The sequence below is a fragment of the Saccopteryx bilineata genome, chromosome 4 (genome assembly GCF_036850765.1).
Source record: "Saccopteryx bilineata isolate mSacBil1 chromosome 4, mSacBil1_pri_phased_curated, whole genome shotgun sequence".
In the NCBI taxonomy this organism is placed as follows: Eukaryota; Metazoa; Chordata; class Mammalia; order Chiroptera; family Emballonuridae; genus Saccopteryx; species Saccopteryx bilineata.
In genome coordinates this window covers 240,836,882-240,908,970 of record NC_089493.1, presented here as the reverse complement: position 1 = coordinate 240,908,970, position 72,089 = coordinate 240,836,882, and the positions used below count along the sequence as shown (strand labels likewise).

Below are 72,089 nucleotides of genomic sequence, written 5' to 3'. Positions count from 1 at the left end.
AGAGAGCTCCAGAGCAAGGCTTTGTAAAATGATAAAGAATATGCTACTTATAAAAAAGAAAGAAAGAAGGAAGGAAAGAAAGAAAGAAAGAAAGAGAGAAAGAAAGAAAGGAAGAAAAGATATTCTACTTCTAAAAAAGAAAAGAATAAGCTACTTGTCAATTTTTTTCAAGAAATTTCTATCTGTTCCTTAGGGTGAGTGTCACAGCAAAAAAAACAAACAAGCAAACAAATAAAATCAAAGCTGTAAAGCATTTCTGAAAAAAGTGTGCCCATTTCAAGAAATGGGGGAAATTCATTAGCAAATTAAGAAATTTAATGGATTTTGGGAAAAGTCTAAATAAAATAACAATGAAATAAATAGGAAGTTGCACTGTGTGTAAAGCTGCACATGTAAGTTTTTACATTAGGAACTCATAGCACTGACTGACAATGGCCACATAATGCACAAACAGGGCATGGTTCAGAAGAAAGGGAGGTGGCTCTACACTCACTCACTGTTAAACTCAGTGAGCCTTTTTCCTCATTTGCAACATAAGGATAACAGCATGATTTATCACAGTGGATGTTGTGAGGGTTTAACAATATAGTGCATGTAAAGCACTCAGCACATGCATTGATCAGCTCAATAAATCTCATAATACTTGTTGTATAGCCATTGTAGTTATCTTCACTATTACAAATGTATCTGGAAATTCTGGTGCAATTTTCCTGGTGTATAAAGATCCTGATGTGCATGCGGGCTGGGAACTGGCACATAGCCTGCCTCTGCTCACCAAGACCATTCCCATTTTTTTCTCTCTCTTTCCCTCTGTGCGTGTGCGTGTGTGTGTGTGTGTGTGTGTGTGAAATTGGTTTGTACTAAATCCTATGGTTTTGACTCTCAGGCTTCAATTTCTTTGTTGTTGTTTTTTTTTATCTTTACTCAGCGACAAAACAAGCTATTTTGCTGCTTAACCTTTAAAATTGCCAACAAAACAGTCAGGTCCCTGGACCTCCCCACTCTGTTTATCTCAATCATCATCCTATGTCACGTGAGCCGTCACACAGGCACTTGGCCTAGATAGGAAAGAAGTGACCCAACCTGATAGTAGAATATTATGGAATCTTGCCACCTTTTATGCCCCTGACAAATTTTCTTTTTTCCCCCCTCCATACCTATAATTTGTAGAACTCTGACAGACTTAAATCATATACCTTGCCCTCAGAAATTTTGCTTTATCTTTTTTAGATTACTCAAAGTTAATATAAATAGCATTTTGGACTTAAAAATGTAGCTCAAAACATTTTTATTCTAAATAACAGTAGCATACATATCTTGGTTGATGTGCAACCATACTGAAGCACCAACCGTTCTCCTGAGCATCCCACCTGCCTTATACTCCCACTGCCCACTTAGAAACTCGTGTGTTTTCGCATGCACACAGTACACAATTCACGTTGCACAATCATATTACACAACTAATCAGAGTTAAAAATGAGCTACCTCATTCCCTCTCCAGAGACAATCATTGTTAGTTTCTTGTGGTACATAATTAAAAAATAAATAAACACAAATATTCTCAGCTTGGATTTGAGAGATTTAAGCTCTCATACGCTGAGGGATCATGGTATGCAATAAATGAACTTCTCTCCTGAGCATCCGGAATGGCATTACCTTCCATTCTTGGCAGAACTGAGCAAATAGTTACAAATGATTTTCTATGTGCTGTGCCTCGGATGAGACACCTTAGTTGAGAAATGTTTTTTACTTAATCTAGTTTGCAGATTATACACATGGGTACGTATGACCTGCTCTCTTCCTCCTAGCCATCTTCATTCTTTTCCTTGTTCTTCCTCGTTCACTTTTTACCAAGGTATAACATAAATTAGAAAGTTGTGGAAAGTGCATTGATCTTAGGATACGGCATGAAGAATTCTATGTGTGTTTACACCCATGTGACAGCCATTCCGATTGTGATACAGAACATTTCCACCACTTCAGAATATTTCCTCCTGCCCCCAGAGGCAACATCTAACCTAACTTCCATCATTACAATTACTTTTGCCTGTTTTGTAACTCCCTATAAATGAAACCATATCTGCATCTCCCTGCTTTCCCTCACCACATCAGAGAGATTTTCCATTTTTTGTATGTATCAGTTTATTTTTGTTGCTGAGTATTATTCCATTGTGTGAATAACTCACTATCTGTTTACTCATTCTCCCGTTGATGGATATCTGAACTGTTTCCATTTTGGGACTATTTTGAATAAAGCTATTATGGCAGACTTGTAAATGTCTTCTAGTGGAGATAGGCGCTCATTCCTCTTGGGTGTGTACCTCGGAGTAGACGAAGTCATGAGGTAGGCATGTGTTTAGGTGCAGTAAACATTGTCAGTTTTCCAAAATGGTTATTCCAATTTTGTTCATTCTTTGTGACAGCTGTGTGGTATTATATGGATTTTTCCATGGTTTATTTAAACTAGGCTACTATTAATAAAAATGTAAGTTGTTTCTAAACATTTGCTATTACAAAATATTTTCTAAATATTATTCTTTTCCATAAATCATTTTGCATATATACAAGTTTACCCATAGGGAAAAGTATAAGAAGTGAATTTGCTGGACCCAAGGATATATGCATTTTTAATTTTATAAGATATGAAAAAAGTCTCCATTGTGTTTCAACTAATATATACATAAGCAAATATTGTTCCTGTCAATATTTGACAGTTTTACTTCATACTCATGGGTCAGTAAGTCACCAAATGTTTCTAAGTTGTCTGTCCCATAGGTATAAATCATGTTTCTTTGTAGTTTTAATTCAAAAGTCTCTTACTATAAGGGATACTGAGTATCTTTTCATAAACTGAAAAGCATTTGTGTTTCCTTTTCTGTGACTTCTCTTTTAATATACTTTACCCATTATTCTAACAAGTTGTTGGTCTTTTAATGACTCAGAGGAACTCCTTTTATAGTAAAAAAAAATTAGTGCTTTCTCTGTGACATGAGTTACAAATATTTTCCTCAGACTGTTGCTTCTCTCCTGTATCTGTTAATAATTGAGGAATAACTTGGAATATTTCCTTTGCTTCAGATTTCGAAAGCATATTTTCCGAAGCCCTAGTCTGCCCTCTCTTCTGCTGCTCACAAGCTGCATCTTGATCATTATTCATGAATAAGAATAAATTATACTTCAAATGTACTCTCTGGATTATTGAAGAAAATCTTGTCCTAATGCACACTCCAAAGAATTTAAAGGAAGCTTCATATAAAAAAGTGATTGAAAGACATGCAAAAAATGAGTATGGCTACTATCTTAACCTGTTGTTTTTGTTTTTTTTTAAGAAAGCAAAAGGCAAGTTGCTTTCTTAGCAGGATTCTGTGTTAGAGTCATTTGTTCAGCTTTGGAAAATGTTTATATGTGGTATTCAAGTATCTCACACTACCCTAGGGCAGCCCACAAGTCAGAGAAAGATTGGCAGGCATTGCACAATGCTCCCAAATATTTGGTCAGTTTAGAGTGTCTCAAAAAATGAGAAGTAGCCCTCAAAATGGAGATTGGTGTGGAAAGAGACCAAAGGCATTATTCTAAATGGTGATATTACTGAGATGTTTAACACTGTCAGTATCAATCTTCCTGGAAGATACCTCCTCACCCACTGCCCTCCCCCAGTCAAACCATAGGGTTGTCACCTGACATTCACTCAATGTCTCCTTTAGAGTCTTTGCAGCCAGGGACCATTTATAACTCATATCAGTTTTCTACTGCTGCTGTAACCAATTAGCACAGTTTTATCAGTTAAAACAGCACTCATTTTTATCTCACAGTTATGCAAGTTAGAAGTCCAGGTCACCATGGCTCAGCTGGATCCTCTGCTTAGACTATCTTAAGACAGGACCCAGGGCGTCAGCAGACTGCTTTCTGGAGGCTCTGGAGGTGAATCCATTTCCAAGAGCATTCAAGTTGTTGGCAGAATTCAGTTCCTTCAGATAGTAGGGCTGAAGTCCCCATTTCCTTGCTGGCTGTCAGCAAGGAGCTTCTCTCAGCTCCTTAAGGCCACCTCTTATGCCCATGTCATTTCCCCTTCCACTTTCAAGCCCATGACAGTGCATTGATTCAGTCTTACATTTTGAATCTCTGTGAATTCCTTCTTCTGTAGCATCTCTCCCTCACCATGTTGCAACTGGAAGAGGTTTTCTGCTTTTAGAGGCCCATGGGCACAACTGAATAATCCAGGATAATCTTACGTTCTTAAGGTCTCTGAATTTAATTACATCTGCAAAATTCCTTTTGCCATGGAAGGTGACATATTCAGAGGTTGTGAAGATAAGACAGAGACATCTTAGGGAAACCATTAATCTACCTACCTGCACCTCCTTTTCCTCCTCCTCTTTCTTCTCTTCTTCTTCCTCCTCCTCCTCCTCCTCCTTTTCTTCTTCTCCTCCTCCTTCTATTTCTTCCTCTTCTTTTTTCTTCTTCTCTTCCTCTTCCTCCTCCTCTTCCTCCTCCTCCTCCTCCTCCTCCTCCTCCTCCTCCTTCTTCTTCTTCTTCTTCTTCTTCTTCTTCTTCTTCTTCTTCTTCTTCTTCTTCTTCTTCTTCTTCTTCTCCTTTTCCTCCTCCTCCTCCACCTCCTTCTTCCTCCTCCTTTTTTCCTTCCTCTTCTTTTATCCTCTTTTCTTCCTCCTCCTCCTCTTTCCCCTCCTCCCCCTTCTCCTCCTCCCCCTTCTCCTCCTCCTCCTCCTCCTCCTTCTTCTTCTTCTTCTTCTCCTTCTTCTTCTTCTTCTTCTTCTTCTTCTTCTTCTTCTTCTTCTTCTTCTTCTTCTTCTTCTTCTTCTTTTCTTCCTCCTCCTCCACCTCCTTCTTCCTCCTCCTTTTTTCCTTCCTCTTCTTTTATCCTCTTTTCTTCCTCCTCCTCCTCTTTCCCCTCCTCCCCCTTCTCCTCTTCCTCCTCCTCCTCCTCCTCCTCCTCCTCCTCCTCCTCCTCCTCCTCCTTCTTCTTCTTCTTCTTCTTCTTCTTCTTCTTCTTCTTCTTCTTCTTCTTCTTCTTCTTCTCTTCTTCCTCTTCCTTCCTCTGTCCCTTCCTTTCCCTCTCTCTCCACACCATCTAGTACAATGCTGGACATGTAATACAAGGAAAACTAAATGAGTATTGGTTAGTTAAATGATATATTTAGAGTTCTTCATCTAAAGCCTTCAGTCTAATTTCTGAAATTATATACTGAATCACAAATTCAAGCAGGTGGTTTATAGACTCTCAGAAGATCACAATATATCATACAAAGCACTTCTCATCTCATTTTCTCTGCAGCCTGGGGTGAGGGGCCAGCCTGATCCAGGAGTGTGGTTCTTTGTCTTTGGTCTAAGCTCACCTTCGGGGTTTCCCAAAACTCCTTGAGGTTATTGTGCCATGCAGGGCTCTGGCGACAGAACAGTAAGGACTCTGTGATGACACATGCCAACTTTGGACTCACCAGGGTTTTTAGAAAAACAGAGAAAAATAATAAGTATGCTAGAGAATGCAATATATTTTTGAACAAAGAAATTATACATGGGGTATAAAAAGAACTTTAGATCATTTGAAATCTTATCTTTGGTTCTGGGGTCTTCTTGGTAGGAAGTAAAGAGACATCCTGCAATAGCATTATAATCATAATCTACCCAAAGGAAAATCTTACTGATCTTTATTGGACAACTGAAAGAGATGGATTCTCACCCTTTCCTAACAAGTTTCACTAAAGATAAATTTGCATTATTAAATATTCTCAGTGGAATAAATAATCATCTCTAATTTTTTTGAGCAAAGATATTTTTAACTACTACTTTAGCTCTTATTTTTTGGTTTGAGTAAAATAAAAGCACTATATCATTTTCCCCCCAATTGTCAAGGACTAAATAAACTATTTATTATATTTGTTTTAGAGAAATAGATATTTACTAGGGTTTTTGTATATGCTTATAATTCTGTCTCTCCCACTGATGGTACCTTTCTTGAGCAAAGTATTCATTTGTAATCTAAGAACATAGTACATACAGGGCTAGTCTAGGGTAGTTTCTTTAAAAATAATTTTTTAATAAGTTTCAAACAACTAAATGAAAGTTATATGTACGATAACTTAGACATTTTATTGTCATATAAGTGATGTATAAATATACTTAATAGTTGAAAGAAAGTGTGTTTATATATAGTAAACTTCTGAAACTGTCAATACTCTGTTGACTTTAGTTGAATGCAGATAAACATGACACCTAAAATAGATCATCTGAATATCATCATCAGCTACTTAAGAGAAACTAAGCAGCAGTAACCATCAGTAACAAGATAAGATTACATAATCTGAAACTATCATGCTTGAAACTCCTCATCATTTATATTAAACCTCTATGATTAATAATCTGAAATAAGGAAGATTTATGAAAAGAAACATTTCAAGAAAATAACATATTTCTGCTGTTATTTCAAAAGTGATTCCAGTTATGATCTTCATGAGAGATCTATCTACATTCTGTCCCATGCCTTCCCTCTCCCCACACAAGGCTGTAATTATAGTTCCCATAAAGAACCAGAAGCATTCATGTCAATATGTTTGGTGAGGACCTGGAAAAGACGGCTGATTTGTGAAGCTCTGAGACTATACACACTTCTTCCTCTACATAGGGCCAGACTAAGAATGCTCACCAAGTGCTTAAGAAGTTCCCCTGAATCAAATGATAATTTGTTCATTGCAGTTGAACCTCCAAACATTCAGAAGCTAGAATATTTCTCAGGTAGAAATATAATTGCACTTAAAAAAGCTTTGCATATTGAAGATGAAAATCTCAGAATCACTTCTAAAATTTAGTGAAACAAGCATCAACAAAAATGACAAATCCTATTGCAAAATTACTAAAGAACTGAAAACAACGACAAAATTTCCATTTTGTCACCTCTGATGGTCTACCAGGCGTGCAAAAGTGAGACCCTTGGCCAGAGTGTGACTGAAATAATAATTTCATAAGTCATCACAGTGTGAGGGCAACTAAAAACATTCGTGCAAGCAGAAGACTTCACTTGTAAATTTTCATACAATAGTTTCATTCCAAGCTTTAAAGTCATAGTGTTTTAACTAGAAGAGGTTTGGAGAAACTTCTAGTTCAATCTCCTTAGTTTACAGATCATACAACTCCTAATAATTCCATTTCCTCTAATGATAGTATTTTACAATGACATTTATAATAACCTTATATTTTTTAATTGTTCTGTGATCACGGTTCCTTCGCTTTAATTTTTTTGCTGAAACTGAAGTCATGCAGAATGTTCTTAAGAACTTTGGTATAATTTTTGGTTTATGTGAGAATAGAGAAATACCAGATTTTGATTGCACAATAAAATCCTGCTTATACATTTTCTATTGGAAAGTATGTATATATGATATGTTAAAATGTTCAATTGTTTTATCTATATAAAGAAGTATATATATTTTAACATATATATGTAAAAGAGTATGAAGCCTCTGGCCAGACAGTCTGCATTCAAGTCCTATCTCTGTCATTTAGTAACCATGTGTGATATAAGGCAAATTATTTACTCAGTAATCCCAGATCTGTTAATATGAGTTAAAGAATACCTAACTCAAAGTAGTTCATTAATTTTAAGGCAGATCACATAGGTGAATGTGCTTAACACAGTAACTCTCTAAACGTGTCTGCTCAATAGCTACATTTTTAATTTCTTCCTTCCACCACTTACATGTCTTCAGCATTTCATTATTTCTAAATGATGTATTAGTGCTACTTTCCTAAAAGCTATAGGAAAAAAATTAAAGACCTTAACATGGATAAAAAAAATAAGTTTGAACACTTCTGTTTTTAGGGTGAAATCAAACTTTTCTATTTGAATGTTTCTTTTCTGGGAGAAAAAAAGGTTCCATGAATGAGCATTAGAATTTGAAAAAAAACTCATTCAAACCAAACTGTAGTACTTTTCTCTTTTGCTTGCCCAGGGAAAGGGGATTGTAAATAATTCATTACTCTTTCATCCTGAAGTCTAGTCAAATTAGCATCAACTTCATTTCAACTTTGGCTCTAAATCAAAGGAGGTTGGTGTGGTTAAAAATGAAGAGAAAGAATTCTAACACCTTAAATGCATTCTAAAGTTTAGAAGCTGCCTTCATAGCCCACGGAGAGAAACTACACTTTGCTTTTTTAATTCTCCACAAATTCTGTGCATCTTTAAAATGAAATATTATTAATTTATTAATATCATTATCTTGAATCAGTTTAGCCACTTTAAACTTTCTTTTTGAAGAAAAACATGTTCTGTTTTGTTTTTCGTATTTATACATTAAACTGATATTTTATCTACTTAGTGCCAGGTTCTGTGTCAGACACAAGGGATACAAGAATCAAAAGTAATAATCCCCCAAGTCTGGTGATAAGAAAAACAAACACAATCAAAGTCTTACAAGGTGACATTGCTAAACTGAAACAATGCCTACCTTTCTGATCTCATCTTTATTACTCCGTTCTCTTGTTCACTACACTCCAGCCACATTATTTCAATTATACTCTTCCTATCCCTTGAACAGCCCCGTAGATTCAGGCTTCAGGTTCATGCCTCTGCACTTGCTTTTCCCCTTCTGATGGGAATGCCTCTCCCCCAGATTCTTCAATTGCTGGCTCCATCTCACTATTCAGGTCGTAGCACAACTATCTACTCAAAGAGGGCGTTGTTGAATATCCCTCCCCTCACTCTGTCCCAGGCCCTCTTTGCCACATCCCTTTCTATAAACATTTTTATTTATCCAAAAATGCCTTACTTACTAGTTTGTTTACTTGTATCTAGAATTTGTTAATGTAATTGTAGAATTAAGTTCTAGGACAGTACCTAGGTCTATCTGGGTGGTGCTCTATCTCCAGTGCTTAGCACTTTGCCTTGAACATAGTAAGCACATACTCAATAAATACTAATTGAATGAAATCAATTGTGTCATGAGGAGTAACTAGGACCTTGACATAGGATAACCCCAACTGGGGACTGACAAAATCAAGATAAGGAAGGTTTCCACCTTGTGTGAAGGGGTATGCGGGATTGTGACCGTTTGTATAAACAGAGAACAAAAGATGTTCCCAGACTTCCAAGGGAAATTATAACTACAGTTTAGGCTAATATGAGTTTATGGTGCCTTCAGGCCATTCAGGTCAGACACTTAGACAAAGGACAGTATATGTCTGTGTTAGAGACAGGGATATCTGCTACTGTTTACCTTGTAAAACCACCAATACAGTTGTCAGGGAACTAATTCTGAACAGAGATCGGTCAGGGACAACTTTAACAAATAAGTTCCTTTTTATCCTAATTTGCTGCACATTTTGTGAAAATTACTGAAAATGTGCTGGTTAGACTTTAAAACATAAAACTAGGCTTTGAAAAGCTTAAATCTTGTTCATCTTACCTATTTGTCTCATAAAAATCTTTCTTCATATATGTTCCAAAAATATAGTTCCATCTAACCTCAGTTTGGCCTACTTCACACCGAAGTATCAAATTTCTTGACTGCTTCAATTCCTCAGGATGAGGATGTGTCTGTATATCACCAGAGGAGGCTTTGCTCATGTGAATCTTTAAATCCCTGGGGTAGGGAGACACTAAACTAAATTACACCTTATAAAAAGTGAACAAAATAATTCAAGACACTTAAAATTACAAAACCAGAAAAGTAAATTTATTGACAGAAGACACCAAGAAGTTTCTAATTTTGGCAACCAATGAAGAATTAGCACCCTTACAATTTATGACAAAAAATAAAAAAATTTCTCCCTTGTCAAGCTTTTCTAAAAAGAAGGCACTTACCCACCTGTATAGCCAGTAACCATGGCCGCCATCAAAGCCACCTGGCCAACACAAGTTCAGGTTTGATTCAGACCAATGGTAATGAAACAGTTGAGCCAAAAGCTGGCGTTCCATTGTCTTTTATTCTAAACTCGCACTCGGCAAGTGAGTAAATGCACACACTGAGCTCCAAAACCCACTCATTCAGGGCTCCCAAAGCTACTGACTCACCCGAGTTTTCCTAGAATCAAAGGCTCCTACCTCACCATTCTTATTCACTTCAGTTCCCCATCTCCTTCTCCTCCACAAACTGGGTTCTCCTTCCCCATTCTGCCATTTTGGCTGCCTCCTCCACGTGGCTTCCCTTCCCTGCTCCACCACAGGATCTTCCTTTTACAAGAACATGATCACTCTCCCCAAAATGGCCTCCTAGCTCCCCCTTTTAAAATCTTTTGGTGTGAAAGCCCTCCCCCAACACACATTAGCACAACCACGCCCCTCCCCAAGCAAGAAGGACATTAATATTATTGCCTGGGTGACAGGCAGTGCCATCTTTAACAATAAGGGTGAGAAAAAATAACTTTATCTTCCCAACACCACCCTTCGGCCCCTCTTCCACACCAGAACTGGAAGGAGACGAAGCTCCATGGAGGACAAATCAGTGGACTGCTAATTTGAACTCGAGGTTGTGAGAAGGAAGCAACAGAACTCCAGGAAGTTGAGAAGAGGAAGAGAGGAAGAGACAAAGCTCTGGGTGGAAGGAGACCTGAGAGGAGAGGTTTCAGATGTGCACTGGAATGAGCTCAGTCTGTGGGAGGCAGCTTGAAATGGAAAACACTCTTGTCCATGTCTCTTAGTCTCGTTTTTATGTTCCACCAATGTATGGAATCATGTAGTTCTTGTTTTTTTCTGATTTACTTATTTCACTCCATATAATGTTATCAAGATCCCACCATTTTGCTGTAAATGATCTGATGTCATCATTTCTTATGGCTGAGTAGTATTCCATAGTGTATATGTGCCACATCTTCTTTATCCAGTCTTCTATTGAAGGGCTTTTTGGTTGTTTCCATGTCTTGGCCACCGTGAACAGTGCTGCAATGAACATGGGGCTACATGGACAAGAGTGTGGTGGTTACCAGGGGTGGGGGGAGGGAGGACATGGGAGGGAGGGAGGGAGAGAGTTAGGGGGAGGGGGAGGGGCACAGAGAACTAGATAGAGGGTGACGGAGGACAATCTGACTATGGGCGAGGGGTATGCAACATAATTTAATGACAAGATAACCTAGACATGTTTCTTTGAATATATGTACCCTGATTTATTAATGTCATCCCAGTAACATTAATAAAAATTTATTAAAAATAAATAAATTTAAAAAAAAAGAAATGGAAAACAAAGAACCCCCTTGCATCACCCTCCACCCTTGTGTTCTTGATTGCAGAACCCTAAGATTTTTCTCTCTAATGAGTAGCTAAGGCTTTTAGCCCTTTTGATCCTTCAAGGCATAGATAAGGAATTACAGCTTTAAGGCACTGATCTTTTAGTGCAAAATGAGGCAAATCCATGCAAATGAAAACCTAGTATTTTTTGTTGTTGTTGATGTTGTTTGTTTTGTTTTTCTGGAATGGTCCTGATTCAGTTTCTTCAGGTCCTCATTCTCACAATTATCAGGGAAGTCTCATGGGTCTTTCAATTCACAGAGTCAAATCTCACTGTTGTGTTATTGATGCTTTTAAGTATCAACAAAAATAAAACTTTATACAGTTTTAAAAAAATGACTAAGACATACTTTTTAAATCCAGCGAGCTATTTAGCATGTCAGGGCTACATACAACACCAAAACCAAGATTAATGTGAATTTATTAAATCTGTGCAGTTTTAAAAGGAACTGTAATGATAGATATATAAATGAACATGTGTGTACAGACTGGGAAGAGAACCTTGGTGGTTCCGTTTTGTTTTCTGACAGTATGTCATTACTAGTGTTTAGTGGAATACTTGGCACATGGTGTCATTCAAAACCATAAATTAATCATCTCAAAGAATCACAAGCTGTTTTACAGATAATTTAGTTGCCATTTTTTACAAATTGTTTTGCCTGCAGAGCCATCTCATTTCTATAAATTTCCAGAATATATGGGATAGAAAACAAAAGGTAAATCTATAGAAAAGTCAAAGAAGAGGCCAGAGACTAAGGCCCAGAAATAAAGGGAGTGAAGGAGTTAAGGACTGTCCACTGTCTGTCGGATTTGAATAGTCCGAGGCCTCAAGGCACAGCAGCAGAGGTACAAGAGCATGGTGGCTGAGAGTGTGGTCTCTGGAATCGAAATTCCTGGGTTCAAGTCCTAGGTTTACTATTTATATTGTGTTAAATAATTGGTTGGCTTAACCTCAGTTTTTCATCTGTGAGGTCAAGATAGTGATGTCACAAAACTGATGCAAGGACTATATAATCCAACTGCCTACACACGGGGAATGCTTGTTTCAAATGCTATTTTCTGGGAAATTGAGGTCTTTTAGTAAAAGAGAATGCAGTCTAGATAGTCCAATCAGTATGATCCTAATTGACTCCATTTCCTCATCTGATTCTTGTGGCTAACAATATATATAAATATATATATTTAAATAAAAATATAAGTATTTTTACAAATTAAAAAATAAAGTACAGTAAATAGGTGTGAAATTATTATTATTGTTAGACCCACCCAGCTTCATCATTCTTTCATGTGTATTTCCATGAATTGAGGGGTCCACACCCTCTACATCTGATGTTTCTGGTAAAAATTTACCTTCTCGAGTATCTTCACAAGAAGAGGCAGTAAATTGCCCCACACTTTTGAAAGAGAGAACCTTATTCTAAAGGCAAAGAGCTGTCTGTCATCCACCCAACTGTTTCTCTCTTTGGTCAGCCTCCTTCCATTTCTACTGTTCACTGAGTGGTCAGGCGAGAAAGGTGCTGAAATGAATGTGCCCCAAACTAGAACCTGGATACCTCCACATCTACTGAATCTTAAGAGTCTGGGGATGACAAATCCCAATGTAACGGGAAAGAACTTGGCTCAGCTGTCAAGATTCTTGAATTAATTTTAAAATTAGATCGAGTATATATAGAATTTTATTTTAACCATGACACTGAGTCAAGGGATATAAAATTCCAGAAACCTTTTTTGTTACTCCATCTTGAATGATAAGAAAAACACTACCTTTATATAACAGAATAGTATATATTTTGTTAGCTCCTTGGAAAACATTTTGCACTTCCCCAGAGTTGTGGAGAATAGCTATTGATTCCTTTAATCAATTTAAAAATTCTGACTTTCCCATGAGAAAAAAACATTCTTCTATTTTAAGGCTAATTAGCTAACACACACAGGCACACACACTGGGATTTTAAAATAATTTACTTTTACTTTTTTGGAACAGCATTAACTACTAGTATATTTTTGAAGTTTTGTGTCACCATTCAGATAAGTTTTAAGGCAAGCAGAAGGCTAATTTTAAAATGTGTTTCATGTGGTCTATTTTGCGTGGTCAGATCATCGGATAAACCTTCCTTTGAGACACTCCTTCCGTTTATCTCTTTGTTTCTGCAACAACCAGCTCCTTCTTCATCTCCAGGAGAGCTAACTGGACTTTTCCAGGGATTTTCAATTATTTCCAGATGTTGGAGAAAATGCAACATTGAGAGTACCATAATTTTCAAAAGTTTCTCACCTCTTATATTTGTCCTTTATTATTTTTTAGATGCTGTGTTCGTCATTATGTTTTATAGCAGGGGTCCCCAAACTACGGCCCCCTGAGGCCATTTATCCAGCCCCCGCCGCACTTCTGGAAGGGGCACCTCTTTCATTGGTGGTCAATGAGAGGAGCATAGTTCCCATTGAAATAGTGGTCAGTTGGTTGATTTAAATTTACTTGTTCTTTATTTTAAATATTGTATTTGTTCCCATTTTGTTTTTTTACTTTAAAATAAGATATGTGCAGTGTGCATAGGGATTTTTTCATAGTTTTTTTTATAGTACGGCCCTCCAACGGTCTGAGGGACAATGAACTGGCCCCCTGTGTAAAAAGTTTGGGGACCCCTGTTTTATAGAGAAACATAAGTGATATATCATTCTATATTCACATTTACATTCAGATTTCACAGTTTGCTAAATTTACTGCCATTTTTCCTCCTTTCATTACCCACGTCCCCAGCATCAGTGGCTCAGTTCTTGGTGTTTTGTCTTCCTTTCTGAGACTTACTGAATTTCTCAAATAGGAAGGCACTTTTCTGAACCTATTCTCAGTGTGGGTGTCTCAGTGGTGAAGTGGAGAATCCTTCTCATCTGTGCTGCCTTCAGCAGCTGTGTAAATACAGCTGGAAACTTGTAAGTGGACAGGCTCGATTGTAAATAGGTGTCCTTATGTGTTTTGGAATGCTGTTCTGAGAGCCACAACCATGAATTTCAAATAAGCCTCCATGACTGCAGCTTTCATCCAAATACGGAATGTGACTTTCTGGGTTGGGACAAAACCTTTTTCTTGGTGGACATATTACTTCTTTAGCTTCCGGATCTTTCTTGACCTTTCCATTTTATGATATCCAAAAAAGTCATAGCCAACAGAAATTTTACATATTCTTTAGTTTTCTGAATGTTTCATGTAAGAGAGGTATATTAGTTTGCTAGGGCTGCCATAACAAAGCACCACAGACCAGAAGGTTTAAAGAACAGGCATTTATTTTCTTACAGCTGGGAGATCGGTGTTGGTGTCTTTTGAGGCCTCTCTCTTTGGCTGATAGACAGCCTGTATCTTCACTCTTGGCCTTCTTTCTGTGTGTGCCTGTGTCCTAACTGCCTCTTTTTATAGGGTATATATTAGGGCCCACCCTCATGACCTCACTTGACCTTAATTACCTCTTTAAAGATCTTATATGCAAATACAGTCACATTCTGAGGTGCTGGGGATTAGGACGTCAGTATAGGAGTTTTGGAAGAGCCACAATCCAGCCTATCATTGGAGAAAAGCAAGAGGAAAAGGGAGATGGTGATAAGAAAATTACTCAAGACTTGCTGTTGTGATATTGAACAAGTGAGTTCTACACTTAACAGATATAAAACTAAACTCATTATCACCTCCTTCTCCCAAATCCACTGTTCTTCCTGTATTCTCCTGTTTCAGGGAAAACCAACATCATGTAAGCAGTCACAAAGCCAGAAACCTGGGATCATCTTGGACACTTTTCTCCTCCGGCTAATCTTCCGTCCTATCAAGCCCCTGGCGAGTCATGCAATTCTACCTCCGTGATGTAACTTAACTCCTTCCCTCTTCTCTTTTCCCATGGTCTTTACCTTAATTCGAGCCATTTTTAGTTGATTACCTGGATTATTATAAAATTCCCTTAATGGCTCCACTTCCTCAATTCTGCCCCTTCTCTCTTCCTGAAGCCATCCTTCAAATTGCTCCAAAAATAATCTTTTTAGGGAAAAAAGTCACTCTCAGAATAAATTTCTTCAAAAAGTTTTGTTTTGCTTTAAGCTTAGAATTGAATTTCTAAGCTGAAGCATGCAATAAAATTATTTCCCTTCAGTCTGATTGGTTGAACTTAGGCCACATGCTAATTTCTAGCCATTATCAGACCCAAACACTTCAATACACTGATTGGCTAAAATGATTAGGATCTACTGCTTGGGGTCCCCTTCCCTGGAACTTGCGGGCAACAAAGAGAAAGGATGGAGACCAGCACAAAATCGGGGTTTAATTAAGAAAGAGCAGGAGGAAAGAGACAATCAGTGTTTGGCAGATAACTAATAAAGTCTACTACAATCTGTTCCTTTTGACATTTACAATCTATTGGTGAAGACGGAAAAATGAAGCCAAAGTTACGGTGCAGTGTGGTAAGGACAATTTTAGAGCCCTGCACAGGGCACACTGTGAGCACAAGGGGACTCCTTTCCAAAGATCAGAGCAGGGTTTCAGAGAAAGTTTCCTAAAGAAGGGGATGCAAAATCTCAACTTATGAAGAATGAGTGAGAGTTAACACACTGAAGAAGGGGAAGGGAACATTCTGGCAGCAACAGTAGCGAGTGAAAAGGTCCACAATTCATGAAACACAATGACTCCGTGGAAAACTCATCATTCAGGCTGACCAGAGAGGGACTAAAGATGAGGCTGTAATGAGAGGCAGGGGCAGATCATGATACATCACATAAGTTTTATTCTATCAAGTTCTATTCTAGAATAGCCATTGCCACCATGGGTGTAATGCTACCCAAAATGCCAAACACTGTACACAGTTTACATAATACAGCACTCTAGTACTATGGCATAAAGACCACTTGAAAGATGAAGAAATTGAGACTAAAAGGTTAAGTAACTTCTCCAGGATCACATAGACCTGGCTCTAACCACTTCTATTCTACACAGCCTTTCGCCTGGAGCTCAAACTCATGGAACTTGGTACTTCAAGCAGAGACATAGGATGAAAATAAAGATAACTGTGTGAATATGTATTTGAGATGCAATTGGATTATGAAGATATATTTGAGAATGACATCTATAAGGGATCCTGAAGGAAAAGCCTATAGCTAGCATACATCCTCTCCTTTTGACCAAATTTTATGATGGACTATGGTACTCATGTCAGGGATGGCAAATAAGGGTCAAATTCTGGCCCAGAGTTCTTTGATCAAATTTCCTAGCTTATGATCTGTCCTTGCCTGTGCCCAGAATATGTCCTTCTCCTTTCTTCAATCTTCTGACTTTTTTTCATTCTTCATAAATTTATTTTAAGCATCGCCTCTTTAGGAAACTTTCTTCGAAACCCTGGTCTGATTTGGAAAGGAGACTCATGTTCACAGTATGCCATGTGCAAAGCTCTACAACTCTCCTTATCACACTGCACCATAACTTTGGCTTTGATTGTTTCTCCAAGCTCTCATCCCAGACCATACATTTTTTGAAGATAAGGATATTGCCTACTTCTTCCTCTTTCCTAAGAAAACTTGGCTTTTGTTCAGGTCTCTGTCACTCCTGCATTCAGTCCACATGGCTCAAGGGAGATCATCTCTTTCCCATCTCAAGGAATGGATCTGATTGTTTAAACCAGTGGTTTTCAATCAGTGGTGAATTTGCCCTCCGAGGGAACATCTGACAATGTCTGGACACATATTTGGATGTCACAGCTTGGGTTTACTACTGGCATTCAGTTGGTAGAGGTCAAAGATGTTGCTAAATAACCTACAATGAACAGTACAGTCCCCACCCTCCTCTACATTCTTCTTACCCTATCCCTTGAGACAGCCTGGTTTAAGTCAGCGTTTCCATGACTTTGCTTCCTGACTGTTAATGTTCTAAGGATGAAGATATTCCTTAAGTAACCACTCTGACTGCAGCAAAAGATGATATTCTGTGATTGGGAAAGAGATGATAGACATGGACAGTAAAGCTAGAGAGTTAAATTGTGGTCACATTGTGGTGAGTTCTGAGTGGAAGGCTAAGTGTGGTCTTTATGCTGTAACGGAACAGTGGGTATGATTTGAAAGGTATTTCAGGAGAGTGGGTATCCCACACGGCCTACAGGAGAGATGGGAGGTGGCAGAGCGTGACAGCAAGGAACATTGTAAGGTAGCTATTGCTACAGCTCCTGAGTGACATGGTGTGAGTTTCTTTATGTCCCTAGTAGCTAGCAGTTTCCTACACACAGAAAGATTCAAGAATTCTCTTGGATAGGTGGATTGCAACTGTTTTTTTGGAACACAGCAGTAAATAGACTGTGATTTTGACCCAGTGTTCTTAAACAATTGATGTCATCTGTATGTCTGTGGTTACAATGAAGAAATATTAATATATAATAAATCCCACATTTCCCTGTTTTGAAAAGACATCTTAGGTAAGTTTTATATAAACACCGTTATAAAAACATGTATGTGTATGTATGTTTTATTGTAGAAGCAACTTTTAAACATATGTTCCTGGGATAGATTTTTCGTCGATATGGCAGCGTCCTCTTGGGTTTCTTTTCAAGCCTGACTGAGGTAAATGATGAAGATCTCAAAGTTTAGGTGTACTTGACCAGCTAGCTGGGGCTTCAGACTTGCAGAAGCATCGCCAGCCTTCTGCCCTCTCCCACCACCCTACTTACTACCCAGACCTTTCTTCCTCACTTCCCGGCAGATGAGCTCTGGCCCTGAAGGCATTAGGGAAGTTTAAGTTTTCTTTCTTTCCTCTGTTTCTAGCAATGGCTCCAAGGTAAGTTTTTTGTTTTGTTTTTTTTGTTTTGTTTTGTTTTCAGGAAAATAACTGTTATGTTTTAGATTAATTCAGGGAAGCTCTACTGGGCCCCTTAAACAGAACACCCATTGGCAGTCTAATAAGTATTTGTTGATGTAGTGGCTTTCCTAGTGTGAGAGATCTGTGTGGTCCTAGCAACATGAGTATAGAGATTTTATTCTTTAGAATTAAGAGTGTAAAATATTGTTTTTTAAAGATGTGCCATTTCTGTACCTCCAAAATAATAAAATCTAAAAAAATGAGATGTTCTATAAACATGTTTTTGTACATTTTCCTCCCCCCTTTTCTTCTGTTACAAAAGAAAACATTGCTTTTAGTGATTAGAAGTAAAATGTGGATGGCAAATTTAGAAGACATTATGATCCTTTATATATTCTTTCTTGGAAAATTAATTTAATTAGAAAATGATCTTCCTGTATCATCTGATGCTATAAAATGCTATTGTTTTGTTGACAAAAAAAAATCAGTTCGAGTTCATCAGAAAAATTTGAACTATTACTTTACTATAAAAAGATATTTTAAATAAGCAGGGTGACTTTTTAAAAAATCAGAAATGCAAGGCACTTTTTTTAAAAAAGCAATCTATTTTAAAAAGTACTATTTCAGTGGGACTGGAAGGGGGAGTATGCTAAATCCTTCAGGGAAGAAGAGATTACCAGGGAAGCCTGTCTTGGGCTGATCACACCAGTCTCAGCTCTTGCTGTCTGTGCACGAGTGTGTCCAAGTGTGTTTGCGTGTGTGTGTGTGTGTGTGTGTGTGCGCGCGCGCGCGCCACTAGTGTGTGGCCAAGTGTGTGCGCGCAGCCACAGGGCCTCGGCCCGGCCTTCGGGCGGCTTCGCCCCTGGCTTCCCGGGAGGGAGCGGGGCGCGCGTCCCCGGTGGGACCCACCCGGGGCTGTGCGCAGACGTGTGCGGCGCCGGCTCAGTGTGTCTGTGTGTCGCTGCCGCCGCCAGCACCATTTTCTGCTTGGTTCGGGACAGGCACATAAAAGGGAAGGCGGCTGCCGCCCGTCGCCGTCCTCTTTCCCTCAGATGCCCTCTGCCGCAGGTTTATTATTACAGTACGGGCCGCGCCGCCTCTCCCCGGCCTGGCTGGCCGCCGGGCTGTGCAGCGCCCTGGCCGCCCTCACGCTTGGCGCTCCCCCAAACCGCCTCCTCCACCTCCTTATTTGTCTGAAAAGCAACCGCACGTCGAGGCGGAGAAGCCCGCCGGGGGCAGGAGAGACAGTGCCGGGTGTGTGCGCGCCGTGCTCGGAGGCGGGGCCGGTGCGGCGCGCCGAGCCGCGAGCCCCTTTGTCCCCCGGGGGCCGGCGGGCGCAGTGGGTCGGCGCGGCGCGGGGCGCGGGGGCCGGGGTGTGGGGGGCCCGGGCGCGTGGAACCCGGCCTCGCGCGCGCGCGCTGGCCGCCCGCCGACGGGGCTCCGAGTCGCCGATTCCTGCCGAGTAAGCAGTCTGGCTCCGCCGCGGCAGCACGGTGGCAGCGAGGCTGGGGCGCTGGCGCAGCGCCAGCCCCATCAGAATTAGCTCATTGTTCACTAGCACACTAGCCGCAGAGAGAGGGAGAGAGAGAGGGAAAGGGAGGGATACGGAGAGAGAGAGAGAGGGTGAGAGAGAGAGAGAGAGAGAGAGACTCTTAGAGAAAGACACACACACACTCTTGAAGACAGAGCACGAGGCAGGGAGACCTTCCCCTCCTTCTTTTTCCAAGGCTGCACTTCTTGGAAGTGAAGCTGGTTTGGGTTTTGTTTCCCCTTCCCCCTACTCCCTTCTCTTCCTCCACCCCTTCCCCCTCCCCCCTCCCCCAGCTGTCTTTCTAGCATGATGCCCTTTTTCATCCACATTTGTGTTTCAGGTGTAGAGAGGAGAGAGTGAACAGGGAGCGGGGCTTTTGTCTGTAAGTATATGCCATTCCCATCCTCGGCCGGGAGCGCTGCTTTCTCTTTTGTGTCCATTTCTTGCCTTTGCTCTTAGCTGGACCCTTCAACCCTGCAGAGTTCATGCTTCTTCCCTCGAAATTTTAAAAAGCTGAAGCGTGTACCTTGGAGAAATTCTGGCATTTTGGTCCTGCTGCATTAAGGCTGGAATTTAACTTGGGGGAGATATATATATATATATATATATATATATATATATATATATATATATATATATATATATATATATATAATTTAAATGCACAAGTTAAGAGGGAGAATTCTTTGGGGAAGGGATGGGTTTTTTTTTTTCTTTTTCTTTCTTTCTGTCTTTTTTTCTGCTTGTTGGTGTGGTTAATTTTTGTTCTTGCTCATAGAGCATTCTTAGGGACTATTTTGTTTCTTTGCATTAAGTGCACTTCTGTGCATGTACCCCCTCCCCTTTTCTGAGATGATTTTGTGTCCTTACCTCCTTACACTTTATTACTTTTTCAACACTGCTGTTGCTGCCAAGGGTCTTTTCAGGCATTCCGTCTTGCAGCACTTTTTTTCCTGCATTTTCTTATAAAGCAGTTGAACTTTGAGGGAAGGAGGGAGGGCTCAAAAATTAAATGATTGCTTTTTGCTTGATGATGATAATAATCTGGTTTGCATTTATATGTATGTAGAATAACATTATAAGGAAACTCTAAGAGCTTAATATACCTTTTTGGAGAACTTTTAGTTTCTCCATTCATCTTAATTTTTGCCATAACTTCTGTTAACAAAAGAATTGTATTCTGATGACATAAAGGTTCAGCAGAAAATCTTTGCAGCATGGACATTAATGTTGAGTTGGTTTAGGGAGAAGGGCATAATGGTGTATATTCCTGACAACCCCCCCCCTTGTAGTTTTTTTTTTTTTTTAAACACGGGAGGTTATGTAATGCAGTGCCATTTCCAAAAATATCCACTCTGAGGCATTACACTACACGGTGCAAGGCTGATTCCTATTCTGCTGTCTTGATTGCAAATATACTGCCAGTAGTATGTCTGGGAACAAAGAGCAGCCAGAAAACAATCTATTTTTATCACTTAGTTCTACTTTTAAGTTGCTAAACCTTTTGAACTGCAATTTAAAAATGAACCAAACACTAAAAATAGCCCAGGACTCTCTACAAAGGCAGGTACCAAGGATTCCTTTGTCCCCCTTTTTAGCTTATGGACTATTTGGAAAGCTCTTTCAGAAGCCCCAGTTTTAACAATAATTTGCATGTAATTTAACCGCAGAAAATGGTTGGTTATTTGTCTGTAACCTCTAAAGAGGCATTTTTCATTTGCTGACCTGCGGTGAGGCAATTTGTCTACTGTATTTAAACATATTTTGCAGGTTGGTCTCCCTGGACTGAAGAGAGGGAGGGTGCAAGGCCAAGACTGTTATGATTCTCAAAATGGTAAGAATTGGTCATCAGAGGAGATTCTCAGTCTTCTTCTGTCTTTATTCCATATAAAGATCAGCCACCCACCTTCATCCCACCTCAGCCCTTCATTGTTCTTACCCCATCTGACCTTTAAAAGGTTCTATCTCCAGCATGTAGGAGCTCTGCAGTACAGTCATTTATGTGAATTGGATGTGGTGAGTTAGATCTTTTAATATTCAATCATTTTGAGTAGAAAACTGAAATTTCTTCTTTCAAAACGAAGATTTACTGAACTTGAACAACAGATACCATTCTCTTCTTTAAGAAGAGTGATGTGTTTTGACATGCATGGAAAGGGTGGCAGCACGAGGGCTCAGACAAAGCAATGGGTCTGGTATTAGAGATAGCCAGAACTCACCCCGAAAGTATGGTGGCCAGCTAATCAAATTGCTATAGGTATCTGCTATCCTTAAAGGCAATATATATGAGTAATACGAACTTTTACATTTATACACTCTGTCTACTGTATCTCAAATATAATTAGCATTATTTTTGGTTGATTTATAACCTTCATTTATGAAAGGCATCCATTCAGTTTTGGAAGTCAAGCATGTTATCCTCTAAATGAAAGTGTGACCATTTCCGACAAGCATTATGATCCACAGAGAAGGCAGTTGAGTGTTTGATGGCTGGTTAAATAATTAGGTAAAATACACATTAAATATAGCTGAATAAGTATATTAATTTTCTATGATAATTTCCTCTTTGGAAAAAAAGTTGAACTGAAAAAAAAATAGAAATGTCATGAAACTTTTCAAATAAGTACAGCATGTCCTATTGCAGATGTTTATACTCTTTAAAACACCTCTTTGCCACTTAGAATGTGTGATTTTCAAATTCAGTTTTAGTTTTTCCTTTTAAACAAGGGTGGAATTTAATGAATCAAAATGGAATCTGATGTACCTGATGTTTTCTTGGAGGGCAACCCAAGTATAAGCTTCTATGGAGAAAAATGAGTCAAAAGCAATTAAATGAGTTCAGTTTGAATTCTGTTATCAAATAGGCTATTTTTTGTATATGCTTCACCTGTCGTTTTAATAGGTGGATTTCGAAGCACCAAATAAAATAGCTCTTGCTGGAACTTTGATAATGATCAAATTGAGAAACTTGAGGTAGAAGAGCAAAAGGGTAAACAGAAAATTAAACTGATCAAGGGTTTTGTGTGAATGGTTCCTAACTTAATATCACATTCCTAATTAGCCATTGTCCCAGAGTATCAGGATGGTAATAAAATGAGCTGCTGCAAAGTATTTTTATTTTTTTTAATTATCTTTTACTGTGACTGGCCACATCAACTTGCCTTTTAGCTCTTTATTCCAGATCCTTACTCTCTGTGTCACCATAGATGGTTGTAATATGTCAGGTGATAAGTTTGGTTAAACATAAATTTGACCACTGACCCTGCCAAAACCAGCCATATAGATCAAGTTCAGAGAGTAAATATCATGTTTCTGTAGTAGTGAGTGGAATGAGCTTTGCAAAAAAACAAGCATATGTGCCAAAGCTGAGAATGAAAGTTGGAATGATTTGAATCCCGAAGAGCAAATTTGAATTATTATTACACATTGTTAATTTCTTACAGTTGTCGTTTATGTATGGTGACAGAGTGAGAAATCACAGTTTGTTGCTCTTGGAAGGATTTTTACTCATGGAGAAATTCACACAACTTTTTGGTGATCCTTTCATCAAGATGTCAGTCCCTTTTGGCACAAGCCCATTGCCTGAAATGAAACCACCGACCGTTATTGTCTGTGGGTGATTCCAAGTAACTTTCTAGCAATTCTCTTATTCTGGACAGTCTGAGCTCTTAAAAATCTTTCTACATATTAATGTAAAAAGAAAAAAAAAGTTTCAATTGTGTTTTTTTTAAAACTGGTATTAGTGGTGTTTTGCACCTCCACTTTTTCCTTTTTGGCAAAATGAAGTTATTTTCTTTCTTCAATTAAAAATGAAATTATTTTTGCTGATCTGTAACTGGTGTACTTAAAAAAAACTTATCTCACATACAATAGAAACCACCTCTGGGAAGCAGATTTGCAGACTTAATTAACACCTGGCCATTTCTAGAAAATACTCCTTTTCTGTTAAACATGTTATTTCATTTATATAATTTAAAACACTAAAGAGGATCTAATTAATGTCAGTATATTTAGCCTGTTTAGTAATGGCTTAATCCAAATACAAGTTTATAATTGACTCATTCCGGTAAAAGAAATTAACTGGTAGACTCCAAAATTCAAAATAGAGTGATTCGATATCAAGACATTTTACATATCCTAAAATGATAATATTTCACAGCAGTAGTTTGAAGATTCACTCATGAATCCTAAAGTGCCTTTTGCCTTATGAAAAAAATTCAACCACTTTGTGTACTCTAAGAGGCACTAATCACCTTGTATGCTGTGTATGGGACTCTTTAAACACAACTCCAGAGTACACCATTCACATAGATTACAGTGCACCTGGGATTGTGCAGATCAGGAGTGCTGTGAAAAGTTTTAATTTTGAGTATAGTTTGCCATGTCTTGGTTGAAGAGAACATTCTTTTCAGTAACTCATTTCCCAGCTTTTTAAGTTTTTCAGTAAACATGCCTTTTTCCAGATGCCCAGTTGTTAAAAATGCAATTAATAAGGTATTGTGAGTCTTACAGAGATCTTCAGCATTTCTTTAATTTATATTTGGCTTTTTACTACATTTTAATTTCTGAGATGACATTTTGTATGGGTCCTTGGTATTTACTTGGGTGGGTCAGTGAGAAGAAAATACTTCAGAATACACAGATGTTCTTATTGACTAGTTTGAAAAAATAAATTATTTAATCCAACGTCAAGGTTCAATTCTCATTTCCAACCTGCCTCCTTTCTGTGCAGTAAACTTGCCTCTGAATATGTGTGTGCCATAAACTCACAGTAGCATAAACCATGGGTTCATTATGTTTTAACAAAAACCTAGGAATTGGAACAATTTAAGTTCTCTTTAAGGCTGATGCTGAGCTTTTAAAAAAGATGAGTTGACTCCATTGTACAGTTCATAGAGCTCTGCTTTCTGTAGTCTGTGAAGTGGCATTCATGGGTTTACAAGGAGACTCTTTGAATAATCTCTCCATTAACATAAGGTTTTTCTGTTTAAAGAAAAAAAAACAGAGATTGAGGAGGGATGTGGTCCTATTGTTAGCTGTGCCATTGGGTTTTAGAATGTCAGTTTGCAAGTTGCTCACAGTGATTCTTGATTGCGGAGATGCTGAAGAGTGCCTTGGAGGGTAATTTTATATGGTGCTATCTTCTCCTTCACCAGGCCTCTCAGCACACTGTACGAGGGAGAATTGGGAATTGTTGGGGAATTAGGACAGTAGGGATGGTCTATCTGGGTTTAACCTCAATCCAGCTTCCTTTTGAGCTATATAGATAATTCAGTCAGGAGAAGGTATATTAGCAGTAATCTTGGAATAAACAGCTATTCAAAGTATCATTCTGTTTTAACCTGATACAAGTCTTAAAAACTTGTGTATAAATCAGATCGTCATAAATACACTGGAGGAATTTACTTTATTTCAAATCCTAAAATGAATAATTCTAAAATAGGAAAATAGACTTCTAAGATATGAATATTTTACTAAACTAAATGAGTAACTTCCAAATTTCTAGTTTCATACATTAAATATTCATCTACATTGGACTGACAAGTGAGCCTTGGAGTGAAATACTGTGACTTCCTTGGCCTCGCACTTATTTTACTTAGTGCTGTTTCTGATGGAAACATCTTTTAAGGCCTTATCCTTACAGGCAAAGTGAAATGGAGGGTTGGGATAATTATCTGAACAATTCTGCTTTAAAAAAAACAAACAAACATTTGATTTAATCTGATTCATTTTGTTTTTTTTAAATGTTTCTGGAGTGTATAGGAATGGAAAGAATCTGTCTGAATTATTTGAATAATTCCTTTGTTCTACAAGAAAAAACTAGGGACAAAGAAATGTTATCAGCAAATCCAATTAGAATACACCAGAGCAAAATATATTGAATATACTTGGACTGTGTCATTTTGGTTGATCAAGATTTATTAAAAGATCCAATTTTAAACTTCTCCTTTGCTTTGAACTGCAAAACAGGTTAACCATAAATCTCAACCCACAACTGTAGAAATTATGGCTGCATTTATGGTCTAAATTTATCTAAAATAGGTATTTCTAGACATATTTTGCACCTAGGGGTAGCTTCAAGAATTTCTCATCTTAGTGATTTAAAAAATAACAGTAGTACTGAAATTGATCTTCTAGTGACAAGTATTAGCAGCTGTAATGATTTAGGATTTAAACATTAACAAGGCTCTCAACTAAATTCTAAGTATCAATTCAATTATTAGCAGCAATGACTTGGTATTAACCTGGGTATGACACTAGATTATACTCTCCTGCATTATTTGTTGGTTGGATCATATGCATTTCTTTGATTGAGCAGCTAAATTATAGGGGGTTAATAACATTCATGTACAGTACTTAATAAAATATATTAAATGTATGTTAGAAGGTCAGTAACTATTTGGTCTATGCATGCTAATATATATTAAGTTGGACTTATTTTATTTATTGTTAATGGCTTAATGATGTTTAGGTGAATGAGAAATTGTGCGTATTGAGGAAGTTGATGTGAATGCATTTGAGTTTTCACAACAAATTATTTTTCATAATTTATAACAGGAAAAAAACTGTGGTTATGCCATAAAGCCACCTGCCCTAAAAGAGTGGTTTGCAATTGCTTACCTTTACCAGCTTTTAATGCCACACTCTGAGCAACCTGGTGAGATAGTAGCTTTTCCTATCCAAGGCAAGCTGGTTTGATCCAGCTGTGGTGCTCAACGCTCACAGCAGCTTTTCCTGTAGCCATAAAAGTCCCATCTAGGATCCAGAAGGAGCTTTGCTCCCAATACTGGGAATTTATAGCCCTGACTAATTTCTAGTCTGATCTGATTCTGTGATATTTTGATGATGATCCCAGGAACACAAAGATGCCATGTCTGAAAGTATTGAAGAAACAGAAGAGTTAGCACTAGAATTATGCATCTGTTTCCATGTTAATTGAACAAGGACTTTTGTTTCTTTTCGAGCATTTTATTTGCGCTTAGTTCTTTGCACTATGTAAAGCACACACTTGCCATGTGTCCTCAGTGGATTTATATTTTAGTAGTGGGAGGAAGAATAACAAGCATGACAAACTTAACAATGAAATGCAGTATCCTCTAGAAGAGTGCCTGAGGACTGGGGTCTGGGGATTGTAGGGGAACACTTTTTTTAAGAAGGTAGAAATTAAGCTAGACCCAGAGGTGGCAAATATATGACATACATGCCAACACTGACTCCTGCTCCACCTGTGGTAGACATTGCTACTTAACCTTGAGAGTTGTTATTATTATTATTATTCAGCCTTAATATGATTTAAAAATCTTTAGCATAGTGTACCATTAACAATGGATTGGAGTTGGCAGAAAATTTGAAACCTTGAAGTGGACTGTTTACTCCCTGAGAGCAGACACTATGCCTTCTTTAGCTTTTTATCCTTGGGGCTTAGCACCTGTCTTTAATAAATATTGAGTGAATGAACAATTGAGAATATCTGGGTAGATTTAGGTAAGAGAGAAGCATATTCTAGAAAAGGGGAATACCTCTAGGTACACTTGCAAGGGTGAGCATAGTGCATTTTTCCTGCAGTAGGGAACGTCCTTGTCCACTTTGAGCCTCTTTGCTATCAAGGACAGAGCTCCCAAGCTAGACCTGGAACCCAAGGCCCTGATGTGCTGAGCCAGAGGAAGCCAGGGAGCAGGCCTCTTAGAGGTGGCCTGTGGCTCTCACTTAGGCTCCAGACTGGGGCAGGTTCTTTGCCTTTTGATTGTGCCCAACAGAAAAAAAAGCACACACACTCAAAAACATATTTTCTAGTTGAATGTAAGCTTACTTTGTTGCTGCCTCTCACTCCCCTTGGGCTTCGGAGGTGTGGTGGAGAGAAGGAAGGTCCCTAGCAAGGAGGACTTGGGAAGGAAGGAGCACACTTAATCTTTCATTTGAGAAAGTGGCAGCACTTCTTTTGGCAAATCCCAGCAGTTCAGATGTGTGGCGCGAGCAGAGAGGGTGTCGCCGCTGTGCCAGCTGCCCCAGGGGAAGCACCATGGTTCCCTCCTGTGAGGCTGGCTGGGTGTAGCCATGTGCTAATCAGTTGTAACCACATGTATCCCGCTGCTTCTCCCTCCACTCCTTCCTTATTAGCCAGACATACTTACTCAAACTTCAAGCCAACACTTACATCATCATAATAAAATTGTTTACAATTTGAGACCTGCAGGCTGTTACTAATTTAGTCAATAGTCTGGTGGCCATTTAGAGGGAATCTCATATGATATGCAAAAGTTCGAGAAAGCCAAGAAGAAGAAATCTCATATGATATGCAAAAGTTCAGGAAAGCCAAGAACCAGAAGGATTTTTCTGGAATTTCTGAATATAGCATATATACTCCTACTTTAGAATGCATCAGATGCCAGATTTTCACCAGGAAATGATTTTGCTAACTCCATTAGCCCCTTCAGATGAAGTTGACTTATCACCGAGTCTCTCAATAGAAGTGACATAGGGCATTTCTCCTTGAATTCTTTCTGTCTACTCCCACTTCATACTTTCAAATAATATTTTTCCAACTGCTGTGTTTAGACCTTCATAAATTTAATTTTTGTGGCTGGACTGCCACACCAGGAATTATGCGAACTAATACTTTATTTCTGCCCATGATGGAATATATTTTCTTAGAGGAAGCAGGCCACTTGTTACCCACTTGTTATTCTCATGTGCCCCAGGGGCCCCTCCTGTGCCTCTGCTCACTCACTCCGAGAAAGAATGTTCCTTTCGATGAAATACAGCTATTCTTCCAGACTGAATTTAAATGACAACTTCTCTATGAAACTCACCCCAGTTCATCCAGCAGGAACAATCTCATGCTCCTCCATGTACTCATCACTTACAACATTCTACCTGTAGCTGCTTTCTTTTTTCTTCACCTTTTTTTTCTATCCTTCAAGATTGGAAAGTTGAACCAAGAAAACTGACCCATAGTAACTGAGCATCAGTCCTCCCTTTGGTAGCTGGTGAGGCTATGATGCCTCACTTTTTTTTTTCCTTTTCCTTTACCAGCAGGATGGTGAATTTAAGTGTGGAAAAGTTTCATTATTGAGAGGAAACTCCAGAACAGCTAGTGAAGCTGACTGGCCTTTTCTTTCTACAAAGTGGAAGGAAATCCTAGCCTTAACTGACATGCTCTCATGGGACCTTGGAGCAGATCCCGTATCCATGAACTGGTCTGATAGCTGCTCCAATACCTATCCAGGAGGCGGCACATCCTTTGGGATCAATAAGTGTCTGTGGAATAAATGTATGAGTTAATGCTCGTGGATACATGGGGATTGGGTTTTTTTCTTAGCAGAACCAGATGGCTCACCTTGAAATTTATAACTAGTAACCACCAACACTTTACAGAGTTGTGACAGTGTAGATTTTAAATATATAAAAACACACCAATTATGAACCTGCCATTGAAAAGCCCCTCTCCCTGAACATTTCAGAAGGCTCAATGTTAGAGGGGCTGGTGAGGGGAGAGTTAAGTGAAATTGAAGCATTTTACTAAAACAACTGCTAAATTCTGGGCTCCCTTCTTGTACACTTGTTTAGGCAGAAGAGGTCCCGAGAGAGTCCACACAGTTTGGTTTGGTCTGATGAAAGAGGAGTCTCACTTTAGAGTAGATTCACACATCCAAAATGATGGCTATGGAACACCATTATGCGCGGGGTTTTTGATGGTGTTTTCCCAGCAGTTCTGCACTTTGTCTCAGCAATCTGATTGAGAAATTCATGACAGTACAGCATAATCTGCTCTGGTAATGAAATCTTCATAAATAAAAGTATTGCCTGTTATTACCTTAGAATGGTTTCCAATCCAAGTTTTTTGCCTTTGAAGTGTTAGGATTATCAGGCTGGAAAGAGTTTTTAAACCCTTGGTTTTAGACTGCTTTTTCAGTGTTCATCCTTACTTTCAAGACTAAAATACAAGTAGAACTCGTGTTTAGAAAGGAGATGGAGTAGATACATAGGAGACTGCAGCCAATGAAAGGAAGGTCTGTTTGCCCCTTTTAAGCTGAAATGGGGAACCAGAGCCATTGATTGGGAAGAAAGGGAGAATAGCTGAATAGTCATTGCCAGTAAAAAGACAAGCCAAAGACTCATACCAATAAGTAATTAAAACAAGAGGGAGATTCATAATGTGCACGGAAGCTTTGGTGTGGTTGCCCAGTTCTAGCTCTTCCCCCTCCCCCATTCCAGCCCGTACTCAGATCACCATCACACACCACTGTCCTTTGATGACTGGGGCAGGTAACAGCCTTCCTGTCTGAACTGTATTTGATACCATTCCAGCAGGGAAAAGTACTGCAGTCCAGTAGCTGAATGGGGAGAAATGGACAAAAGTGCTTAAAATGGATCCAGGCATTTTGAGAACTGTTGAATAAAGTTGGTGTCAGACACAAAACCAGTTCTTGGACAGGAGAGAGTAGAAATTAGGAGAAGACGTTGCATCTTTGGCAGTCAACATTCAGAACTGTCAAGGAAAAACGAGAGTCAGTAGTTAAATGGATAAAATGTATTAAGATACTCATAAACATGATCCCAAGTACGGATTGTTACTATGTACTTTCCCAAGACCTACTGTTTCCTGCCCTTCATGATGTCATGGTAGAGAAAGTTACCCCAAAACACTTTTTTGGGGAGGACTGTGACCTCAAAACTTGTTCTTTGCACATTTGCCAGGCAGTTGCTGAATCTCAGTGTGGTGTATGGGGGTGCGGCAGCACGTGGCTGAACACTTAGCCTAGTGCCTGCTGCACTGCAGGGACTTTGTACTGGCTGAAAGAATGAATACTGTGCAGGAGGAAGTGGACACACTATTTAAAACAGGCCATATCAGGGGCTTCAGTTGTATGGTTAAGAGGACTAGAATTAGAAAAGATGAATGAACTAGCCCACTACTTTCCAGAATAGATGTCCTGGGAATTGGTGTCTTAATCCTAAAAAACATTTATTGTAAAAAAATGTGTCTTCTTTGCTACTTTAGTACTTCCTGCCCAAACTAATAAGACATACTCTTTGATAAGATGTTCATTCTATAGCTATCTACCAGATATTCACTATGTCTCAGAAAGTAAGTACTTAGTAAATATTTCTAGTTGATTAATCAATTTGGTTAATTGATTGGATAATTGAGATTATATACCCAACCAATTCAGTTAATCCAACATCAGAAATTCTGCCCACATCTTCTCCGAGCCCTTCTCATCTTCATAATTTTGATCCTTAATTACCAAGATTTGACCGTTTTTGAAGCCTGGATGCTCTGGACCACAACTCAGTCTCTGTTTCATGCTGCGCTGTGGAGACTTGTGTCTAATTATACGTTGTGAAACGCCCCTGGCCTTGGATGTTTTGCTCATTTCTTGATAATAGAATCTTAAATTGTTCTGATCTTGTTATCAAGGTCTGGGGGCCCAGTCTCCCTCTGTGTCTCTTCATTTCATCTCTATTAAGCCTATTTCCTTCTCTCTCTCTCTTTCTTTTTCCTTCCTTCATCCTCCCTCCCTCCCTCCCTTCCTTTCTTCCTTCCTTTCTCTTTCACTTTTTCTCCCCTTCCTTCCTTCCTTCCTTCCTTCCTTCCTTCCTTCCTTCCTTCCTTCCTTCCTTCCCTCTCTCCCTCCCTTCCTTCTTCCCTCCCTCCCTCCCTCCCTCCCTTCCTTTCCTTTTTTATGAGGACTACTTTTTAAACTTTAATTTTATTATATGAAGCTTAACTGTCTACCAATTCAATCAGAAATTCAATTAAATTTGTTCTTTGGTGTCATAGAAATAATTCATCTGATAATTAATATGAATTTTTACTAAATTGATCAACTGTTCTTCTGTTGTTTGGACAAAACCAGAGGGACATCACAGTTTTGTGATCAAATGTCATACTGTACCTGTAATCTGAGGATCATATACGACTTACCTTATTTTCTATTTGGTACTTTCATGATAATAATAATGAATAATTGGCTTTTTATCTCCATTTTTCCATTTTTCTGTCTTTAGAACTATCTGCATTTCTACTACATTAATTGAAAACTTCCAAAGGGAGTCAGTTTAAGTTTGTTTTTCGTTCTGAATTACCATTCTTAGTAGTTTACACACTGCCTCTCTGGTCTAATGAGTTTTTATGTTCTTCCTCTTCAACATGCATCACTTTATATTTTTATGTAGTGTATGGTTTGTATATCTGCAGATCGTTGATGAAGATAAGATTTTAAGTGTCCTTTAGGCAGTTTGTTTTTGAATTGGAATTTTGAAAAGCAGATTTACAGTCAACATGATTTCCAATGCATCTGATGAAAGAAGGATATTCTGAACTAGATTGTCCACGGCTAGGCCATCTGAGAGGTTGTTTGAGAGTTCATTTGGGGGTCATGTTAAAACAATTTGGTTTCTTAGCAAATGTCCTTTATAATTAACTGCAGTGATTTGTAGATATATGTATTGTGCTGAACATTTTCTTTCTGGGAAAATTGAAAGAAAAAAGAAGATGAAACTCTGATGACTAATACCACTTGGGTTTGATACGGCCCAAAGCCCCTGATGTGGCCGCACCGAGCGGCTGCCCTCCCTCAGCTACTGGGAAACAGGCGCTGGGAGTGAGCCTGTGCTTGCAGACGGCACTGCCTTTTCTAAGGGAGGGTAGTTCTGAAGGGCAGCTAGTTATCAGAAACACAGGCAGCAGGGCAACATGTTCTTGGGAAAATTATTCTTTGACAGTAGATGTCAGAAATCCATCTAAATTTCATCAAAAAGGCACTAAGCGGAGATGCTTAACACCTGCTTGGGGGGTTGAAAACGGGCCCCAGCACTCAGGTTGCCTCCTGGCGTCACTCCTGGTGGCCGTGGGGAAACGGCAGAGACATGGATGTTGATGGGCTGTGTCCTGTGAGAGGAGGGGCTGGGGCTGCACCCTGTCTTTCCCATTGCTCGGTCCCGTGACCTGATAGAATGGGGAGGGTAGTGATAGTGACAGTTAACACAGATCCGATTGCTTGTGCCTGACACCATTGCTAGCACTTTACATATATTGATGCATTCCATCCTTGAAATGGCCCTGTGAGGATTAAATGAGTGCAACTGAGAAACAGGCCTAAAATTAAAAAACAAAACAAAACATTATAATGAACTCTATATGCATTTCCACAAGAAACTGTGGGTCCCAAACTTACATACTCTGCCTATTGGGTTCTAACAAATTCTGTGTATTGTTCATAGTTCTCTTCCTTTGGAGTATAGTTTAGATGGTTGGTTTATGAAGGAAAAAAGACAAAAACATGAGGTCAAAGTATTCTGGAGAATGCAGTCAAGACTCGGAATAAAGGTCTGAGTTTCCATTTCTTTTTCTTGTCGGTTGGAGTAGGTGAGCCCTTTCCCAGAGAACTTGGCCTCCCATTTTGGCATGTCTTTTGCATTTATCTTCACTACTCTTGAGGTACTTATTTCTTCCATGACTTCCAGCCCAGTAACATCTTTCTGATTGGGGTTGGTGGCCACTGCTTAGCTCTTCTCTGCTTCCCACAGTACTGCCTGGCTGAGCCCTCATCAGCGAGAAAGAGCCTTCTGCTGAATCGGACCGTGCTCTACCCATTGGGGTTGAAAATCCAGGTTGCTGTACCGGGGCACCTATCCTAATCTTATTTGACTCCTCTTGTACGTTTACTTTTTGCTACTTTTCTTAGAGGACAGGTTGTTGAACACCTTGTAGTGACCTCTTTGTGACCTGAGTACTTAACAGCATAGGGATACAGATCTGGTAGTATTTTTCCTTTTCTTAAAGTGAAACTTCTTAGGAGACAACTAACTAGACTCTAATTTAAACAAATTTTATGGAGCTAAACATTTTTTGATTAATTTTTAGAGAGAGAGGAAGGTGGTGGAGAATGAGAGAGAGAAACTTTGACTCATTGCTCCACTCATTCATGCTGTCACTGGTTGATTCTTGTATGTGCCCTGACCAGAGATTGAACCTGCAACCTTGGTGTATCAGGCCAATGCTCTAAACAACTGAGCTGCCCAGCCAGGGCCTAAACCAATTTTAAATACATCTTCCCACAATAGAAACCACTTTCCCTCCAAATTCAGTTACCTGTTATGGTGCTATTTGTGGTTGAAGAAATATCTGTCTTTAAATGACCGAGACAGTGCAAGAGGCACGTTGAACTGTGAAATGATTTTGCTGAATGATGAGGGGTTTGCAGCTGCCATCAGAAGGGGTGCAGTGAGGGAGGGAATGAGCACTTTGGGAGAGTATGCACACTCTCTAGAAAGCTCAGTCTTGCGAATGTCAGCAAGAGGAATGTTTTGAAATGTCCACAAACTTTTCAAAAGCAACTGGCTAGATCATCATTCACCCAGGCCAAGAAAAATTCAAAATCCTTATGTCTAGATAAATAAATACATATCTCACTAACCCTTGATTAAGGGCTTTAACAAAAGAAGTCTAATTTTTTTTTGTGTGTGTGTGTGTGTATTTTTCTGAAGTGAGAAGTGGGGAGGCAGACAGACAGTCTCTCGCATGTGCCCACTGGGATCCACCCGGCATGCCCATCAGGGGGCGATGCTCTGCCCATCTGGGGTGTTGCTCCGTTGTGATCAGAGCCATTCTAGCGCCTGAGGCGGAGGCCATGGAGCCATCCTCAGCACCTGGGCCTACTTGGCTCCAATGGAGCCTTGGCTGTAGGAGGGGAAGAGGGAGACAAAGAGAAAGGAGAGGGGAAGGGTGGAGAAGCAGATGGGCACTTCTCCTGTGTGCCTGGCCAGGAATCAAACCCGGGACATCCACACACTGGGCTGACGCTCTACCACTGAGCCAACCGGCCAGGGCCAAGAAGTCTAATTTTTGAAGAAGTATTCTTCCATGTTGTTGGTGAAAGTTTTATAATATTTTAATGGATAATACAGTAATTTTAGGACAAGAGGAAAGAAAAAAACAGTATTCTTGATGAGTAGAAATCAGACTTACAGTTATTTGTAGGTGAAACCCACCATACCTAAAATTATTCAAACCAGCTAAGAAAAGCAAGTCTAGATGTTTCCTATTAACCTTGGAATGTGCTTGGAAAAAGTCCTGCTAACTCCAGATGTCTAGTATTGGAAAGCATAGCAACAGCGTTACTCTCATTTGTGGCAAAGAATTTACGATTCAAAAATTCAAAGTGCAGTTTGGTGTAGGAGAGCACAATATAGTTTTCTTTCTTCCTTCTTTTCCCCTTCTTTTATCTTAAAAGTAGGGGAAACATCACAAAAATATATGTTGTTAGTTTCTTGATTGCAAATGAAAACCAATTTATATAAGGGAATAAGGTGGTCCAGACTTAGAACTCAGATGTGTTAAGTAAATATTTACTCTGGTTCCACTCCAGGGAGGTAGAAGATTTTATTAACATATTTGTTGAGGTCATGAAGGCAAGGAAATGCTTATGCTGCGCTTAAACGCCTGAGGGGCCTTTTTTCCTTTATTTTTTTTTCTTTTCTGCTAGTTAACAAAGGCCAGTATTTATTTTATTTTTTCTACTGAAAAGAGCCAATGTCTTCTCTTATTGCCTTTACTTTTTATTGTTCATTCACAAACTGCTTAATCTCAAACTAGGGCTTTAAAAAGCTGCTTTATTGTTTTCTCTTTATTTGAAAAAAATCTTTTCGTAGATATTCCTTATGAGGTTTGCTTCCAAGCTTTATTCTTGTGCTTTTTCGCCTGGTTTACTTTGGGCTGTTATCAGCTCTTTGTACTTTGTTTTGGCTTCATCACTGAAAAAAAAATTCACCCATTAAAAGTCAAGATTTGAAGTGCTGAATTTGATTCCTTGAGTCCAGTCCACAGTTTGGCTCTGATTACTGTACCAGGCTGACCTCCAGCCCAGGGGAGGGTGTCTTGGCAGAAATCTGAGAATTCCTCGATCAGTTACTCCCTTTTTTGGATTTATGGAGTCTTTAGGTGGATTGCTTTGTGCTAAGCATGTTCCTCTTGGAAAGGAATGAGTCTGGGATGAGAGGAGGAGTTTGCTCCACACGAATGCTTTTGCGCTAACCTCTGTTCACTGTGCTCCACTCACCCAGCTGCTGCTGCGCCCTGCCTTGAACCCCATACCATCAAAGCTCTGAAAACTCACTGAATGAACCGGTTTAAATAGTGGTGAGAAAGCAAAGTTGGCTAATATTCTTAACCTTTTGTGACTTGCTCTTGACTTGATCCATTGCTCTTCATGAGAGTTTTTGCTATTATTCTTAGAAATCAAATTTTAAAAGATCCAGGGCCAAACAAGCAGAATATTATATTGTGGAGCAGAGTGACTGAAAGCTTTTTGTACTGACAATTAATTTCACATATAAAAAACTTTCATTTTGTTGCCAGGAGATTTCTTTTTCCTTTCTCTGCCTAGTTGAAATTTAGAAATAAAATTGCACAGCTGTCCCATTCTGACGTATTTATATCAGTGGCTTTTCAATATGGCCTCACAATGAGCAGCGTGAATTTAGAGGATTCCACCGTTTTAGTATACACCGCTTGTTGCAGACACCCACATCTGACATGTAATGTTGGGCAGTAACATAACCTGCTGTGTAATATTTATAAAATATGGACATTTTCTGTGCCCATAGTGGACATAAGCCCCCAAAGCAAAGCTAATGCCAATGGGCTGAACCCCTGGTCAGCAAATTGTGGCTCGCGAGCCACATGCGGCTCTTTGGCCCCTTGAGTGTGGCTCTTCCACAAAATACCACATATGGGTGCTACCTCAATAAAGAATGTACCTACTTGTATAGTTTAAGTTTGAAAAATTTGGCTCTCAAAAGAAATTTCAGTCGTTGTACTGTTGATTTTGGCTCTGTTGACTAATGAGTTTGCCGACCACTGGGCTAAACCAACTGGTGACCTGTCATCATCTTCCCGCTGAACTTTGCTGTTTCCCTACCCTATCCCCATTTCCTTTTATTTACTTATTCATCTATTTTTAGTGTTTTATTTATTGATTTCAGAGAGGGAGGAAGGGAGAGATAAACAATGATTTGTTACTCCACTCATTCATTCACTGGTTGATTCCTCCATGTGCCCTGAGCAGGGATTGAATCCGCAACCTTGGTGAATGGGGACAGTGCTCTAACTAACTGAACTACCCGGCCAGGACCCCTACCCCTGTTTTTACAGGTCAAGAACGTGTCAGGTCATGAGGTCATGGAAAAGCAGAGAGTGTCCGCAGGTGTTGTAATACAGCACTGCCCTAACAGGCCATCCTTTCTTTTTTGACAGGAGGACATTTATGGCTGAGAATGTTTTGTAGTGTTTTCTCTGTAATTATCCATTCTTACCAGGCCAGCTCCTGTGTGTGTGCTTGTGTGTGTGTGTGTGTGGGGGGGGGGTACTTAAATTAGGTCTCTCTGCATGTTTCACTTAGTTTCCAGATTAGAATGTTCGACAACTTAGGCTCCAAGTAACACTGTCATTCTGCTTTCCAGAATGTCCAGAAAGGCTCCCTGCTCTGCCTGTTCACCCTTTGTCTTCTAGCTGTCACACACTTCCGCTGGTGTGTGCTTCATCTTCGTGCAGCATTCACAAGGTTAGGCAGAGCTCTAAGGCTGTCTCTAGAGAGACAGTGTATCATCTTCGGTACCGTCTAATCATTGATGTAATGCTGTTCAGAGAAAATGATCCTTGTAGCTCATTTATGGTTTCAGTTTACATTCTGCCCTCTCATGTGACCAGTAACACCTGGGAGCAGCGTGGCTTTTGAGGGAGATTCTTAATAACACCACTTCAAAGGGTATTTAAGAAATGAGGTGCACATATATGCATGTAAATTCCCCGTGTTACAGTACTAGGTTCCACAACCTTCCAGCCAATTAGGCCGAATAGAACATGTACACATGCAATCACACACACTGTATAATTGACAGATTATGAAATATACTCCTTTGCTGCTCAAAGAATTAATTATGCAAGTTGGACACCTGCTGCCCTAGTTCACTTTCCTAATTACACAGGGTGGGCACCTCTCCTTGTTAAAATATAAAAGGGCCATGTGTGTGCATTCTTAAGCACATAGAACTCCATCGAGGATAGAAAGTATAATTATGGTTGTTAACAACCAAGCCATGCAGCATCTTCATAGTGGGTTTCTGAGACAGCATGTTAACCAATTAAGTAAGAAACACATGCATGTGGTATATTTAAGCTCTGAATAGAGCCATGACCCTTCCTTTGAGGATCAATTTCATATAAGAGTCTCCCCAAAGAAATAGAGAGTAAATAGAGAAAAAGACAAATGTAAAAACAGGTAATATTATAAACATAATTCAAATTTTACTTGCAGTATAGAAATGATAGGATACCTCAGATTGATTCTGCGAGTAGACCATATTATTGGAAAATAAATAGCAAATTTTGAAGTGAAAAGCTTAAAAGAGATTTTAAAAATAAAATTTAAGGGATAATCTAGTTTGTATTTTTTTAGAACCTTGCAGGAGTGATCCCCGCATTTTATTTTTCTAATTTGGATACCAAGTAATAGTCATTGCCAAGCTAATTACCTTATAGGCTTAAAAAAAGTTATTTTTCATGATGCATTGTTCAGAGAGTAAAACAAGTCTTGAAAGAAAGACTAAATGGCAAAAACCACGATCATTATATTCTCAACTGACAATGGAAACTTAAGTACTCAACCATCAAATACATTTAAGAGTCAGTAAGAAATAGTACTTTTTCACCATTAAACTGTATTTAATATCATGGTTTTAAATATGTCAAATATATTTGAAAGCAAAGATTGCTTTTACCTAAGAGTTGGATATTTAAATACATATCTGTCATGATTAGTGTATATAAATCAATGTGATTTTTCATGTCAGTTTTGTTGCTTTTAAATGTAGTCATCAGTGACATAAATGGAGCATTGTAGCAAAAGGCACATTAACAAGTACATATATTCAGGCACAAGCGTGAACACTCACCCTTTCCCAGAATTTAAGCAAAACTTTTGCATGTGCTGCAATTTAAAACATTTTCCTTCCCCTCTATATTTTCACAATGTTTTCTTAATTGTTGAGGGTATAGCTTGCTTTTCTGATTTCTGACTTCTGGAGGAACAGTCTCGTAGAGTAGCAATTTTGAACCTTTTCCATCTCATGGCACACATAAACTAATTACTAAAATTCTGCAGCACACCAAAAACAATACTTTCAAAGATCTGACCCCCCCCCAATAGGTATAATTTTGATTCATTCACACTGGACAGCTATTGTGTTGGCTGTTGCTATTCGTTTTCTTTGACAGTCTAAAGGAAAAGGCGTCAGTGTCCCTGACTAAATATTCAGGTATTGCACGTTTTAAAAATTCTTGTGACACACTGGTTGAAAATCACTGATCTAGAAGGTTTTGAGGATTTTACTCGAACAAGAGCAAACACTTACTTGTTTTATAAATGGAAGACCCTTTTAGAAGAACACGTGTTTCCCTGGTAAAGATCAAGGTACACTTCGGCTCACTTACTTAATAAAACAACAGTTCTGAGGTATTCGCATGTTGATTACCCAGATCGCTTACATTTCTCAGAGGCACACCACCATCATAAAGAGAAAGTTCAGGGAAGTTAACCAAAGGAAAATGTTAGTTTAATGGCTCTTCATGAAAAATACAAACTTGAAGCCAGAAAACTGAATGAATGGAATACAGTTTAAGCCTTGTGTCCATCTTCAGAGCGTCGGTTGACTGGTACCAAGAAGAATGAGCAGCTTTAGGGACCAGCACAAACAGAAGGACTCCAGAAAGATAGATCAACTTATCTCTATTTTCTGACCCACATATTAGCAATACTCAGCAGCCTCCATCACAGGGTGGTTGTCAGCTCCTAGTATTCTGAATGAGATAAAAGACGGGACCCAGCAGCCTGTAGAGTCGCTTCCAGGTCTGCTCTCTGCCACTCACATTTCCTCTGTTGGCAGTGCTACTGGATGTTTGGCTAAATACTGGTTTTGTTTTTTTGTAGTCTATTGATATATGTTGCAACATTTGACAGAACCTATATATTTTTTTTAATTGCACTTAAAGCATGGTATTAGTTTGCTAGTGCTGTCAAAACAAAGTGCCATAGAGTGGCTGGCTTAAACAACAGAAGTTTATTTTCTCACAATTCTGGAGTCCAGATGTCTGAAGTCAAGGTGTTGACAGGGTTAGTTTCTTCTGAGACTTCTCTCCTTAGCTTGTAGATGGTCCTGTTCTCCCTGTTTCTTCATATCTTCCCTCTTTGTGTGTCTGTGTCCTCATTCTTTCCTTATAAGGATACCAGTGTTTGGATTAGGACTATTGTAATGACCACTTTAAAGACTCTATCTCCAGTTATAGTCACATTCTGAGGTACTGGGGGGTAGGACTTCAATGTGTAAATTTGGGGTGGGAGTATGCAATTTACACATTACAATTTCTACAGCACACACTGTAGAAATGATATTTTAGAAGGTCTGTCACCTCTGCTGCCCATTTGAGTACAAGGTAAGAACTAGATTCTCTTCTTGCAATGCCCAGAGCATTGCAGGTGACTCACAAACTGATGGTGAATGCATGCATGCACAAAGGTATTTTAAGTTATTTGAGAGCAAGGGTAATAATTGTCATAGATCTTTCCTCCTAAGTCCTTCATTTAGAGTCTTAAAACACTACAGGAATAAGAAAGAACAAAGCTGTAATGTAGATAACATATATTTCCAATAATCTACCATCTTTTTCTAAAATAAAAAAGGGAAGTTAAGTTATCTACAGTTATCTCCTTTAGCTACCACGTCCCAGTGATATGCTGAGTTCTTAGAGACCAGCCAAGCATGCTTTAAGAAGGTAACAGACTCCTCTGTCCCTGCCATTTCGGGCTTGGAGTTCTGATTCTGAAGGAGACAAAGAATTTACCGAAAGGCCAAAGTGGCACTTATTTTTCCTAAAGTATGCAATGATTATAATTCAAACATTAAAAAAATAATTAGAAATGACCTTGGCAAAACTGTGGCTACATTAATGTTTCAAAAACAAACAAATAAATTTGAGGTAGGTGGGGAAGTTTCCTGAATCGTAGGTTTTGTTATCAGATACTTGTGTTCCTGAGTTCTTTGGCAAAATATCACTGACTGTTTTACTTTAAAAAATAAATAAATAGCCCTGGCCGGTTGGCTCAGCGGTAGAGCGTCGGCCTGGTGTGCGGGGAACCCGGGTTCGATTCCCGGCCAGGGCACACAGGAGAAGCGCCCATTTGCTTCTCCACCCCTCCGCCGCACTTTCCTTTCTGTCTCTCTCTTCCCCTCCCGCAGCCAAGGCTCCATTGGAGCAAAGATGGCCCGGGTGCTGGGGATGGCTCTGTGGCCTCTGCCTCAGGCGCTAGAGTGGCTCTGGTCGCAAAATGGCGACGCCCAGGATGGGCAGAGCATCGCCCCCTGGTGGGCGTGCCGGGTGGATCCCGGCCGGGCACATGCGGGAGTCTGACTGTCTCTCCCCGCTTCCAGCTTCAGAAAAATGGAAAAAAAAAAAAAATAAAAATAAATAAATAAAAAGGAAATTCTTGGAAAAATAATTTGTCAGAGTAATAATTTCTGAGAGGCAAACTATTTTTTTCTCTATAAATCAGAGTTGGACAGCTTTAATATTGATGCTTTGAACCTAGAAATTAAATGCTAAAGCAGTGTGATTTTGTTAAGATAGAACGTTGCAGAAAATCACAAGAACACAGACATAACATTTACTTAGTTTTGCTTTTCATTGCATCCATGTGCCTACTAATTTTTTACTTGTATTTTCATCAATATTTTGGTTTACAAGGAAACTTTATTTCTTATTAATATGTATAATGATTTTAGTGGTACTTAAAGCATGCTTTTAAAAGTAATCATGTAGAAATGTAATTCTTTTTTATCGGTTTATAATAAGTGAATTTACGGTTAATCCCAATTTAGTATCTCCTAATATTCAGTCCAAACTGGGATCTTGTGTGCTGAGATTTTGTTTTAAGCCTTAAAAAAAAGCATGTGTGTTTTAGATTGCAATTTTGTTTTCTTCACCCATTCCTGCCTGGTTAAAGGGCGCATCAGGGGTGGTTCTTTGTCCCAAACAAGGCAGGCAGTGGAATTCTCCCAGAGGGAGCTGGTCAAAGACGGGGAAGCTGAGCGAGAGGAAGGAGGTTGGTCTGGGGGAAGCACATGTCCCGGAAAGCAGACCCAGTACAAAGTCAGAAAGCAGGTCTGTTTATTACAGGATGAGCTGTCCACTATTTAAGACCTAAATATATGTGTTGGCTGTGGACTGTAATTTTTGGAAGAGAAGTGTTAGGCAGTTAGCGTTCTGAGGTTATTCCAGAGCATTGGTATAATGGGAAGAACTGCAGTTTAGAATCTGGAAGTCAGCTTTGAGTGTAAGTCCTACTCTACACTGATTGTGTGACTTTAGACAAGTTATGTGACTTCTTTTGAGTTTCTGTTTTCCCATCTCTGTAATAATAAGACCTATTCACGGGCTTATTATGAATTAGGGGTGAATTAGGGAATGTAAGCAGAATTACTTTGTGAATGGGATGTGCCATAAATGTTACGTTACTGGAGTAGAGCAAAGTTGTTGTTAGACTATAAGGAACCACACAGCACTCCACATTTCCTACTCAGACCTCCTACTCAGGGCAAATGGATGGTTTGGGGCATTGCAAACATCACAGTTAGCCCAGTGGTTAGGCTACCACCCCTGGTGCTTTCCATGCCAAAAACAACGTGTAAGTCTGTTAACCTATTAATGAAGTGTGATTCTTAATACTAGTTAATAATGTGAGGCTTATTGACAGCATTTAGAGAATTGGAGCTGGAGGAAATCTTACCTCATTTCCTCCCCTCTCTTTAAGAAGGACCCGTGTCAGCTGTGAATTAGCCCTGAATTAGGTTGTTAAATTCTGTTTCTCAATTTCTTCAAGTAGATTTCACATGTTTTCTCTCTAAATTGTTTTAGAAATTTAACAGTTCTTCTGCCAAGCTCTTTCTTATAGCTGACCTAAATCTGTAATTGTAATTTAAGTCCTAATCCCCAACTCGTCTTTTTTAGAGATGGGGAACAGCTGGTCAGCAAACTTGTGATGATACACGTAACCCTTCGCACATGTATTTAAAGAAGAGCTTCTCAGTTCGATTTCCTCTCCACCTCATCCCACCCCTGCCCTCACCCCCGGATGGATCAGCGAGTAATGGGAATCGTCTGTGGCGGAGCTGCCTGTCTCTCTGCCCCTCGCTTAGACACTGCTGCTCTCAGCAGCGGGGCAGTGTGTTCTCAGTGGCCAATGGGCCTGGGAGAACGGAGGCTGCTCCTTCCTTTCCTCCTTATTCTTAGGACATAATCTTAAGCCTTCTGAGAAATGATCAGGATAACCCCTTAAAGTGTTGGACAGGTGCATGGCACATTAATCTCACAAACGTGGAGTTTTGCAAGGATTTTTATCGAAGGTAGGCCTCCCCAGTGCCTTAGTTTGCTCAGCCAGTCATGCCATGAAGCTGCCACTTGACCTACTACAGAGAACATTGATATCTCTGCTCTCCTGGACTTAGTCTTGGAAGACATTGAGCTAAAACTCTCCTAAGTACAGCAAACATTTGATGGGCCTCCCCAGCACACTGAAGTTGCAGGTGGGAAGTAAATGGATTGAAGTGGATCCTGTTTTTAATCTAAATGTGTGTGCTCTTATGTCTCTTATAGGTTTATTGCCCAGAGCGCTCTGTCTGGGTCGGTGAAGAACCATTTCCAACTAAGGAAATGGAGGGAAGGCTTTCTAAGGTGAGATCCTTAGCTGCTATGTTGTTAATTTTTTTAAAAGTTTAGAAACAGTTAAAAAATCAGAGGTATTATTTTTCATTTTAATATCTATTATAGTCCACTATAATAATTCATTTATCTGATACTATTATGACCTTGGAGATAACATATACTAAAAAAATAAGTCATATCCTAAAGTCCTGTGACTCTTACAAGTTCACATTATTTTCCTTTCTTGACAAATCCAAGTCTAATTTTCATTTAATAATCGCAGAGTCATGGTAAATTTTACAGGTTTTTAATTTGTTTGTTTTGTTCCTGAGTAGATAAAGTCAAATATTATGCTCAAACTAAAAGATATCTGAAAAGTATAAGATAATGACAGTTTTGTCTGGTAAGAATGCCTGAATGTTTGATAAGCTTACCCATGAATCAAAACAGAAAGAACATTAAAAAACTGTTATTTCTTTTTATTTTTAGGCCTAAAATATTTTCTGTTAACATATTTTCATTGTGCTGACATCTTAGATGTGACAATTCTCTGCCTTAAAAAAAAAATTTGTAAAATTTACATTTTAGATTTTAGTACCATTTCTGAAAAAAGTCCAACAAAAACATTTAAAAATCATTTACCAGTTTTTGCTATAGGTACCTTTGGATTTTGCCTGTTAGGGTAAACATCATTTGATTAAGTAGAAGGATTGTACTTTTTACCACTGACCTGCTGATTTTGAAATTAATGAAGAAAAATGGAGTCCATTGAAAGTAAAAATTAACATGTAGAAGTTTGCTATGTGTAACTGACCAATCATAGGTCTTCCAGCTAGTACTGCCATTTCAGTGTTTGAAAATCTCTCTTATTTGCACTAAATGGTTCCAGCAATTCTCTATCTTTTACTGGCAGGCAAAATTTGAAGAGATCGTGTCAATGGGCAGTTTGCACTGAAAGAAAGCAATTCTAAGTCACTTTTAACTTTTCAGAAAATTTCTGAAGGTCAAGGTTGAAGTCATTGCCAGAAAAGTAGGTGAACAAAATGCTTTTGCCTCTGCCTAAGCGAGACTCGCCCTGCTCTGTGGCGTTGGAGTGGAAGTGAGCTAAAATACCAGGGCTTTACTTAAAGCACACCTCCACCCCATCGTCTCACCACCAAGTGTCACCAGCATGAGCAGTGTCACTGCAGAAATTCTTTACAGGGCCAATGCAGGGCAGAATTCCCCGGAGCAGCTGAGGGTAAGACATAATACTAGAAGAGATGAGAGAGAGAGCATAGTCTTTCCATTAGTTCCTGCCCCAGACAGGCACCCAGAGGTCCCGCCTTTGATACTGGTGACAGCAAACAGGGAGGCAAGCGGAGGCAGGTTTCTCAATGAGGTCAATAGTGCCTCCCTTTTCTCTTGGAAGGCCAGTTCAGGTCCCAGGCCTTGCTTACGATGACATGTGCTTCAGGGGGTTGACATATTGAATCCTGTGATTCAGGTCTTCGTTTTAAGTTCTGTCTTCTTTAAATATGTGAATAGTATCTTAAGCATATTATATTTGTCCTATGTCCAGCAGTTTCCTTCTAGAAATAGCACATCTTTGCATAACTATAAGAGATGTAATCTTGACTTACTTGGTCCAAGACACATTATTGACTAACTGGGGATTCATGCACTAAGAGTGAGTGTCAGAGAGGGCCATCCGGCCAGAGGTAGACCAGCTGCAGGGTCCGTGGACACATCCTTCCCCTTCTCCAGCTTTCTGGACTAGAAAGTTCCTCGGGCCTCTGAGGGAATCATTAGATAGATGCTAGATAGTGGGAGAAGATATGATTATTTTGGCCTGAATTTTTATAAGGCCTGACTTCTGGAGAAATAAGACATCATTGTATCCCCTCTTCAAAACTCCTTCCCTTGCTATAGAAGCCTAAAATTCCTTTAGTGGGGGCAAAAAGGCTGTAATCTTGTCTTTTTTTTTAAATGAAAGACCAGAGGTAACAATTGAAATCCTGTAAATTTCAGTCTCCAAAGGGAGGCTGCACATAACTTGATCTTTCTAGGAGCTCTCTTCCCACTGGCGGGCTGGTTTGTGACCCCGTGGCCGCTTCAGGAGCGCAGCCCCCGCGTGGGTCACACCCTTGCCTTACCGGGGCCAGTTGTGCTTGGCAGTCTCCCGTACAGCAAGATAATTAAGGGCGGGGACTGGGCTGTGGCCCCGTGGCCGCTTCAGGAGCGCGGCCCCCGCGTGGGTCACACCACTGCCTTACCGGGGCCAGTTGTGCTTGGCAGTCTCCCGTACAGCAAGATAATTAAGGGCGGGGACTGGGCTGTGGCCCCGTGGCCGCTTCAGGAGCGCAGCCCCCGCGTGGGTCACACCACTGCCTTACCGGGGCCAGATGTACTTGGCAGTCTTCCGTACAGCAAGATAATTAAGGGCGGGGACTGGGTTGTGGCCCCGTGGCCGCTTCAGGAGCGCGGCCCCCGCGTGGGTCACACCACTGCCTCACCGGGGCCAGCTGTACTTGGCAGTCTCCTGCACAGCAAGATAATTAAGGGCTGGGACTGTTTTTTGTCTCTGTTTTAATCTTTGTAGGCTTAAAATCTAATAGAGTACTCCAGCCATAAGAGGTACTCAGAACATAAGTAATAAGTGAAGACATGAATGTTTGGGAGCCTCAAAAGAGAGGAAAATAGTAAAAGTGTAGATTCCCTCCTGAAATAATCTCCTTCCCATTTCTTTTTCCTGGAAATAACCTCTCTCCTAATTATCCAGATCTCACTCAGCTCTTCATTCCATTTTGTGGTGTATTTTCCATGGAGGTAAAGATTAGTAAAACTGACACTTACATAGAGATATACTAATGTCCTGTATAATACTTTTGAACAGAGTCAGAACTCGAGTTAGCAGTTTGAAGCCCAGCCATGTGCAGAGGGCAGTTGTTTAGTGTAATAATACTTGTGAACTTTCAGTTTTCCTTCCTGGCCCAGGACAGATAAGGGTCATTGAATTCTTCACTTGTTTAAACGTAAGTTTCTCATCTCGAATCATGCATGCTAACTGGTAGATAGGAGAAGAGGAACAAATATTATTTTAAAGGCACCAGAATTATGGTAGATTTCTTTTTCTTTCTTTTTTTGAAAATCTTGGGACTGCATACCAAAATTTTGAGATTGAAATTATTTTCACAACTCAAAGCAACTGCTTTTGGAAACTTAGCTAAGTCCTTAAGTGTGTGTGAGTGATGAATTATATTTTAATTTAATTTTCTGCTTTGGTTTCATTGATATTTATCAATACCAAAACAACCTCTGACTCACATCCTAAGGCTGGAACATTAAAATACATACTGAGTGAACATACATCTTAAAAATGTTGTATGCACCCAATGTCTGAGATTTCTATACGCAAAATTTAGGCATACCATATATTTAACATGAAAAATCCATACAGTAAGTAAAACTTCTTGAAGTTGAATTATTTGTGACATTTACTTCACCCTGGGGCTGCTAAAAAAAATATATTCAGTTTCAAGTTGTTAAGAAGTTCCTAATATCTGAATTCTTCTTAAAAAGAAATTTAAATGTGATCATTCTAATCACAAAGCAAGATTATTACTTTAATCCAAGTTCTTATATCCAAATTAGCTTGTTATAAATGTTCTGTTAGAGCATGTGACTGATCAAAAAGGGAAAAAAAGAGACAAAAGACTTTTTTTTTTTGTATTTTTCTGAAGTTGGAAACGGGGAGGCAGTCAGACAGACTCCCGCATGCGCCCGACCAGGATCCACCCGGCATGCCCACCAGGGGGTGATGCTCTGCCCACCTGGGGCGTTGCTCTGTTGCAACCTCTAGTGCCTGAGGCAGAGGCCACAGAGCCATCCTCAGTGCCCGGGCCAACTTTGCTCCAATGGAGCCTTGGCTGTGGGAGGGGAAGAGAGAGACAGAAAGGAAGGAGAGGGGGAGGGGTGGAGAAGCAGATGGGCACTTCTCCTGTGTGCCCTGGCCGGGAATCAAACCCAGGACTACTACACGCCAGGCCGACACTCTACCACTGAGCCAACTGGCCAGGGCCGAGGCAAAAGACCTTTTAAAACCACAATGGGCAATTTTTTTTTTTCAAAGAAACTCCAATAATTAATGGTCTGTCTAAAGGAGAAACTTGTTGATCACTATTTTCATCTCTGATCAGGGCATACAATCCATTTGTAGCAAAGTAAGACCTTGATATTGCATCATCCAATGGCAAATGGGGTTCATTTCCTCTCCTCTTGCTATTTGGTTACCGTGGAGAGCTTCTTTCTGTTGGTGTTCAACAGATCATCAGTAACATTGAGGCTGGATTATTCTAGTCAGAAACACAAAAACATCACTCATCAGGAATGTGAAGAGAGACTTCAAGTTGCCCCAGTCAGTCCACACTAGCTAATTCTCTCTTCTGGCCTTGGTTTCCCACTGTCTTCTTTATTCCTGCAACTCCCTCTGCACCCACCCCACCATCAACCCCACAATATCTTCCTTCCAACCCTTGGTCCCACTTCTGATTCTGATCCTAAGGCCCACATGAATTGTGCCAGGGCTTATAGAAGAAGCCGAATGTAAATTATGTTGATGCAAGTTGTGACATACTTTTAAATATATTTTTTAAGATTTTATTTATTCATTTTAGAGAGGGGGGAGAGAGAGAGAGTAAGAGAAAGAAGGAGGGAGGAACAGGAAACATCAACTCCCATATGTGCCTTGACCAGGCAAGTCCAAGGTTTTGAACTAGTGACCACAGTGCTCCAGATTGATGCCTTATCCACCACATCACCACAGGCCAGGCTAGATATTTTTAATACATAGTGGAAAATAGATAATCACTCTACTCCACTGCAGCCATGGGACCCTTTTTAAAAATATATGTATTAATCCTCCTGTGAGCACCTTTCACCCAGGTTCGTGTCAGGTCCTATCTGATACTGGAAACTCCTCAGAAACCTGACTCCTGGGGAATGTGGACTCCCACGTGGCTGGGCACAGCCGTTGGAGAAGTGCTTGATTCTACTGAAGCCAAGCAGCTAGTGTTTAATTACTTCACGCCCCCACAGACCTAATATTTACATTCAGGTGAACTGTGTTTAAGGTGTAAACTGTTTGCGGAACATCAGGAGTTCAAGGATAAAAGGCAAAATTTTTCAAATGGTTTCCGAAGCATGACTAAGTGTGCCTCTCTTTTGTGTTTGTCTGTGTCTGGGTCCACCTGCTTTTCAGGGAAGACTTCCTGTCCCAAAGGAAGTGAACCGCAAGAAGGATGATGAGCCTGAGGCTGCCTCCCTGACTCCACGTGGCAGCCGTGAACTCCACTCCCCGAGAATCAGTTACCTCTACTCTTTTTAATTGTAACACCTCCATTTGTATTCCGTATGGTGTATGGGTATTGATGAGGTCATGGTATCATATATGGGATTTTTTTCTGTGTAAATCATCAAGTATAAGAAGAAACTATGGGACTCTGAGCCTTGCTTTAGAGAATTTTACAGTGGACAAATAGGTATCATCAAACCAGTTTTTAATCATTCTGACTCAAGTGAAAACGCTCAGAATTTCACACTGTGAATCCACGTTTACAACCCTTACAGGTGGGCCTTCAGGCCTGGTTCGCTCCGGTGACGTCTTCCACAACTCAAAGCCCCCCCCGCTCTCACACAACCGGTCCACTCCTGCCTTCATTCACACAGCTGCCGACTGCTTCTTGCAGAGGCTGAGAGTCCCCATTTTTTTTTTATTTAGATGTAACAAGCCTAGTAGTTTATGTTCATCAATTGTCTGTATAACTCTATATTTTATCCATGTACTCTTTTGATGTATAGAAGTAGTTTGAAACTCATTGTTTCCTTGTGGTAAGTGCCCGAGATGCTGCCACAGGACCTGAGACACTGATGAATGGTGCTATTTTGGACTTTCAACATGCTCCTTGGCGAGGTAGCTCTGATGGAGTTATTTTTTATTTCCATGTTCTACGAAGGTGTTGGTACTCTGTTTCCCTGAATGTTGTTCTCTAGACTGGATCGACTTGTTTTCCTTGTGTCTTCAGTGTGGCTTTCTTCTTCAGCATTGGAGGTTGAGTGAACGCTACCAGAGAGAGTTCAGGAGGCCACGTCTCCTCGGCCGGCACTCATGGGCCCACAGTCACTGTAACGGGAGCAATCACAAAACTGTAATTTACTTACCAAATCTTGTCCTTTTGGTAGCCTCGCCTGCCTAACCTAGAGAAAGAAAAGCAATAATTGGACAGGCATTTTTAGGTGTCTCTTTTGGTTCTTTGTGTTGGAAAAAATTGGGGTGGGGGGGGACTCTTTTTTTAATAAATGCCCTCTAAAAATATCCAAAAAATTGGCATTTGAGTAGGAATAGGAAAATAACACCTTTCCCAAAAATTAGGTCAGAAAATAGTGTCTTTTCAAAATTAAAACAAAAACAAGGCAGAACATTTTTGGGGCGGTTTTGATAAGCAAGGTGTAAATTTTACATTTTTGTCCTTGCTCCCAATGGAATGGATAAAAAAACAAACAAACAAACAAAAATCAGAAATACCATCTACTCATGGAATGTTGTTGCGTTAGCCAGTCTGAAAGCCCACCTTAATTTTTATATAACTGTCTTTTAGCTCCTCCTTCGGCAGCGCAGGCTGTCCTGCACTGCCCTGCTTCCGACTGCTCAGCATTGACGATGCATGCACTGCACTCTGCTTCCCGTCCTGCTCCCCGCGGGCCTGAGTCTCCCGCGCATCCCCCTCCCCTGCCTTTGTTAGACTAGGTCTATCCGCTGTGTAAATAGAGCAAGAACAGTATCGTGCATCTGTGGCATTTCCGTAGGGTTGCAGTTGTGTGCTGCTGAAAACGCTGGCTTTTGTAACCGTGTGATCTTTACTGATGCACTCATGACAAGTACCCAATGTATTTTAGCTATTTTAGTAGCATTTGTTCAATAAATATACAAGCGGTAAGGTTAACTGGCTTGGCTCGTCATTGGAAAGGCCTGTTCTGGAATGCTTTCACTAGTGTCTGTTCATGTGTTCTCAGGGCCCCCAAAGTTGGCCCCAGGGCACGTATCAGAAAGGGATCGTATCAGCGTGGCCTTTCGAGTGTTTTCCCTTTGGAGGGTTTATGAGATTAGGGGCTGGGCACCTCATTAGGTTGGTATATTGCAGAGCTACCTCTGTATACAAAGAAGAATTAAACCAAAACCCTTCTATTTCTACACTGCTTTTTCCCTTTTCAGGGTAGTCCTGCACAGCTCAAAACTTTCTCTCCCTCACCACTTACCATTAAGACCTACTCAGTGGTATTCTTGATCTCTGCTGAAAGATACCTGACGTCACTTATAAATAGACAAAAGGCTTATGCTTATAAGGTGATAAAAATTTTGAGATAAGACTTTAAATAATTAATTCATATCTACCCAGCTATCTGGAATCTAGCAGATGGTAAGATGGCATTGCCAGAACCTCTAGAGGTCTCGTGTGACCCTGAAACCCTGCCATCCAGGGGAATCCTGACCTCCCTGTGCATGAGACATGCCCGCCGAGCTCTCCTCGTCCACTATGAGAGTGCGATTCAACTGGACTTACACAAAAGTCACTAACTTGGCTGGTTGGGTTCAGATATTTGAGCTTCACCTGAACAAAGACTAAGGAACAGGCCCTGAGACAAGAGGGAGTGAGAGAAGGGAGAGGAGCAAACTGTGCTGTCCCGAACTGGGGCTCAGTCTCTGCGGGGTGGGGGTCACATGCTCCCCGGGAGCTTGGGTCTGCACCTCTGTGTGTGTCGGGAGGGAGATGTAAACGGGAGACTGCACATTTCAGATTTGGGTTAACTTTCCTATTTATCCTGAACTTTTAACCTAATTAAGAGAAAGAAGCCACAGGACAGAACTGAATCCTAAGTGCCTACCAGATAATCAAGAATTTGTTGAATCTGAAAGAAAATTCTTAAATGGAGTGACCACTACCTCTTTTGGTAATCCCACCCAGAGACTAGTACTTGTGAGTGTAATGGAAGTCTTCAACAAACCTCATATCTTTCATCTTATACACAAGCACCATTTCCTTCCACCTGTTGCTGTCACAGCTGTGCCGGCATGTGTCTCGAGGAGGCCAGGCCTTGGGGTAGTATGGCCTGGATTGCTCCATGCCCATCTCTATTTGTTCTCTATTGCCACATGACACATTACCCACACTGCATCGAAAGAGCAAACTTTACCTGTGTCACAGTCTGGTCAGGAATCAGGAGCAGCTTAGCTGTTGGTACTGACTCAGGATCTCATGAGTTTGTAGTAAAGGTGTCAACAGCCTGCATTCATCTGAAGGCTTGACCAGGGCTGAAGAATCTGCTCGCAATATGGTTCACTCACATGACTGTTGGCAGACCTCAGTTCTTCCACTTAAGGGCCTCTCTATAGGGCTACTTAAGTGTCTTCATGACCTCTGGCTGCCTTCAGAACAAGTAATTCAAGAGAAAACTGGAAGCAAAGCCACAATGCCTGTGACCTATTCTCAGATGTCGCCGTCATCCATCATAGTCTAATCATGAGAAGCAAGTCACTAAGTATAGCCCACACTCGCTGGGAGGAAATTAAGCCCTTATCTCCTCAAGGGAGGAGTATCAAAGAATTTCTGGACACATTTTCAAACCAGTACACCATCTGAAGTTGAAGCGCTCATGGTAATTGCAGGCCAGGGCTGGACACGAGAAGGGCTAAAACCAGAATCGTAGCTAATTCTTTCATTGAAGAAGATTTTACAGTCCTTGGAGCTCCAGAGACTGAGGTGTATAAGGAGAGCATCCAGACACTATCATATTGGGGCTGCATAGCCTTCATTTACAAATAGAAGTGCTTGTAGCCCCAAAAGGAATATTTAGAGAGCCATAAAAACGGGAAAGCGGGAATAAATGGTGTCTAAAGTTCAGTCCAACTCTTTGTACTTGTATTCGCTGATGCAACTCCCTTGGCCTCCATGAAGCTTGACCCTACACTTCACTTTTAACTTGCAGGACCCATGTGTGAAGGATCGGCTAAAGTTAATATTAAAGTTAATAACTGCTGAGGCAGAGCTGAGAAATCGGGGCTTTAGATGGAGTCAGAGTGGGAAACACAGATGTTGTTTAAACACTGCTTTAGTCTCTCTGCAGAGGCAAAAATATTGCCATATTGCCTTTGGGCAGAGATGGCTAACCAGCAGCCATGGACCAGGTATGACCTGTAGACTGGTCTTGCCTGCTGTGTGTTTTATAAAAGTGTTGATTTAATTGCCAACATTTTCACATTGAAAGATTTCACATGAACATGGAGGTCTGAGCATCCCTTGAAAAGAGGAAGATCTAGCAGTAGTGGCTTGGTAGCTGAGCAGCAGCCTCCGTGTTGGTGAGGCGTGTCCCCGCCCCAATCCTGTCCTTACACTTTTTATTTTCGTATAAACTGTCTGCTTCATTCATTTACGTTACCTTCCTTCCTCTGTTGGCACGTGACTTTGCAACACTAGTTCTCTGGTTTCAGGTGATGGTGTTGTGCTTATTCACCAACAAAGGGCCAGGGGGCCTTCTGAGATATTGATGTTTGATAGCATGGTGCACATGCCCATGGATGGACACAAGGCTGGAAACAGGATCCTCATGACTGTCCCCAAAGCAGGGGCTGCTGCAGGTCCATCTCTACTCCTAGGCCCTCTTAAACTCTTCAATTACCAACCCCTCAGGGATGGGCTCCCCATGGTAAAAAAATTTCAGACTGGGTCAGGTTAGGCTATATAGGAGTCTGATAAACTCATTTTTCTAACTGGGGTACGTGTTCCTTGGGGTTACATGACGTCTTTTCCTAAAATTGATCTGCTGAGAATGAGTCTGTGTTCATCATAGGCCTTTCCCCAATTTATAAAAATATACCTACAGTTTTCACCTATCTCAAATTTTAATGACACATTGCCCTTAATATGCATGAAAACCCCAAATGTGGCAAACAAAGAGAAAATTTCCTTTAATGATTAAACATAAGTCCATGAAATGTTGGTATTTTTCTTCTTTTTTTAATTTTTATACATTTATTTATTGATTTGAGAGAAAGAGAGCCATCTGCTTCTATATGTTCCCTGACCAGGGATCGAACTGGCAACTTTTGTGCATCAGGACAATGCTCCAACCCACTCAGCCCCATGGCCAGGGCTAGGCTTTTCCTTCTTACACACACATTAAAAGGGATGTATTAGAATACACAAAAATAAAGTATTTGGACTCATATATCCATTTTCAGAATTCAGATATATTGTAAAGTGGATTGATGGAAATAATGACAATTTTTATTTAAAGGCTTTTTTTCTACCTCTCAATGCTTGTGAAAGAAGGCTGTGCTCTTTACAGAGAGTCCTAAGAGAGTGAATCAAAGGGAAAATCAGTAGGAGACGTTAGTACCCAAAATGCATTCATGTAATTGTATGCAAATTATTTTCCACTATATTCCCTACTCACATCTAGGATATATCTTAACTGGGAAGAAAAGTAACTTAGAAAAGCTTAAACAATATTGGTTTCCAATGCTGATTATTTTAAATGTAATTAAATGGCTTTTGAGAATACTAAATATTTACAAGATAAGATGGATAAAACCCAAGGATAAACTTTCATGTGGGTTCTTTCAAATTTGATGGGAATTCGTTAATAAAGTTGTCAAAACCTGTTGTATCAAATCATAGTATGAAATATTTATCTCAAATATAGTAAATTATCATTATATCCTATCTTATAAAACTAATATCCTTTTCATAATAACAAGAAAAATTGTGTGCTGCTAGACTGATTAGCAGCCTAGAAGCTTTGTATTTTTAGTGGCATTTCTTATTTTTACACTAGTTCTATTTATTCTCCAACACCAGTCAGCAATTTTCAATGGTCTCATCCAGTTTTACCAAATATTTACTATGCTCTTGGTACTTTTTATGAGAAAGAGTGTATTGATCATTTTGGTTTTATAACTTATTTAAGCATGGAATAATTACATTAGGTCTACATCATTTTAATTTTAATTGTTTATAAGGATCAATTTCATACGATGTGCTTTAATTCTCATGTTTCTAGCAAGCAGTGTCACAAGATATGCTTTTAGTTCTTATTAATTTTTATAATAATCTTCAAAATAGTTATTGAAATTAAAGAATGAAGTTAAAGTGTTTTTTTTCTGACAGAAGGTATACTTGACTTGGCTAATTGATTTGTCAGTGAAGATTAGCTAATCTGAAATGAGATTATGGTAGGTATTGTCCATAATGAGTTAAATCTGCACCTTCTGAGTAATGGTGATATATTTAAAACAAGAATTAAGTTCAAAGCATTTTATCAACAAGTATTATTTTGGCAAAATGTAATGAAACTAATATATCTGTTTTTTCAATCAGTTTTGAAGATCTGAGATTTTAAAAGGTGAGTCAAAGTGAAAGGGTTCCCGCATAATTAACAATAATTTGATAGGTCTTACTTGAGCTTGTTTTGGTATACTTCCAGAAATTGAGAAAGTGAATTATCCAATGATGAGAATAAATCTCTTTGTAAGTCAGGTGCTTTCCAACTCACTGCTTATAATAAAAATGAAGAAGGACCTAATGAAGTTGTCAGGTGACAGAAAATTAAAAATATTTTTCGATAAGAGATTATTATATGAATTTTGGCATACAGCATAGAAGGAGTTCATTGAGTTGCATTACATCACTGTAATAAAACCCTTAATTCTTAGAGCTTGCATCTATAAAAACAAAAAATGGAAATAGAATTGATGCTGAGCCCTCTCTCATTTTAGCAATAAGTAATATTTATCTACAGATACATGAACTAACTGAAAAAAAGTCATCTAATTAAGAAATGAATTTGCAATATTTCACTTTTTGCATTTAATTAGCATAATGTGTTCATGTTGTTTTAATCAGTAGTATATTGCCAATAGTAATTCAATCACAGTTTTTTTTTAATGTTTAGAGACTTACGGAAATAAAAAATAAAAGTTTAAAAAATTTAATTTATATTTAAGATACATTTTTATTGAAGATAAACATGATAGCATAATCAAAGTCTTTTCAAGCAAAAATTATATACATTAAGGAAAAATTCTTTGGGGGAAGTGAAACAAAAATTTAAGTTCAAAGAGATGAGAAAAGTCAAGTTTCTGCAAGTTAAAGAAGTGTTTGTTTTTAAAAATAAAGTTGATAGATAATCAATTGTTAATAGTTTTTAGAGTTTATTGTATATATTTATAAAAGAAACAACTTTCATTTTAAAATGGAAATATTTACAATGTGATCCAAATTATAGTCTTTGAAAATAATTAACTTACGATGAAAAAAATTATTACTAACTTAAAAATTGCAGAATGGTACATACTTTATTAAGATTCCTTTAGAGGGTATAATACCCAAAAAGCTTGAAGACCTCTGAGCTAGACAAGCAGCTATTGCTGTGTTGTATTTCTTGGCCAGAAATACTTTCCACCCAGACACAATGTCTGAATTTCCCCCATTATTCTTCTGGTTGAGGCCTTGAAACTTGCCGGTCATGAACCGAGGACACTGCAGGGGACAAGACCCTGAGAGAACACAGCATCAAGGAATTTTCCGGGGAGGACCCGCTGATGTACCGACCACATGGGGAAGAGCCGAGGAAGATCTCAGAGCTCAGTCTTCCTGTACTGTACATTCGACGAGTCTGTAAAAGAGTAGCAAATCTTCTTGGAGCCTTTATTTCATTCCCTTACAACATACATCAAATCCCTTTCATGATAATATCCTTTTCCTCCAGATTCTTCCAGACACTTCATTATCTTTCTATCCAGCCTATCCAAAAAGGCTGCGCCAAGGGTCACAGGAGAAAGCTGCTCAGGTCACAGAGAAAAATAGGATTTATACAGCAGGCTCCCAACCTTTTAGTCCTGGAGAACCCAGCACCCCCGAGGAAAAGCCCTTAGAGCAGCAAGCAGCTTGTGAATCAGAGCAGAAAAAAGGGGTCATTTTTTCTTCTATAGCGTGTGCCCATTAGGCTTACCTCTGAGCATAATGACAGAAGCCATAAATGAAATTAATCCATTCCCTCACACAATACACTGCCACTAATGCACAGCTTAGCTATTTCACTGGGAGACCCAGGGGCTACATGAAAGCCTCACGGAATAGAAAATTTTAAGAATGTATTAATTTGCTGATTCCTGCAAGTTGGCGGCTTTAATTAGTTGGGGCCTTCTTGAGCCCAATGCCTGTATTACTTTCCACCCACCCTTGGTCCTAGCTGAGTTCTCGGAGCTGCAGAGTGGGCAGGCTTTAACTTTCACATGACAGCCTTTCACATCTGCTACCCTGGCCTTTTCCTCCACTGGGCCAAACTGGCTCCGTTCCTTGAGGCTGTTTCCCTGTGACCCATTTTCTGGAACTGTCACCACCCCTATTACCCTCTTACAAGAACCCTGCTTGTGGCTGACCTGGCACACAATGCAGTATACATATGATGTATCATAGAATTGTACACTTGAAACCTATATAATTTAATTAACCAAGGTCACCCCAATAAATTTAATTTCAAACATTAAATAAAATAACGGTAGTCGTGGTCTGGGAAAGATCCATGTCAGAGCTTTCATAAAGGACCCACTCTGTGGGGTGCTGGCCGTCAGAACGACCTGTAACACAGTTCAGTTGAGAGAGTGAGGGTCCAGGTTGCTGTCTGGAGAGCTGCACACGCTCTGCTCGCCAACACTTGGGGCAGCCACAGTGCTGAGTGAAGTCTGCACTCTGCTCCTCGCCATCGTCCTGCGTCCTGCTCCCGGGGCCCCTGAGAAGGAGGGAGACAGTGATTTCCTCTCTCAGAGGCCCTAGACCACCTCCTGTTCTCTGCTGTCCCCGGGTGTTGGTGCCAGTGGTGCTGGGTACTGGGGGCGGAGAGCGGGCTTCACCAAGGTTATCTCCCTGACGGCTCCTTCCTTCACACCCAAGGCCTGCTTCTCAAGAGCGGAGGCTGCCTGCACAGCTGAGGGGCACTGCTAGGGTCTGCTTTGTCAGATGTAATAATGAGGGAGTATTTGATGCGAGTTCTTGAGGAGGAGGATTAGCTCAGGGGGATGTTTAAAAGGCGTGGTAACAGCCCCCAGAAGAGTGCGAAAAATAGCCACTTAATCAGAGCATGTGTGGGATACTTGAGGGGCTGTCACTTCCATCTCTTCAATATGTCCCTTTGCACCACTGTCAGGTCAAAATCATTAGCTCAGTTGAGAGATAATTAACTGCCCAGAGTGAAATAGCTTGTCTAAGATGGCAGAGCCTTCTTCTGAAGTCTTTACTTTTCCCTGTGCTCTGACTTCCCTGGTGGGAAGGTAAAGTGGTACAGCAGTGTTGGACAACAGCTGGGCAATTCCTTAAACACTTAAACACAGAGTTAGCATATGGCTCTGCAATGCCACTCCTAGGTATATACCCAAAGAATTGGGAATAAGTGAATACAATAACGTGTATACAAATGTACATAGCAGCATTATTCATAGTAGCCAAATAGTGGAAACAACTTAAATGTCCATCAACTGGTAGACAGCTAAATAAAATGTGGTGAATCTACACAATGGAATTATATGCAGCCATAAGAAAAAAAAAATGAAGCTCTGGTAGATGCTACAACATAGACGGGCCTTGAAAAGATGCCACACAAAAGAAGCCAGCCACAAAAGGTCACCTATTGCATGATTTCATTTATATTAAAATTCCAGCGTAGGCAAATCTATAGAAATAGGAAGTAGATTACAAGTTGCTCAGGGCTGAGGTAGGAAAGAATTGAGAATGATTGCTAATGGATGTGGGCTTTCCTTTGGGAGTGATTAACATGGTCTGGAATTACATAAAATGTGATGGTCACACAATCTCTTTACTATACTGAAAACTACTGAATTGTACACCTTAAGAAGATGAATTTCATGATGTTAATTACATTGCAATTTTTAAAAATTCAACAGTAAAAAACAAATAGTTCCAGAAGAAAATGGCAAAAGACCTGAATAGACAAAACAACATAGGGAAGTGTAAAGCCAATAGCCAGGGCTACCATCACAGCAGCCCGGCCCATGCAGGTTCGCATTGGATTCGGACAGTCGGTAAAGAAACAACGGAGCCACAAACTGGTGGGCCATGGTCTTTAATCCTAGCTTGCACCCGGCAGGCAAGTAAAAACATACACTGGGCTCCAAAACCCACTCACATTCAGTGCTCACAAAGCTACTGACTTATCCGAGTTTCCTAGAATCAAAGGTTTCTAGCTCACCAGACTTATTCACCTCAGTTCCCCATCTCCTTCCTTCTCCCTGTACAAACTCTGCACTAACTCTCTTCTAACTCAGCACTCCGCCATCTTGGCCACTTCTCCTGGCCTACTCCACGTGGCCTCCTTCTGCTCTCTGCTCTGCTCTCTCCTCTAATGATAATCTCAGGAACCAAGAGAGCAAGCTCCCATTCTGCCCCTATTTTATAGTGTAGAAATCCAAACTTTAATCCAATATACAAAACAGGGAAGTCTCTAATACAAAGTCACTTCTCTGAGGTATGATTGGATTGTACCGCCCTACATCAAAAAGGGTGGGAAAGGCTTAATCCCAAAACCAAGCCTCAGGCTACAACCATCCTGCCTGCCCCCAACACACATTAATATCACCTAGGCAACGGCCTCCACGTGGGCAGCGTTATCTTTTACAAAGTGAGCATAATACATTTTATCTGCCCAACAGGAAGATACACATGGCAGATAAGCACATGACCATATTCAACATAATTAGCCATTGGAGAAATGCAAGGGAAAACCACAATGAGATAGTCCACAAATCTATCAGAGTAACTAAAATAAAAAATAATGACAACACCAACTGCTAATGAAGATGAAGAGAAACTGGCTCACTTGTAGATCGCTGGTGGGGATGGAAAAGCTACGGACCCTCTGGAAGACAGTTTGTCAGTGTCTTAAGAAAACAAACGTGCTGCTGACATATGACCCAGAAATTGCATTTCTGGGTATTTATCCCAGAGAAAAAGAAAAAAAATATGTTCATGTAAAAGCCTATGTGTGAATGTTTATAGCAGCTTGATTCATAGTAGCTCCAAACTGAAACAGCCCAGATGTCTTTCAGTGGGTTGTTTACATCCACATCATGGAATATCACCAAGCAATAAAAAGAAAGGAATTATGGATACATGCAACAGACTGGATGAATTGCCAGAGAACTATGTCTAGTCAAAAAAAGTCAACCCCAAAAGGTTACATACTGTATCATACTATTGATTTAACTTTTTTGAAGTGACAAAAGTATACAAATAGAGAACACATTTGTGGTTGCTTGGGGCTAAAGACGGGGTGCAGGCAGGGGGGAGGATGTGAGAGCCAACATGGAGGGTACTTGCAGTGAAGGGGCTGCTCTGCCTATTGCTGATATCAACGTCGATCCTGATTGAGATACTCTGCGACAGTTTTGCAAGATGTTATTCCTGGGAAAACTGGGCAAAGAATAAAAGGAATCCCTCTGTATTATTTTTTTTACAACTGCATTTAACTCTATGATTATCATAAAATCAAAAGTTTAATTTTAAAAATAGAGGAAGAAAAAACATTGAATGTCTGCAAAATATGCAATTGTAGCAAACTTCCTTATCTATTTCTTACACTGGACATTTAAATTCTTATTTTTCACTCTCTACATAATGCCATGATTAATCTCTATGCCCCCAAAGCTTTATATGTATCTATCATGTTGCCTTTTTTATTTTTCCAAACTGCTTTCTGAAAAGTTTGTCCGCAGTTGCACTCCTGTCGATACGGTAGACACGGACACCTGTTCCAGGGCACCCTCACCAGGCTTGGGATGCACACCTGGTTTCTAACCACTGCTAATTTTGTAGGTAAAAAATTGTACCTCATTGCCTTATTAACTTTTCCTGTGGTTGTGAGGATAAACATTTTTTAAACGTTTATAAATAATTTATATCATTTTATGATTAGTCTATTCATCAAGGACCAAGGGATACCTCTGGCTCTTCATGCATGAAGTGGTGGGAACAGGAAACATTATAAACTGGTTAACATTGATCTTATAATTTGTTAGAAGTTACCGTAAAAGGAAGACAGGTTTGGATGTTGGGGGAATTCTAAGGTGAAATATAACCAAGAAGTGGGGAGACTGAACAGACATAACCAGAGCGAGGTCAAAGGTGGGGACATCATTTCAGCCTGGGGGAAGTCAAGAAATGATTTCAGTGAATATAGCTAAATTATAGCAGGGACATCATGAATAAAGAACGGGGTTTAGTCTTTCCTGGTGAAAAAAAGGGACAGAGGGGCAGGTAAATATACAAAAATTGTGCAAGAATCAAATGGCATAAAAATACAAATGGCAGAAATCTGGAGAGGTAGCCCAGGGCATAATTGTAATCCCAGAAACAAGGTCCTGTTGTTTCAGTAGATACCCAGCCTTGAAAACGTACGTGGCAAATGGGATGAGGGTTGCCAGAACACGGGCATGACTGGATATAAACCGAGAAATAGGAACTGTCAGATCTGTGAATGGGTATGTGCCAGAAGGAAGCATAAAAGCAGAAAATTATTCACAATGCCTAGAACAAAACACAACGGAAGAGCTTTGGACTGTTTTTCAGGAAAAAGGCATGGAGTTAGAAAGAAAGAAAAAGTAATTTCTATAGACCAACATTCTCAATCTGTAAATCTGTAAATCTCTACCAGACTGGAGCACTCCTTTGTGACTACACATGGATAATCGCATCTAAATTACACCTCACAGAAAAGAAAATGGGTCAATATTACAGAATCTCTGTGTTGGAGAGAAATAAAGAGACGTTCCTACATCTAATTTTCTACCCTTTGTCGGAATTGCCTCAGAAACCTTAGATAAACCTCTGAAAAGACTTAGTTTCTTCTTGGGTACCCCCTTGATATAAATTTATTCAGCAAAAGATAGCTTAATCTACTTTAATAATACTATGATTGTCAGAAACTTCCTTGAAATGACTCACTATTTTTCTATTTCTGATTCACACCCATAAAATCAATTTCTCCCCTGGACCCACACAAACCCATGACAGTAACGGATTATACGTAACGAGTGCTGACTATTAGATACTATGTGCATCATTCCTTCCAGTTCCCACAACCTTAAAAATAGGTAGTTTTTTATTATCCCTGCTTTATAGATGAAAAGATGGAAGGCAAAAGAGATTATGTAACGTTCCCAAGGTAGGGTATGGGGGCAGCCACTATTTGAGCCCAGGTCTGTCCATGTCTCAAGCCTTTTTCTCTCATTTTCTTAGGTTCTTCTAAGCTGCCTCACAAGCCTAAGCCTGCACCCTTGTGCGAGTCCTGTAAGTTTTGGAAGCCAGCTTTTCCATAAGAGTTACAGATTTCTGCCATTAAAATAGTGTCACACCTGCTTCTAGAGACTTCTCGTTGAAAAGTATGGTCAGATTACACAAAAGTACAGGGAGCTGGTATTTCAGGTTGCCTGAACTGTTTTGTGTCTATGTATTAATAGATGCTTGTTTAGTAAATGTCTGGTAGACATGAGACAGTTTAGTTGAAGACTTATTTTCATTATCACTTGTTAGTGACTTCGTGGTAAGTACGAAATCTCACCCACTTCTATTATCTATCAAAACATCCACAAAAATAAACAAGAAAAACCTCAGAGTCAGTGAATCATCAAGCTGGCACAGGACAGTTTGGAACAGTTGAGCTTAATGACAGGTTTCCATGTGTGAACATAATATGCCAAGGGGTCTGGTTAGGGTAGAATGGAAAGGGGTGGTCAGCTTCCTCTCTGACACACTCCTTTCGGCTCAGCCTAAAACTGCAGCACCTAACGCAGGCTCCATAATCCTGAGAACTCGGGTGGACTTTGAGGACTCAAAATCTAGCCCTAGTAATTTTCACATTTGTTGCTGGTCCATCCAGACCTTGTACAAGCTGACATGTGATTTTTGGTTCACTTAAGGATTGCTTTTCTATGTCAAAAAGACTACTCAGTTGTTTACTTTGTTCTCAAAAACTGATGTTCACTTTCTTAAAGTTATCTATCTATCTATCTATCTATCTATCTATCTATCTATCTATCTATCTATCTATATTTTTCTGAAGTGAGAAGCGGGGAGGCAGAGAGACAGACTCCCGCATGCGTCCAACCACGATCCATCCAGCATGCCCACCAGTAGGCAATGCTTTGTTCATCTGGACCATTGCTTCGTTGCAACCGGAGCCATTCTAGAGATGGAGGCCATAGAGCCATCCTCAGTGCCCAGGGCTAACTTTGCTCCAATGGAGCCATGGCTGCAGGAGAGGAAGAGAGAGATAGAGAGAAAGGAGAGGGGGAAGGGTAGAGAAGCAGATGGGTGCTTCTCCTGTGTGCCCTGGCCGGAAATTCAACCTGGGACTTCCACATGCTGGGCCGATGCTCTACCGCTGAGCTAGCTGGCCAGGGCCAGTCATTGATATTTAATCACCTCATTCTTCCTAGGCTATAAATTCAATTTACAAATCCTGTTATTCTAGTTCTCCCTAGAAATTTTAGCAATCACTCCAATGGCCTTTGAACAATACTTGATCCCTTTTACAACTAGTTAATTAAACACATTCACATATTATACCCTGCACTGATAAGTTTAATGTATTTTATTACCTTTTAGAGTAATTCAATTGCCTGACTGGCCAACTTCACCAAGTACTAAGTAATTCATATAAATGTAATAAATTAAGTTTATAAATATCATGAACCCTGCGTTCTCTTAAGTGTTACAATATTGTTTTACTTTTTTTTTTTTTTTTTTTTTTTTTTTTGCATTTTTCTGAAGCTGGAAACAGGGAGAGACAGTCAGACAGACTCCCGCATGCGCCCGACCGGGATCCACCCGGCACGCCCACCAGGGGCGACGCTCTGTCCACCAGGGGGCGATGCTCTGCCCATCCTGGGCGTCGCCATGTTGCGACCCTCCTGGGTGTCGCCATGTTGCGACCAGAGCCACTCTAGCGCCTGGGGCAGAGGCCACAGAGCCATCCCCAGCGCCCGGGGCCATCTTTGCTCCAATGGAGCCTCGGCTGCGGGAGGGGAAGAGAGAGACAGAGAGGAAGGCGCGGCGGAGGGGTGGAGAAGCAAATGGGCGCTTCTCCTATGTGCCCTGGCCGGGAATCGAACCCGGGTCCTCCGCACGCTAGGCCGACGCTCTACCGCTGAGCCAACCGGCCAGGGCCACAATATTGTTTTATATAGTTACTAAGAATTCCAGTGTGAACTACAAATCTGAATCAATTACTTAATTAGATATTTTAAATTGATGTTACAGACCTATTACTCAAATGCAATTTCCAAACATTAGAAGTACATAAAATGTTGAATTTTAGGTGTCTTTAATTCAAAAGTATTAATATTATTGGGTTTTAGTTTTCTAAGGTATTTCTTTACTCAATCCGCAACTCAGGGATTGAAAGATACCTACCATTAAGAAGGTCAAATACCATCCTAGCTAACAAAGGTTCTAAAGAAGGGGTCAGGAACCTTTTTGGCTGAGAGAGCCATGAATGCCACATATTTTAAAATGTAATTCTGTGAGAGCCATACAACAACCTGTGTATGTTACGTATTATCCAATAAAAATTTGGTGTTGTCCTGGAGGACAGCTGTGATTGGCTCCAGCCACCCGCAACCATGAACATGAGCGGTAGGAAATGAATGGATTGTAATACATGAGAATGTTTTATATTTTTAATGTTATTATTATTTTTATTAAAAATTTGTCTGCAAGCCAGATGCAGCCATCAAAAGAGCAACATCTGCTCGCGAGTCATGGGTTCCCCACCCCTGCTCTAAAGACTAGAGTTTTTAGCCCGGATCTTGATGGGATGCGGTAAACTTTTTTTATACTTGACTGCATAACTTCAGGGAAGGTGTGTCGTGTGACCTACGTCTTTGGATTTAAGCTATACAGATTACCTATTTCTTCCTAAACCCACTTATAGAAATCTGCAACTCCTGGCTCCTGCCACCAAAAGATCACATGATATTGGCCTCTCAAAGTATGTAACTGTCTGCCCACCCGGGCCCAGAGACCTTTCACCATGGCCAGATCTCTATTCTTTTTAAATGACTTTTAATGACTTTCTAATGTTACAAATAAAAAAATAACTTTGATGTCTTCATGCCATGTGGTTTAAAGCCATAGTTGATATGAAAATTCTATTGAGAGCATTCCCCCCACCCCCCATCTTTGGCCTTTATCTGGTTAGACTTACTATGCTGAGAGGACTGGATTCTCATCCTGCCACCCCTACAGGGTTGGGTTTTCCTTGAATCTGATAAACGCCTCATCCTTATCTGAGGCGCTGGCAGTGTTGGCTGCCACAGAACCTGGAATGGCACTTTGGGAGGTCTCTCTTCAGTCTGTCTTCAGTCTGTAAGTCAGCTTCCTGCGATGTCACACTGCCTGCTCACGGGTGTCATTTGGGAAGCTTATGACGACTTCTGCAATTCTCTCCATCACCTAGAGGGCTGTGACACTGGCATCTTGGACCATTTAAAAAACTTCCCAGGAGTCCTAAGCAACAGTTTTGGCACTACTGCAAGAACTAGTTTTTGAAACTGCTGCCTCTGTTTCTTTGTCTTGACCACAAGGACGGAACTCTGATTTTGTCATGTGCCTTGCTTAAATCTAGATCCACTGGGTCCGAAGCACCCCGTCTACCTGTAGAGTAATATAACCATACAGGAAACTAGAGCCTGGCATGACTTTTCTTTGTGACACAGATGGATTCTAAAGGGTTATCCCTTACCCCACCACGTGCTCAGGGAAATCCCTTGTGTTAGATGTTAAATCCACTAGTGTTTAGTCTTCACTATTTACCTTATATTCTCTTGAAATGTTGTCATTTTTTCCCTTTGTGTCACCTCCTTCCCCTACCAGGTCTTCTTCTAGCAGTGTCCCAGGTCTCCATGGCTGGCTTCTCAATAACCGTCTCTGGTAAATCAGTTATTGTCCGCTTTATTTTAGCCATGACTGCAAGCTGACTAGGCCTGAAGAAACAGACATAGACAAAGTAGCCATATGCTGGAATTCTTTTTTGTTTAAATACATATAATTTATTTTTTACATATTCTTATTTATATATACAAAATATAGTTTACTTATATATATATTATAGACCTTCTTAAAAACTTCTAATTCCAATTGGGAAAAATATTTGCTAATATGCCTCACTCTGATTAAAAACTCTCTTCTGTATTTTAGAGCAATATTTAAAGCTATTGACCATACCATGGATTTCTGATTAAGGCGCTTCATATGCTAATTAACACCCCTAGAGTTTATTTACATATATACCTACAAAGCTATGTTTTATAGAACAACAGAAAGGGTAACCTCCTCATAGAAGGTGGTCTCTCGGTCCCTTTCCTGATCCCCGCCCCCGCAGTGACGTAGTGATGGCGAAACGTACTCCCTGCTCAGGGCTCCTCTCCTCCGCCCTCCCACTCTCTTCCTTCCCAGCCTCCCTAAGTTTACTCCCACTTCTGCTCTATCCAAAAGCTCAGTTTTCTTCATTGCTTCTCACAAAAGGTCTCAATGGCCCAATCAGTAAGAGACTTGGGTACACTTTAAACACAAACCCAAATCTTCAACATCAAAATAAGAGTCTGGCATGTTTCTTTATGACACAGATGGGTTCTCTTCCCCTGTGCAAGTGATAAGGAAGCGAAGGAAGCACAACCACGTTACCCACGGCCCAGGGTGTGTTCCTTCCTGGGAAATGTCATTTTATTTCTTGGGATGTATCAAGAAATAAAGAATGGTTTGAGGCCCTGGCCGGTTGGCTCAGCGGTACTGGCGTGTGGGGGACTCGGGTTCGATTCCCGGCCAGGGCACATAGGAGAAGCGCCCATTTGCTTCTCCCCCACCCCTTCCTCTCTGTCTCTCTCTTCCCCTCCCGCAGCCGAGGCTCCATTGGAGCAGAGATGGCCCAGGCACTGGGGATGGCTCCTTGGCCTCTGCCCCAGGCGCTAGAGTGGCTCTGGTCGCGGCAGAGCGACGCCCCGGAGGGGCAGAGCATCGCCCCTGGTGGGCGTGCCGGGTGGATCCCGGTCGGGCGCATGCGGGAGTCTGTCTGACTGTCTCTCCCCGTTTTCAGCTTCAGAAAAATAAAAAAATAAAAAAAAAAAATGGTTTGAGATTTTATCCTCCAACATTCATACCCTGAATCATGTGTAATCAACGCACTTATTTATAGGGGAGTATCGGGACAAGAGGTAAGAGGGTGAGTGGGCAGGAGGTGGGAAGGTGCCGGGATCAGAGGAGGGCGCTGTTTGGGTCGGAAGTTTGAGGTTGTGGGAGTAGGAGGTGGGAACTTGGTGGGTGGTACCCTGCGAGGCTAGGCCTGCCTAGAACCAGGAAGACACTTGCAGTATTCCAAATCTCTTAAAAACCTCTTTGCCTCATGATATCATATAACGCAACCACTTGAATTCCTTTCTTCCTTCTTTTCTTCCTTGAGCTTGAAGTCTTCGCTGGGTATCCTGATTCCTGATAAGAATTCTGTGATTCTGGAGCAAAGGAGGCCATTCTAAGTAGAAATGAATAGCACCATGTTTTTGTAAATTCTTATTACGACACTAAGTAAAGCCTTTCGCAAGGTTTTGAAATTCTAGTCTTATTACAGCACAAGGCATTGCCTGCAGAGAAGACTGCCAAAGATGGAACTAAAACTCAGAAAAATAGCGTTGGTTTTGATTATGGAATTAAATTAAAATTCTGAATAAACAGAAAATCAGATTTATTATTTTGTAATAGAGGACTTATGTTACCAGACAGGGTATAAAGGTGTCATCTTGTTGGCCTCAGCCCGAAGATGACAGTGGGAGTATTGTTTACTAAATTAAATGGAATTATGTTTGTTAATATCTACAAAAACCAGTCAGTTAGAAAATCATTACTGGACACCCACTGAATACATCTTCCTGGTCTCATGGAGGATTTGATTTTTAGCAACTTTAAGAAAGACAGTGAGGTTGGTGCCCACCCTCCACCAACCACACACATCCCCCCACCTGGTTTCAGAACACCTTCAACCACCCATGAGGTCTGGTTTCAAGTAAAGAAAAAAAATCTTTTCTCATTTAAAAACAGTTCTAGAATTTTTTTTCTAGCATATATTTGGGTGTTGGTTTATAAAATGTATGCAATCATATATAAAAATAAACTTGATAGCATCCTGTAGTTTGGCCAAACTCAGTTTAAAGAATCATCATGTGTAAAAAATTTAAAATTGATTAAATCCTAGAGTATAGGAGGGGAAAAAAACATAAAGAGACACAGAAATTTACCGTATTTTTTGCTCCATAAGATGCACCTGACCATAAGACACACCTAGGGTTTTAAGGAGGGAAATAAGAAAAAAAATATTCTGAACCAAATGATGTGTTAAAATATTTAATAAAGTACTGTATTTTTCACTCCGTGAGACACATGGGCATTTTCCTCTCCACTTTTAGGAGAGAAAAAGTACATCTTATGGAGCGAAAAATGCAGTAAGTGAAAAAGAGAAGTCATTAAATAACCCTCTAAAATTCACAAGTGGAACTATTTAAAACCATAAACAGTCTAATTAAATCTACTTTCAAAATGCTCTTTTATTAATATTACCTGTAATCCTGTATTCATCCATAGCAAAAGGTAATTTTTTCTCCCTCCTCACCCTGGGAATTCTGGAAGATTTCTGCAAGGTTTTTTTTTCAAGCTGCAGAAGCACCTGAAAAGAGTCAGAGGTAGAGAGTAGTTGAATCTTGACATCTGATGTCTTTGAGAAACGCTTTTGGTGACTCCCGCGTCTCTGTGGAGAAGAAGGTGAGTGTGAAGCAATCGATTTCACGGTTCCCACGGGAGTGCAGCCCGCTTCTGGGTGTGGAGCATCCTCTGGGAGAAGAATGCCTTGTGCTTTGGTCTCATACCAAGTAACCATGATTGCCCTCTCTTTTTACCAGAATTTACCTAGCATCTGTTGCTATTTTATTCAGAAATAGGTTCTTTTTTTCCAACTATAAAACCACAACATAACTGTAAAATCAAATTCAAATGTTCAAAGAAGATAAAAAGTTCCAAAATTACATACTCCCCAAATAATCTCTTTACCTTTCAGATCTTTCTGTTTGCATATAGTAACTTAATATACATATATTTTACACATATAATATAATGATATAGTATAATTTTGTTTCCAAAAGTCAAATTACTTTAGAGGCACTGCAACATACTTTTTTTTTTTAACTTAGCATATTGTGAACATTTTTCTTGCCAGTTTATACATCTCTCTTGTTTTGGATATCTGCTTAGTATTTTGGGTTTTTATTATCATTTAATAGCTAATACCATACTGATAGAGTTTTGTTTCCAATTATTCATTATTATAGATATTTCTGAAATGAATATACTTATATAAATTATCTTTGTGCCCATATTGGGCATTGTAGTAGGGAAGAAAGGTTAGAATGTTCCTAGAAATATAATTGTAAGGAAAAAGGATATGCACAATTAATATTTTCAATATTTTGCTAAACTACTCCCGGAAAAAATTGCACTAATTTACACAGCTACTCACAGAAAATATGAGGGTTCAAGTATATTTTATGGAAGTGCATTGTGCTTAGTCATTGTATATGCTAAGATGCTATGTCACAGGTACACCATACCACATGGAGCTACACCCTTACCCCACGGGGTTCACAGGGCAGCATGTGCAACCTGACTGTTCTGAAACACAAATCAGTCAGCTACAAAGAAGGCAAATATTTCTATAGTCCGGCTTTCAGGCCAATGAGGTGATTCTCAGTAGTGGAGTTTTGACTCAGACACTCTGGACCCATTTAGAAGTGGCTGGTGAAATATCAAACCTGAAATCTCAGGAAGCTATTATTTCTAGGCAGGAAGGGGGCCAGAAGAGAGGGGGGTGTTTACCTAGGTGAACACAGAAGCTTACGATCTGGTCCTAGTTTTCTCCATCATTGAGCCTATTGAGGAGGACCAAAAACCAGCATAGCTTCATTGCTTTCAAACTTTGAATACTTTGACCTAATGCCCTCCCCACACACAGGGCCTAGAAAGCATATTTATTCATTTACTGATTCCAAGTTGTCCAGCAAATACTCTCTAACTTAGCTGCTACGTGCCAGACACTGTGCTGGATGAAGTGGGGGGGGGATGGAGTAGTGAACAAGGCTTGTTCCCAAACATGCTATGTTCAAGGCATCAAACTTAATATTGTAGGAACATAAAGTCAAGTAAGACATGGCTCTTGCTCTCAAAGAATTTATCCTGCTGTAGAGATTCAGACAGGCTCACAACAGTCTCTGTTAAACCCTGAATTATAGCTACACAAACACAATGCTATAAGGCATTTAAAAATATGTATTTTCCAATGGCTTTAGGCGACCCCTGTGTTTTGGTCGTTCGACCCCCACCAGGGTCACGACCCACAGGTTGAGAACCGCTGCTATAAGGTATTAGAAATGAAAAGTGGTCCTGGCCAGTGGCTCAGTGGATAGAGTGTCAATCTGTATGTAGTATGGATGTCCTGGGTTTGATTCCCGGTCAGGGCACACAGGTGAAGCAACCGTCTGCTTCTTCCCCCACTTCTCCCTGGCAGCCAGTGGCTCTATTGGTTAAAGCATGGCCCTGGGCGCTGATGATAGTTTGGTTGGTCCAAGTGAGTCAGCCTCAGGCAGTAAAAATAGCCTAGTACTCGAGTATTGACCCTGGTGCTCAGGGTTGCCAGGTAGATACTGGTCATGGCACATGTGGGAATCTGCCTCACTATCTCTACCCTTCTCACCTAAAAAGGAAAGATTTAAAAAGAAGAATATGTTGAAATGAAAAATATTAGTCCTGGTCAGGTAGCTCAGTTGGTTAGAGCATCATCCCCATATGCCAAAGTTGTGGGTTCAATCCCTGGTCAGGGCACATACAGAAATCAACCAATGAATGAATAAATAAGTGGAAAAACAAACTGATGTCTCTCTCAAATCAATAATTAAATTTTAAAAAAAATTTAAAAATATTAAAAATATTTTTATTAGGGAATTTATTAACAATTTCCTGAGAATATGTTACTTTACATAGTAAAAAGGGCCTTTGTAAATGTCATAAAATTAAGGATTTTGAGGTGGGAGGTTTCATGGAATATTCAGGCAGTCACATGGAATATCCAAAGCAATCACAAGGGTCCTCATAAGAAACCTCTTATGCGGTATCTTAAGATACCTTTGTCAAGGGGACAAAGAAGGCAGTATTGTTTTAAGCTACTGGTTTGTGGTAATTTGTTACAGTGCCAGGAAAAGACAATAGTGCCAATAGAGTAAGTTGAATGGCGGGTAGTAGCTCAGGTGAACTCTGATACACAGGTAACATTTTTTTTTTTTTTTTAGTAATCAACTTTTTTATTTTTTATTTTTTTTATTTTATAATTTTATTTTTTTAATGGGGTGACATCAATAAATCAGGATACATATATTCAAAGATAACAAGTCCAGGTTATCTTGTCGTTCACTTATGTTGCATACCCACCACCCAAAGTCAGATTGTCCTCTGTCACCTTCTATCTTGTTTTCTTTGTGCCCCTCCCCACCCCCTATCCCTCTCCCATTCCCCCCTCCCCCCCGTAACCACCACACTCTTATCAATGTCTCTTAGTTTCACTATTATGTCCCACCTACGTATGGAATAATACAGTTCCTGTTTTTTTCTGATTTACTTATTTCGCTTCGTATCATGTTATCAAGATCCCACCATTTTGCTGTAAATGTTCCCATGTCATCATTTCTTATGGCTGAGTAGTATTCCATAGTGTATATGTGCCACATCTTCTTTATCCAGTCATCTATTGATGGGCTTTTTCGTTGTTTCCATGTCCTGGTCACTATGAACAATGCTGCAATAAACATGGGGCTGCATGTGTCTTTACGTATCAATGTTTCTGAGTTTTGGGGATATATAACAGGTAACATTTTAATAGGCAGAAATGAAGAGTGGAATTCCAAGGAGAGAACAGCATGGCCAAAGGCGCAGAGGTGAGAAGGTGCAAAGTATGTTTATTGGATATGAAAAAGCACAGGAGCCTTTGGGAGAGGAGAAACCTGGGCAACACGTGCACAGGAAACAATGCCTGGCCCTGTCTACTCAGTGTGGAGGGAGGGCTCAGATGCCGTCAGTGGAAAGGGAAAGGGGACCCATCTTGAACAAGGTCTCGGAAAATGAATTTGCGTCTTGGAGGCTTAGCTAGAATTAAGTGAAGAGAGTGTGGGAGGGTCGCTTTGGTCAAGGGGAAAAGGGCAACAAAGGCAATAATACAGCAATGCAAGCCGGGACAAGCAGGGGGCAGCTGGGGAGGAAGGAAGCGGGAGGTTTAGCATAATTTAAGGAATGCCTCTAATATTAAGCCGAGGTGTCTGAACTTCTGTCAGGAAACATGGAAGGAATTTGAGGATACCAGCAATAAGATTTATTTGCATTCCTTTGTTCTCTGTAGAATGAGCATGCAAAGGCACCATAGTGCCTTTTAGCTGCTTTGGGGACTGGCTGAGGAGGGAAATGGATAATTCCTGAGGTAGGGAGAAAAGAGTACCCTCACCTCAGGCTATGGCTGCACAGCTCTTGTACTCAGACCTGTTATTTTGTTTGGTATGCAGAGGGCTGACACA

The 72,089-nt window shown here is 40.1% G+C and overlaps 1 protein-coding gene across 8 annotated transcripts; it reads left to right on the top strand.

Moving 5' to 3' along the window:
* The first annotated feature begins 19,166 nt into the window (after positions 1-19,166).
* NREP (neuronal regeneration related protein) lies at positions 19,167-50,316 on the top strand. 8 transcript variants are annotated; one of them, XM_066274032.1, is made up of 6 exons: positions 19,167-19,301; positions 19,919-19,960; positions 21,349-21,412; positions 33,112-33,195; positions 43,289-43,366; positions 48,576-50,316. In XM_066274032.1, exons 3-6 carry the CDS (start codon positions 21,398-21,400, stop codon positions 48,699-48,701), a joined length of 303 nt encoding a protein of 100 aa, XP_066130129.1. In that variant the 5' UTR covers positions 19,167-19,301; positions 19,919-19,960; positions 21,349-21,397; the 3' UTR covers positions 48,702-50,316. The 8 variants fall into 8 exon arrangements, with proteins under 8 accessions (XP_066130129.1, XP_066130136.1, XP_066130127.1 ...); XM_066274030.1 differs by lacking the exon at positions 19,167-19,301 and adding an exon at positions 19,347-19,509; XM_066274033.1 differs by lacking the exon at positions 19,167-19,301 and adding an exon at positions 19,559-19,670.
* The last annotated feature ends 21,773 nt before the right edge of the window (positions 50,317-72,089 follow it).

Coding starts and splice junctions, on each gene's coding strand:
- NREP (XM_066274032.1), top strand. Junction 33,196..43,288: donor CATTGGGGTTGAAAATCCAG/GTTGCTGTACCG, acceptor TGTCTCTTATAG/GTTTATTGCCCAGAGCGCTC. Junction 43,367..48,575: donor TGGAGGGAAGGCTTTCTAAG/GTGAGATCCTTA, acceptor CCTGCTTTTCAG/GGAAGACTTCCTGTCCCAAA.